Here is a 56,282-nt window from a genome sequence, read left to right as displayed (position 1 = left end):
CATTGGTGATTGGTAAAAAATTCAAAGTTCATTGGTAAAAATTCAAAGTTAATTGGTGATTGGTAAAAATTCAAAATTCATTGGTAAAAAATTCAAAATTAATTGGTAATTGGTAAAAAATCAAAATTCATTGGTAAAAATTCAAAAGTAATTGGTAAAAATTCAAAGTTAATTGGTAACTGGTAAAAATTCAAAATTAATTGGTAAAAATTCAAAATTCATTGGTAAAAATTCAAAATGAATTAGTAATTGGTAAAAATCCAAACTTAATTGGTAACTAGAATTGTAAGTGTGTGGTTGATTAGAAGTGTATAATATCACAGAGTAGAAAGCTTAAAGTTTAACCTTAAAGTGCTTTACAGCAACAAAACAGTTAACCATTATTAATGAAATACTATGAAACTCACTACTATAATATAAATAAAAAATAAATAAGAACTAATTAGAAGAAGTAATATAAATAAGAAAAATAAAGATAAATAAGAGAAAGTAAATAAGAAATAATTGTATGAAATAATATAAATAAGAAAAAATAAAGAAGAAATAATTATAAGAAATAATCTAAATAAGAAAAAATAAAACCATCTAAACCTAAACACAAAATTCCATCTCGAACCTTCAATCCCAACCTCAACAAAAATTAAAATTAAAAAAAAATTCCATCCAGTGAAGAAGAAATCCATCAATCCTCATCTCCCTGACGTGGGGAGGGAGCAGGCTGAAGAGCAGCAAAAAAAGGGATTTTTTGGAAGCTTTTGTGATTGCAGGCACTGGTGAGCAATATTTCTTCCAATTTTCTTTCCTCTCCCTTGGGAACTGTAAAAAAAATAAACTCACCAGGAGTTCAGGCTGCTCAGAGAGGAAAAAATCTGTGTCCAAACCCATCGAGCTTTAAATTAAAATCGAGTTTTAATTAAAAACCCATGGATTCAGGGAGCTGAGGACACTTGTTTGTGCTCCCCTCCCAGTCTGGGGCCCGTCTGCACCCCAGGGTGTTATGATTTCATCATTAAAGTGATAATTTATATTAAATTTTTACAAACTGAGGTGCAGCCCCTCTTTCCAAAGGCTGTGTGGAAAACTTCAGAGGGAGGAGAGGCTGAATCAGATCCCCAGATTCCTAAAACCTGACCCAGACATCCACCACATCCCATCATATTCCATCAAATCCCATAATCATAAATAAATATAAATATAAATATAAATATAAATATAAATATAAATAACATCCCATCCCATCTCCTCCTGCCCCATCTCCAGAGCCCCTTGCTGGATAAATGCAGATTTTTTCCTTCCATTACTCACTTCCCAAGGAAGTGTTGCTCAGCCCTCAATAATTCCCTGGATTTTTGGCCAGTTTCTCCCTGAGGATGCTGTTCACACCCTGCAGGCAGTTTTGGTCTCCCTCAATCCTGCTGGAATAGGTGCAAGCAGGAAAAAGCAGCCTGGAAAATCATCAGATCTTAAAGGGCTTTGGGTTTATTTTTAAACTTTACAGGAATTGGCAGATCCTGTTTCCTTTCAGGCTGGTGCTTTCCTGGATTCATCCTGAATCTGGAGCCAGGGTGTCACTCCAGCTCTGCTCCTGCAGAAATCCCAGAAATCCCACCAAAAATCCATCCAGAACAACAGAAATCCCAGAAAAAATCCCAGCAGAAATCCCAGAAAAAATCCAACCAGAACACCAGAAATCCCACCAAAAATCCCAGCAGAAATCCCAGAAAAAATCCCAGCAGAAATCCCAGCAGAAATCCCAGCAGAAATCCCAGCAGAAATCCCAGCAGAAATCCCAGCAGAAATCCCAACATCCCCCAGATTTTCCCCCAAAACCACCAGGAACAGCTTGGGACAGATGAGTAATGCCATGATTAACTCACACAATTAAAAGGCAAATATCATTATGAATGTTAATAGAAGCTTTATACATTTCTAGTTGTGTTTTATACATTTCTAGTTATGTTTTATACATTTCTAATTATGCTTTATACATTTCTAATTATGTTTTATACATTTATAGTTATGTTTTATAGATTTATAGTTATATTTTATATGTTTTAACCCCCTTGGGTTGTTATCAGGGTTTGGGACATTTGGGAGGGTGGGATTGGCACTGTGACCTCTAATCAAAATTTAAGGATTTAAACTCCACCACCGGACAGCAAAGGAGCTGATGGACAGAATTCTGGGACAGAATTAAAAGGTTAAAAGGCAAAAAATCCTGGTGGGAAAAATGTTAATATTTTAATATTTCCCCTATTCAGTCTTCTGCTGTATTTTTGATAAAGTTTTAATAAACCTTTCTAAATTTTTTTCGGAAGTGAGCAGCATTTCTCACAAGCTCGCCCACTCTGAAGGTGATTTTTGCTGATTAATTTTTGCTGATTAATTTCTGCTGATTAATTTCTGCTGATTAATTTTTGCTGATTAATTTCTGCTGATTAATTCTTGCTAATTAATTCCTGCTCAGCTGCAGGCCAGAGGGCTCCAACTTCAGGTCCCTGAGCCCAGGAATGCCAGGCTGGGCTCAAGCCCTGACTTTGTCCCTTCTCAGTTACCAGCAGAGCCCTGGAGGGCTCAGCCTGGAGTCATCTCTTATTTTTGTTTGACTTGGAAGACAAACTACAAAAATAGATGTGTTTACTCCCAGCATCCAGCAGTTTTATGTTTCTCAGAGGATGAGCAGTGCTGGGAATGACTCCTCACTGAGGTGACCTCGAGCTTGTGGATGATTTCTTTTATCCCAAAGCTCCCCAAAAGACAGCCCAGCTCAAGAATAAGGTTATTTGTGGGGTGAGGAGTAGCAACCTGAGCTCTGAGCCCTGAATTTTGGGTACTTCCAGCACAGAGATTTTTTTTTTTTTATTGTTCTTGTATGGAATTGAAGAAATTCCACAGCTGGAGCAGGCCCAGAAACACTGACCCCAAAAAATCAGGCAGGACACAGCTCAGAAACATTGATCCCAAAAAAAAAAAAACAAAACAGGCAGGAAACACCTGAGAAACACTGACCCCAAAAAAAGAGGGAGGAAACACCTGAGAAACACTGACCCTATTAAAAAAACAGGTGGGAAACAGCCTCAGAAACATTTATCCCAAAAAAAAACAGGCAGGACACACCTGAGAAACATTGACCCCAAAAAAAGAGGGAGGAAGCAAATTCAGAAACACTGACCCCCAAAAAAAAATCAGGCAGGAAGCAGGTCCAGAAACACTGACCCCAAAAAGCCAGGCAAGACACAGGCTCAGAAACACTGATCCCAAAAAAAACCCAAAAAACCAGGCAGGACACACCTGAGAAATATTGGCCCCATAAAAAAACGAGGCAGGAAACAGGTCCAGGAGCACTGACCCCAAAAAACAACAGGCTCAGAAACACTGACCCCCAAAAAAACAGAAGGGAATCAGCCTCAGGAGCACTGACCCCAAAAATCAGGCAGGACACAGGCCCAAAAACATTGACCCTATTAAAAAAACAGACAGGAAACAGATCCAGAAACACTGACCCCAAAAAATCAGGCAAGACACATGCTCAGAAACACTGACCCCCAAAAAACAGGTGGGAATCAGCCTCAGGAGCACTGACCCCAAAAACCCAGGCAGGACACACCTGAGAAACACTGACCCCAAAAAGCAAACACTGACCCCAAAAACCCAGGCAGGACACACCTGAGAAACACTGACCCCAAAAAACAAACGCTGACCCCATAAAAAACCAGGCAGGAAACAGATCCAGAAACACTGACCCCAAAAAGCAGACAGGAAACAGGGTCAGGAACATTGAACCCCAAAAAAACAGGCAAGAAACAATCCCAAAAATATTGACCCCATAAAAGAAAACCAGGGAGGACACACCTGAAAAACACTGACCCCAAAAACACAGGCAAGGCACAGGCTCAGAAACACTGACCCCAAAAAAAAAACAGGAAACAGTCCCAAAAACACCGACCCCAAAAAAAATCAGACAGGAAACAGTCCCAAAAACACCGACCCCAAAAAAAAAACAGACAGGAAACAGTCCCAAAAACACTGACCCCAAAAACCAGGCAGGGCACAAGGTTGTGTTGATTTTTAAATAATTTTGTTAATTATTTGTTGAATGTATTGGAGAAAATAAAATACTGTGATTAGTGGAATTATTATGGTGGTTGAAATGCATAAACTTATTTTTTAGATTTTTTTTTTTACTTATGATGTTAAATTTTATTAAATAGGTTCTGTAATGAAGTTTAATTATTAATTTTAATTTTTGACACTTTTTTTTGAGCTGTTGTATGTTTTTGTGAATAGATTTTGAGTGATTAAATAGATTTATATAATATTTATTTTTAAATTTATATCTTGAAATGTATATTATTAATACAAAATTATCAATAAAATAAGAATTAAAATATATATTAATTCACATTTATGTTATTTATCATTCAAATTTGCATTATTTATCCTTATTCAAATTGTAGAAATTATACTTTATATCAATAATTATAATTTTTATCTATTATATTATAACTTAGGCATTATAATTTTTATATATAATTACAATTTACATTAAATTTTAACAAACTGCACCTCTCTGAGAACCTCAAGCGAAAAAAATCCCCCAAAAATCTGAAATTCCTGCTCCATTTCCTTCAGGAAACACAATTTGAATGCTTTTTTTCCCCCCAGTTTTTTTTCAGTTTGCTCGCCAGGAACCCCAAACAGCTCCAAAAATTGGATTCAGTTCTGAGCAGACAAGCAAAGTCTGCAGGGAGAGGGGAATTTTTAGCCTATTCTTTGGAGTGGATGATTTCCTTTATTTCTTGACTCCTTTGTCCTGTCTCCATCCTGTCAGGAGAGCCCGGAGCACCTGGAAAAGCCAAATTTGAGAGAATCCCCCCAGGACTGAGCTTCCTGAGGGATTTCCACCCACGTCAGGAGGCTCCAGGAGCCCCGAGAGCTCCCGGGCTCCCCCAGAGCTGAGATCTCCTGCAATTGTCCTCTGGGAGAGAGAAAAACCCAAAACAATAATCTGGAGTGGGGTTTTTTTGGTTTACTTTGCTGCTGTTTTGGGGTTTGTACCCAAAAAAACAATTTAGGGTGGGGTTTTTAATGTTTATTTTGTTGCTGTTTGGGGTTTGTTTGGAGTTTGGGTTTTTTGGGGGTTTTTTTAAGATGTTTTGGGGTTTGTTTTGATTTTGGGTTTTTTTGGGTTTTTTTAAGATTTTTTGGGGTATTTTTTTTGTTGTTCGGTTGTTGGTTGGTTGGCTTAGTTGGGGGTTTTTTTAAGATTTTTGGTTGGGTTTTTTTTTTGTTTGGTCGGTTGGTTGAGTGGTTTGCTTTGGGGTTTTTTGGATTTTTTCTGGGTTTTTTGGTTTGGTTTGTTTTTTTTGTTTTTTTTTTTTTTTTTTGTGTTGGTCAGGAGAGCCCAAAACCCTTTTTTTTTTTTTTTTTTTTTTGGTGTTGGTCAGGAGAGCCCAAAGCACCTGGAAAAGCCAAATTTCAGAGAATCCCCCCAGGACTGAGCTTCCTGAGGGATTTCCACCCACGTCAGGAGGCTCCAGGAGCCCCGAGAGCTCCCGGGCTCCCCCAGAGCTGAGATCTCCTGCAATTGTCCTCTGGGAGAGAGAAAAAAACCCAAAATAACAATTTAGGGTGGGGTTTTTAATGTTTATTTTGTTGATGTTTGGGGTTTGTTTGGAGTTTGGTTGGTTTTTTTTTTTATATTTTGTTTTTGGGTTTTTTTTGTTGAACGTATTGGAGAAAATAAAATGCTATGATTAGTGTAATTATTATGATTATTAAAATGCATAAACTTATTTTTTTAAGGTTTTTTTTACCTAACATGTTAAATTTTATTATTTTTTTGGTTGGTTTGGTTGGTTTGGTTTTTTGGTTTTTTTTTGTTTTTTGGGGGGATTTTTAATTTTTTTGTTTGTTTGTTTGTTTATTTTTGATTTTGAGGGGTTTTTTTTGTCTTTTTGTGTGTTTTTTGTTGCTGTTCTTGTTGGTTTTGATTTTGGGGTTTTTTTTTGTTTGTTTTTTTTTTTGTTTTGTTTGTTTAGTTTTTTGGTTTGTTTTTTTTTTTTTTTTTTTTTTTTGTTTTTTTTTTTTTTTTTTTGTTTTGTGGGGGTTTTTTTTGTTTTTTTGTTTTTTGGGGGTTTTTTTGGGGTTTTTTGGGGTTTTTTTGGGGTTTTTTTTCCTCTGCAGCAATGCAGAGAACACTCCAGGCAGCAGGAACCCACCACGCCTTTCCGTTAGCCTCTAAAAACCCTCTCCAAATTAATTTCTCCTTTTTAATTGACGGATGAACAACTCCAGGGCAGTGCAGGGCCCTCTCTCCTTCCTCCCTGGGGAGCAGCTCCCCCTCCAGCAGCTCTTGGAGAAAAAAAGGTGCCTGAGATTTGTGCAAAACCACCCAAACAATCCCCGTTTCTTCTGGGGATAAAAGACTTTTGTTCCAGAGCCGGCTGCTGCCGTTCCTGAGCGGGAAAGAACAAGCAGAGCACAGACATCCCCCCATGAATAAGTGGCAGAAATGTCCCCTCTGCTCTTCCAGGGGGTGTCAGGCTCTTTCTGAGGGATAAATTTGCTTTTTCAGCCACGAATAAGTGGCAGAAATGTCCCCTCTGCTCTTCCATGGGGTGTCAGGCTCCTTCTGAAGGATAAATTTGCTTTTTCAGCCACAAATAAGTGGCAGAAATGTCCCCTCTGCTCTTCCAGGGGGTGTCAGGCTCTTTCTGAGGGATAAATTTGCTTTTTCAGCCACAAATAAGTGGCAGAAATGTCCCCTCTGCTCTTCCATGGGGGGTCAGACTCTTCCTGCAAAAAAAAATTTGCTTTTTCAGCCACGAATAAGTGGAACTGTTGGGTAGAAATGTCCTCTCTGCTCTTCCATGGGGGGTCAGACTCTTCCTGCAAAAAAAATTTGCTTTTTCAGCCACAAATAAGGGGCAGAAATGTCCCCTCTGCTCTCCCATGGGGGGTCAGACTCTTCCTGCAAAAAAAATTTGCTTTTTCAGCCACAAATAAGGGGCAGAAATGTCCCCTCTGCTCTCCCATGGGGGGTCAGACTCTTCCTGCAAAAAAAATTTGCTTTTTCAGCCACAAAGAAGTGGCATTCTTGGACAGAAATGTCCTTTCTGGTCTTCCACGGGTGTAGGAAGACTTCAAAAATACCTTTATATCAAAAAAGCTCAAAAATATATAAAGCTCAAAAAGACCCTTCTGTCACACTGGGGCTCAGGCTCCTTCTGCAAAAAAAAAATTTGCTTTTTCAGCCACGAATAAGTGGCACTGTTGGGCAGAAATGTCCTCTCTGCTCTTCCATGGGGTTTGAGGCTCCTTCTGCACGATAAATTTGCTTTTTCAGCCACGAATGTGAGCAGACACCACTGCTGCAGAGCCCAGCAAAATCCACAATTTTTTCACCCCACAAGTCAGACCTCTGACCCCACCCTAAATCCAGCATTTTTCCAGGGTTGGAGGTCAAAAAGCAGATGGGTTTAGTGCAGGGATTCCTGGAATCATCTTTTGTTACAGTTGATCATTAATTAACTGTATAATCCTGAATCATCTTTTGTTACAGTTGATCATTAATTAACTGTATAATCCTGAATCATCTTTTGTTACAGTTGATAATTAATCAGGAGCGGCAAGGCTTTGCTGGGAGCAGCTCTGGAAGGAGCTGGAGACTGAGCCAGGCTGTGGATCCTGGAGGACCCCAAGTCCTGGAGGGTCCCAAATCCTGGAGGGTCCCAAAACCTGAAGGATCCCAAATCCTGCAGGATCCCAGATGCTAGAAGATCCCAAATCCTGCAGGATCCCAGATCCTGCAGAATGCCAAATTCTGGAGGATGCCAAATCCTGGAGAGTCCCAAATCCTGCAGGATCCCAAATCCTGCAGGATCCCAGATGCTAGAAGCTCCCAAATCCTGCAGGATCCCAGATCCTGGAGGATCCCAAATCCTGGAAGATCCCAAATCCTGCAGAATCCCAAATCCTGGAGCATGCCAAATCCTGCAGGGTCCCAAATCCTGCAGGATCCCAAATCCTGCAGGATCCCACATCCTGCAGGATCCCAAATCCTGCAGAACCCCAAATCCTGCAGAACCCCAAATCCTGGAGGGTCCCAAATCCTGGAGAATCCCAAATCGTGCAGAGTCCCAAATCCTGCAGAGTCCCAAATCCTGGAGGATCCAAAGCCCCTTTCCCCCCACACTGGAGCAGAGTGAGACACGGGAGGGGTCACAAAGCCCAAAACATTTGAATTTCTGATCGTGAACGTTCCAGACACGGGAGGAACTCCAACAGTGACCTCATGGAAATGCCTGCTGCCAGAAAAACACTTGGCCAGGCTTTGGAGGGAATTTTCCTCGTCTCCAGGATGTTCGTGGGGATTTTCTGAGCAGCCACATCCAGCAGGACTGACAGGGAGATGCTGCATCTGTTCTGGAGCAGCCACTGCGCTGGGCTGCAGTTCCATCACCCAGGGATTGTTTTCCTCTCTCCTTCAAGGTTGTCCTGGGACAAAAAATGGGATTTTTTGGTCTCCTGTTTTCCCCTCTAATCATTATCTTGCTGTGGAGGGGCTCAGCACCACCACAGCTTTGCTGCTTCTTGGTGGCAGTGAGGGAATTCTGCTGCTGCAGCATTTGTACACCCAGAAATTCCCTTCCAGCTGCCTTTTCCCAGCTCCCAGGGCACAAAAACCCTGCTCCCCACCACTGCTGTCTCCATGGGACAACCCCAAAATCTCCCCATGAACTTTGCCTGTCACGTTGGTGTGGCTAAAATCATGTTGTGCTAAAATCCTGGTGTGCTAAAACCCTGGTGTGCTAAAATAATGTGTGGCTAAAATCATGTGTGGCTAAAATCCTGGTGTGGCTAAAATCCTGGTGTGCCAAAATCCTGGTGTGGCTAAAATCCTGGTGTGGCCAAATCCTGGTGTGGCCAAAATCCTGGTGTGCTAAAGTCCTGGTGTGGCTAAAATCATGCTGTGCTAAAATCCTGGTGTGCTAAAATCCTGGTGTGGCTAAAATCCTGGTGTGCCAAAATCCTGGTATGCCAAAATCCTGGCGTGCTAAAATCATGTGTGGCTAAAATCATGGTGTCCTAAAATCATGGTGTGGCCAAAATCCTGATGTGGCCAAAATCATGGTGTCCTAAAATCATGGCGTGGCCAAAATCCTTCTTGCAGGAGCAGCAAGAAGTGAAATGATCACAGCAAGCACCAGAAATCCCCGAGAACAAAGGGCCCTTCACGCAGGAAGCAAGCACGGAGGCGAGCTCCTGTGCAAGCCCAAGGAAAGCTGATTTTCCAGGTGCTGACAGGAATGGTCTGGCCCAGGTAGGCAGAGCCACGCCCAGGTATGAGAACAAAGCAGAAAAATGAGAGTTATTCACACCCTGAGTGACTTTCATTTTGAATTCTTTAAGATAGAATCATCTTTCATTGCAAAAGGGGTTTTTTTCCTTTCTTCCTTCTCCCTCTGTTTCTGTGGGATACGGAGATATTTCTGTATTTGGGGATATTTCTATCTGTGGGATATGGAGAATGGGCTCATGAACAAGCAGGAAACCAGGAGGATGAATGAACCCTTTCCCTATAACCCAAATTAAAATTCCCTGGTGCTCTGAAGCACTGACTGATTTCCTCTCTGTGCTTTATTTTTCTCTGGATTTCTGAGTGTCTGGTCCCAGCTGTGCTAGAAGGAATATCCCAAGCAAAGGGGATTTTATTCTTCACCGATTCTTCACCAATTCTTCATCAATTCTTCATCAATTCTTCACCGATTCTTCACTGATTCTTCACCAATTCTTCATCAATTCTTCACCGATTCTTCACTGATTCTTCACTGATTCTTCACTGATTCTTCACCGATTATTCACCGATTATTCTTTTTTCCCACCAGTTCAGCAAGCTCTGGAGGTGCCTCGTGGAGCCAGGATTTGGGATGGGAAACAACAGGGAATGAATCCTGCAGGAAAATCCTGCCTGGCTGTCAGCAGAGTGGAGCATAAATCACACATAAATCACTAAAAAATCATAGATAAATCACACATAAATCAAAAATAAATCACACACAAATCACAGATAAACCACATGTAAATCACACATAAATCACATACAAATCACTCATAAATTACATATAAATCAAAAATAAATAAAAAACACACATAAATCACAGATAAATCACACACCAGTCACACACAAATCACACAAAACCCACACATAAATCACAGATAAATCACACAAAAATCACACATAAATCACACATAAACCCCATCCCTACCACATCACCCAACCCCACAGAGTTTCCACAAGGAAATTCCATGCTGGAGGGTGACAGCTAACTCAGGGCAGCATCCCCAGTGTGCCCCACTCTGCAGGATCAGCTGAGAGAAGGGGCCCTTTCAGACACTCCCAGATTATTCTTTCCTTAATCACTTAAAAAGTCTCTTTTTTTCCCCTTAAAAAGTCTCTTCTTTAATCACTTCCATCCATCCTAACCAGCAGAGCTGGAAGCAATCACCAGTGCCCAGTTGGAGAGGGGAGGGAGAACAGGGAAAACTTCTCTGAAGACACTCAGATTTCAGTGAAGCGACGGAGCGAGCGCGAGGAACCGTCCAGAACATGTCAGTGTGAGTTTATTACCATGTTATATTGCCATGCAGATCCTGCCAAATTAGCTGGAGAGTTTTCCACAGAAAATGAAGCACTTGGAGCATTCCAGTGCCCGGGATGAGCTGGGGAGCAGCAGATCCTCTCCTGGTATGTGCAGCGGGTTCCAGCTTCCTTTCCCCTGGCCTCCCTCAGAGCAGGAATGGAGCATCCTTCCAATAAATTCTCTGTTGTCCTTGGCTCTGGAAGATGATCTTCCTGATCTCAGCTCAGCTTGACAGATGGTTTGTGTTTGCAGCACCCCCAGCTGAGTGTTCCAACAGCTGATAACCACTGAGACATCTTCCTGTGCTTCACCTGGGCCAGCCAGGGACAGGGAAGCACAAATAATAAACACGGAGCTGACCAAAGGAAATGTGGTTTTGTGTCTCCTGAGGGGCCTCTGAGCGTGGAGATCTTGCAGGGGAATTAAATCCACACGTAGCTGAACTTAAAAAAAAAACAAAACAACAACAGTGAAAATGAATTTCTTTCTGTCCTCCCTGCAGTGCTGGTGTGGGAGCTGCCAGGACAAAGCTCTGCCTGTGGGAATGGAGAGGAGGCAGAGCCAGGGATCCCCCACATCCCTGGGCACAGTCCCTGCCTGGCACACGGGCCCTGCAGGCTGGCACAGCTGCCTCAGGAGCTGATCCAAGGCTCAGCAGATGGCTCTGTTCGAGTTCTATTTATCCAAAATATCTCTACAGGAAATTTAGGATCAAACCAGCTTCACCTGGGAGCCCCAGCACTGCTGGGAATGCTTGGCTGGGGCTCTGCCCCTGCCAGGACACCCTGAGCTCCAGCCTGGGCTGTCTGCTCTGCTGCAGGGAAATTCATTTCCCCTTTGTTATTAAAATACTCTGAGAAGTAAAATACCAACTGAAATACAATTTTGCTTTATTGGGGAGGCTGTAGCAAATAACTGGGTTTCTTTGCAGGGTTCATTACAATACTGCAGCCCTGCCAGGCTGAAGGATGTTTTCCTTTTAAAAGCAGTTGGATTGAACAACAGGTGAGCAAAAGGAGCAGCAGCTCATATCAAATATCTGTACCCAGTGAGCAGACACTGCCCTCAGGCAAAACCTTGTTATCCTCTAGCAGGATCTCCTTGCCTGGAACAGAACTTTCTTGTTTTTCTTCAGTCTTGTCAGAAAATGTCATCTCGTTTTCCTTCTTTTTTTTTTCCCCCCTCCAGTTCACTTCCCCCTGTAGTCACCCCTGGTTATTCCTCTGGGTGGTATCAGAGCAAATAGCAGGAAAAAACCAAACAGAAAATTGATTTCAAATAAAAAATTTAAAAAAAATCCTCAGAAAGATAACAAAGATTCCATTTTACCTCACAGTGCTACCAAGTGGAGAGCAAGAGGTGGTTCTGCTGCAGGCAGGGCTTTGAGACACAACAAACAAACTCCTCCAGGGGGGGATTGGCCACAAACTTTATTTCTACAGAAAACTGGGAATGGCTCTAAAGGGGACAAAGGGGACAGCAGACAGTGATGAGCAGGAACAACAACAATAAACACCAAAAACAACACCAGAGAGGGTTTGGAAGGATGAAGCTGCCCTGGGATTTTTGGGATAAACCAGAGGAGGATTTGGAAGGATGAAGCTGCCCTGGGATTTTTGGGATAAAGCACAGGGTGGTTTCCTTGATTTGGAAAGATGAAGTTGCCCTGCCCTCCCCACACCTGTCCCACACTGTGTTTCCACTCTGTTCCAGATTTTTGGGATAAACCACAGGGGGATTTGGAAGGATGAAGCTGTCCTGGGATTTTTGGGATAAAGCACAGGGTGATTTGGAAGGATGAAGCTGCCCTGGGATTTTTGGGATAAAGCACAGGGTGATTTGGAAGGATGAAGCTGCCCTGGGATTTTTGGGATAAACCTCAGGGGGATTTGGAAGGATGAAGCTGCCCTGGGATTTTTGGGATAAAGCACAGGGTGATTTGGAAGGATGAAGCTGCCCTGGGATTTTTGGGATAAACCACAGGAGGATTTGGAAGGATGAAGCTGCCCTGCCCTCCCCACACCTGTCCCACGCTGTGTCTCCACTCCATGCAGATTTTTGGGATAAAGCACAGGGTGATTTGGAAGGATGAAGCTGCCCTGCCCTCCCCACACCTGTCCCACGCTGTGTCTCCACTCCATGCAGATTTTTGGGATAAAGCACAGGGTGACCTGTCAGAGCAGAGGCAGCTCCCCAGGCAGGGCTGAGGATGAGGGTGAGGCACAGGGAGGGGACACTGCTGGCGCTGCAGGGTCACACCCAGGCCTTGAGCTGGCTGCTGCAGCCCCTGGCACAGCACGGAGCCCCCTCCCCACGGTGGCACCAGCGGCCCCCCTTGTACAGGGCCAGGCTGTAGGGCTGGAAGCACACCAGGAGCTGCAGGCGCCGTGCCAGGCTGCAGTAAATGGCCATGGCCACCACCAGCAGCGGGGACATGATGACAAAGCCCAGGATGATGAGGGCAGAGGAGCTGTTGTCGTCCAGGATGCTCTTGCAGTAGCGGGCAGATGAGTGCAGCACCTGTGGGGAGAGAGAGAGGCACAGCCAGGATCATTCAGCTGGAAAAGAGCTCCAATAAGTGACCTTGTCACTGTCTACAGCTCCTGAAAGGTGGCTGTGGCCAGCTGGGGTTGGGCTCTTTCTCCAGGAACTGACAGAACCAGAGGACACAGCCTTAAGTTCCACCAAGGAAAATATAGGCTGGATATTAGGGAAAAGTTTTTTATACAAAGGGTGATAAAGTTTTTTACAGAAAAGGTGATAATGTGACCTTATCACTCTCTACACTCCCTGAAAGGTGGCTGTGCTCAAGTGGAGTTGGGCTTTTCCTCCAGGAACTGACAGAACCAGAGGACACAGCCTTAAGCTGCACCAAGGGAAATACAGGTGGGATATTGGGATGAAGTTTTTTAGATAAAGGTGATAAAGTTCTGGAATGGCTGCCCAGGGAGGTGCTGGAGTCACCATCCCTGGGTGTGTTTAACAAAGCCTGGACGTGGCACTGGGTGCCAGGGTTTGGCTGAGGTGTTGGGGCTGGGTTGGACTCCATGGTCTTGATTGTCTCTTCCAACTCTGTGATTCTGTGACTCTGTGGATTCTGTGAAAAGTCCCACATGAACCCACTCTGCCAGGGCCACCCCTGTCACATGGCCTGGTGCTGACAGCAGTGGCCAAAACACCCCTGAGTTTCCAATGTTTTCATGGAAAAAGAAAACATTTTCTTTTGCTCCCTCTCTCAGAGCTGAGCGATCTTCAGGTTCAGTCTGGGACTGATATCACATCTTAATCAAGCTTTCAATTATCCCAGCCTCCCTGTGAGAGAAGAGCACTGCACACTGCTCCTGGAGCAGGAAGCACTCATCTTTATTCAATCATCCAACAGCATTTGATGGGCACAAACCAAATTAAAAAACCTTCTGGTGCTACATTGGTGTGGGTGGCATTACACCGGGAATAAAAAAAAAAAAAAATTATATATATAAAGTATTTTAAATTCATATTAAACATATAAATTTATATTTTATATAAATAAAAAATAAATATACAGAAATCTGTTAGATTCTGCAGACAGAGGTCAATCATCCCATGGCTCTCCAGACCCCTTTGTGATCTGCTCTCTGTACACTCATTTCTGCCTGAAAAACCTGCCAGGAAACACTCGATTCTGTGAAAAGTCCCACATGAACCCACTCTGCCAGGGCCACCCCTGTCACATGGCCTGGTGCTGACAGCAGTGGCCAAAACACCCCTGAGTTTCCAATGTTTTCATGGAAAAAGAAAACATTTTCTTTTGCTCCCTCTCTCAGAGCTGAGCGATCTTCAGGTTCAGTCTGGGACTGATATCACATCTTAATCAAGCTTTCAATTATCCCAGCCTCCCTGTGAGAGAAGAGCACTGCACACTGCTCCTGGAGCAGGAAGCACTCATCTTTATTCAATCATCCAACAGCATTTGATGGGCACAAACCAAATTAAAAAACCTTCTGGTGCTACATTGGTGTGGGTGGCATTACACCGGGAATAAAAAAAAAAAAAAATTATATATATAAAGTATTTTAAATTCATATTAAACATATAAATTTATATTTTATATAAATAAAAAATAAATATACAGAAATCTGTTAGATTCTGCAGACAGAGGTCAATCATCCCATGGCTCTCCAGACCCCTTTGTGATCTGCTCTCTGTACACTCATTTCTGCCTGAAAAACCTGCCAGGAAACACTCATCTTTATTCAATCATCCAATAGCATTTGATAGGCACAAACCAAATCCAAAAATCCTCCTGGTGCTACATTGGTGTGGGTGGCACAGCGTTGGGAATAACAATAAATAAATAAAATAATATATAAAATTTATAAATATACATAGTATATATTTATATTATAGCTATTTATGTAAATAAATATCAGTATTAAATATATAAATATATAAATTTATAAATAAAAATACAGAAATCTGTTAGCTTCTGCAGACAGAGGTCAATCATTCCATGGCTCTCCAGACCCCTTTGTGTTCTCTGCTCTCTGTGTACACTCATTTCTGCCTGAAAAACCTGCCAGAAAGGACCACTTGCAAAGAAAACCTCTCTGGGCCTGGCTGAGTGGTGTTTCCAGCCCTCCTTCCACGCTGGCAGCAGCAGAGCTGAGCTGAGCACTCGCTTGTTCTGCACTCCAAATGCTGCAGGCAGCCCCTGTGTTCCCAGACTTTATTCTGTTCTCCTTTCAGCACAAGCCATCATGCTAAAAACCAACAATAAATCCATCTAATGGAGCTGCAGGGCAGAAATCAGCCTCTGGCTGCTGGGCAGGCTCTGAAAAGTCGTGGCCCAAAGACAGGGTGAAGCCACAATCCTTTGCTGTGATTGCATTAAAGGAAAGGTTGAGTTTAAAAAACTCCTCACAGCTTCCAGCAGCTCAGGGGTTTTCACTTCTGGTCCACTTGGCTGCACTCAAAAACATTCTGCATCTCCTCGAAGCCTTTGTGTGAGTGTGCAAAGGAGAACTTGAGGTTTTCCAAGGTGAGGGAAGCTGGAAGGGGCAGTTCTGGGAGGTTTTTTCCCATTTTCAGTCCAATTTGTTTATGACTTATGAAAAAGGCACATTGAGCTGTAAGGAAAACAGGGAACTGCTTTTGCACATCCACCCTTGGTCAAGTGATCCCAAAAATGTTTAAAGGAATATACCAAGAAGGGATTTGTAAATAAGGAAATGATGCAATGCAGAGGGCAGCAAGCAGAGCCTGGATGGACAAAGGAGGCTCATTTTTGGTGTGAGGAATGCACAGGATGTTTGGGAGCAGGATTGTTAGATTGGCATGAGAAGGGGATTGGATATGCTGTCAGATTTTACTAATCATTAGGCAGGTCCTAATGAATCTTAAACTTGCTTAAACAGAAAGCAGCAAACCCTACCAGAGCCCAGGCTGGCAGCTCTCAGTGACAGAAATCCCAGGGAAGAGAGAAATAATTGTGAAATTAAAATGCAAACAGCAACTCCATGGGGGCAGGGAGTGTGTTCACCTCACCTGGCACTTCCATGGAGACACAACTTCATTGCCCAATTTCCCACAAGACCTGTCCTTGTCAGCCCAGACTATTCACACAGGGAAAAAATCTATGCCCAAAGCCAAAATTTGGGGAGTTTTGCCTGGCCTTGACAGGCACTGCTCACCTGGGGCTCAAAGGAACCCTCAGGTGTGGCCCTGCCCTTGAGGAGTGCCACTTACCTGGGAGTGGCACTGGAAGCCAAAGTAAACCACCACGATGGTAGGAAGCAGCACGACGGTGAAAATGACAAACATCAGGAGCAAATTCAGGAGGAAGACCAGGGAGTTCATGGTTCCTATCACCAGGGTCCAGGCCAGGCAGCACCAGGGGCTGCGGGGCTCCCTGGGAAGGAGCTGCTCATCCATGTCATACGGGGGCAGCCCAGGGATCATCCGGGATTTTTCTGACAGGATTTCTGCTCCAAAGTCCTCAGGGTCCTGGCCAGACATCCTTCAAGAAGATCCACCAACCCGCGCTCTTATCCAAAAATATTTCCTCGCTTTTGGTCTAACAGAGCTTGCAAAGGCTTCTTCTGCCTCTTCCACACGTGGCCAGGACCCCTCAAGGAGAGATCATCGTGGAGCCAGCAAGGAAAGGTCTCCTTGGGCCCCACCAGGCCCTGCTCAGCACAGTTTGCTTCCTTCAGATGCTTTTCCCAGCCTCAGTCCCAAAGTAGATCTGCTGGAAGGTTAGCAGTAGCTTTTATTTTGGTTTAGAATCCAGAATCCTACTGAATTTGCTGTTGTTTTTCCCAGGATTACAATCCCAAGAGGTCCCAAAGGATTGCTGTGGTAGCTGTGATGGGCTGCTCAGTGGGCTTTGGTATCCCCCTCCACTTTCCAGCTCAGCTGGGTGTTCAGGATGGCAGGCTTAGGTTCAGGATTTCAGGCTCAGGTGCTCAGAATATCAGGCTTAGATGTTCAGGATGTCAGGCTTAGATGTTCAGCAGATCAAGTTTAGGCATTCAGCAGATCAGGCTTAGGAGTTCAGGATGTCAGGCTTAGGTTCAGAATTTCAGGCTCAGGTGCTCAGCAGATCAGGCTCAGGTGTTCTGCAGATGAGGCTCAGATGTTCAGAATATCAGACTTAGATGTTCAGGATGTCAGGCTTAGGTTCAGGATTTCAGGCTCAGGTGTTCAGAATATCAGGCTTAGGAGTTCAGGATGTCAGGCTTAGGTTCAGAATTTCAGGCTCAGGTGCTCAGCAGATCAGGCTCAGGTGTTCCACAAATCAGGCTCAGATGTTCAGAATATCAGGCTTAGATGTTCAGGATGTCAGGCTTAAATGTTCAGCAGATCAGGCTTAGGTGCTCAGAATATCGGGTTCAGGTTTAGGCACCCACAGGCAGTTCCTTTTCTTCAAATCACCTTTCCATGCTCTTCACCCAAGCAGATATTCCAGCCCAAGTCTCATGCCAAGGAGGAGAGCAGTGAAGACGAAGGACAGGAGCTGTTTCCCAGCCTCCGAGCCCTGCTGCCCTCCCCGTGCAGCAGAGATGGAGCAGCGTGTGGTGGTGTCACTGCTCTCAGCTGCCTGCAGCCACTCACACCCAGCAGTGAGGTCCCTTCTGAGCTCAGCTTTGCAAGGCTGCTGTGTTTACAGAACAGCCTCAGTGCTCTCTGTGCTGGCCAATCCTTCACATCTGTCTCCCCACTGATGGGATTTAACACGCTCCAAACATCCATCCCCGGGTCAAGATGGTCCCTCTCCACCGTTAATTATTCTGCAATTTTTCATTTTTAAAAAATCCTCCCTCTATTAAAAAAAAAAAAAAAAAAAAACCAAAACCAAAAAACAACAACCTTAGAGAAATTGATAATAATCACTGTATTCCTCAGAAATCAGCTGTCCCCTGCAGTCATCTTTTATTGTTTGCAGAACATATTGATACTCTCGTGGAGGAGGCACAGCAATTATCAATTATTTCATCTTCCTCATAAGATCAATATTATTTAAGAATTTCAGTGCCATCTCCATGTCTGTGTAGCCTCCAAGATACAGTGGCAGTAATAAGAGAGAGATATTAAAAAATACAGAGAGAAACAACCTCTAAAGCAGACAGCAGAGTGTGACAAGTCCATTTCCATCCTGTTCCTTCCCTGCACTCCAGGGCTGGATGGCTCCCAGGGGGTTTGCAGGGCAGCAGCCTCCACTCAAGCTGCAAAATGTGAAATCTCTTCTCAGATCTGTCCAGACATCCCAGGGGAAATAACTGCTGGATCCATCCTGTTTTTCAGTGCTGCACAGGCCAGAGACAGCGTTAATAATAAAATCTGGAGCTGTGCAGGAAACCATAAATGTGACAAGTGTCAGGGAGCTCTGGGAGTCTCGGTGGTTACTCTGCCTGTCTAAATTCTGGTTAGATTTAAAGACATAATATTTTTCAAATTTGATTTATGCCTTTGAAGTGGAAAAAAGGATGAGTCACACAAAGAGAAAGAACCCAAACCCAAATCTATAGGAGGAGAAATCAATTTTAGGCTTAAATCGTGGAGAGATGAACTCAGTGCTGGGCAGCTAAAAATCCTACAGCTGCTTTTACCATCTGCTGGTGATGGCACAGGGTGTGGTGAAACACAATCTGAGCATTCATAAAAGTGCCATAAATTCTAAGAAGCTTTGCTAAATCCAGGGAAACTTTCCAAAGTTCTTTTGCTGTCGTGAAAATGCATTTTAACCTTTTCAGGGAGGTCTGAAAATTGTGTTCTGTACATTTCTTTTCTAGTGGTTCTTGTAATAACCGAGCGAACTTTGTGTCAGACAAACCTCAGTGATATGAAGAAAGATTTCTCCATAATTCTCTGAAATTTCCACATTCTGGACAAGAACTTTCCCAGAAGTGGGGAAGATCTTGATGATGGAGCAGTTTATAACAGGAGCATGATTGCTTTGAGATGCTGGAAGTGGTGATGATTAAAGAGCATCAGAAAAATCCATCAGTTCTCTGACGCCGAGTACTGCTGCTCCCATGGAATCATTTTCTGGCAGCACCATCTTGTGGTTTGCACAGTTCATAAATTTTCAATTTATGTCTCCCATTCTCTAACCCTAACCCTTGCAGGATGCTCTAATGCTTGTTATCCACTTGGGAATCCTTCCAGCCACTGAAAACAACACCAAATCTGCTCACACTGGTGGCTGGAGCACTGCTGGGGATACAAAATCCCAAATCCCTCACTGAGCTACGGGAATGCACATTCCAAGCAGCCCAGCTCCTTTTTCCAGGGAATTTTGGTACAACCACACTGTGTGTGCCTGCTCTCAGCTGAGCTGTGGGTTTGGGCTGCTTTGGGTCACACCTCGGGCAGGTGACGAGGGCGTTGTGGTCACATCAGAGGGCTGGGATCAGGTAAAGGTTCTTCAGCCAGAGGGTGAAGGTTTCTGGTGACCTGAGGGAATGGCTGGAGCTGTGTCAGGAGAGGTTTAGGTCGGATTTTGGGAAAGGTTTTTTCCCCCTGAGGGTTCTGGGGTACTGACCAGGCTCCCCAGGGAATGGGCACAGCTCCAAGAGCTCCAGGAGGGCTTGGACAACACTCCCAAAGATGCACAGACTGCGATTGTTGAGTGTGCAGGACCAGGGGCTGGGCTGGATGATCCCTGTGGGTTCTTTCCAACTCAGAATATTCCTTGATTCCACGGCTGTCCTCGGGCTGGGGCAGAGGATGCCCAGCACAGGGAAAAGCCACTGTGCTGTGAGAGAGGAGCCGGGGGAGGCAGAAAGGACTTGGGAAGACCTGGGAAAAGGGCTGGCGAAGGACTGGGAAAAGGGTTGAGGACAGGGGAAGGACTGGAGGAAGGGCAGGGGGAGGGAGGATCGGGAGAAGGAGGAAAAAGTGGAGGAAGGGCTGGAAGAACGACTGGGAAGGATCGGAGCAAGGACCGGGAAGGCTCGGGGGATGGACGGGGGGAAGAACCGGGAGAAGGGCTGGGGGAAAAACCGGAGAAAGGACCGGGGGAAAGGCTGGAAGAAAGACCGGAGGAAGGACTAGAGGAAGAACCGGGAAGGCTCGGGGAAGGATCAGAGGAAACACCAGAGGAAGGACCGGAGGAAGAACCGGGAGAACGACCCGGGGAAGGACCGAGAAGGATCAGAGGAAGGACCGGGAAGGCTCGGGGGCAGAACCGGAGGACGGACGTGAGGAAGGATTGGAAAAAGCACCGGGAAGGCTCGGGGGCAGGATCAGAGGAAGCAGCGGGGAAGGTCCGAAGGAAGCTCCGGGAACGCTCGGGGGCAAGATCAGAGGAAACAGCGGGGGCAGACTGAGGGAAGGCCGGGTGGGCTCGGGGGCAGGCTCGAGGCAGGCTCAGGGAAGCCCTCGCAGGCTCGGGGCAGGATCGGGGAAGGCCGAGCTGGCTCGGGGCAGGATCAGAGGAAGTCTCGGGGCAGGCTGAGGGAAGGCCGGGCGGGCTCGGGGCAGGCTCAGGGAAGGCCGAGCGGGCTCGGGGCAGGAACGGGGAAGGCCGGGCAGCCTCGGGGCAGGATCAGAGGACGCCCCGGCAGTCTTGGAGCAGGCTCGGGGCAGGCTGAGGGAAGGCCGGGCGGGCTCGGGGGCAGGATCAGAGGAAGCCCGGGCAGGCTCGGGGCAGGCTGAGGAAAGGCCGGCCGGGCTCGGGGCAGGCGCAGGGAAGCCCCGGCTGGCTCGGAGCAGGCTGAGGAAAGGGGATCAGAGGAAGTCTCGGGGCAGGCTGAGGGCCCGGCAGGCTCGGGGCAGGCTGAGGGAAGGCCGGGCGGGCTCGGGGGCAGGATCAGAGGAAGCCCGGGCAGGCTCGGGGCAGGCTGAGGAAAGGCCGGGCGGGCTCGGGGCAGGATCAGAGGAAGCCCCGGCAGGCTCGCGGCAGGCTGAGGGAAGGCCGGGCAGGCTCGGGGGTAGGATCAGAGGAAGCCCCGGCAGTCTCGGGGCAGGCTCGGGGCAGGCTGAGGGAAGGCCGGGCGGGCTCGGGGCAGGCTGAGGGAAGGCCGGGCGGGCTCGGGTGCCGCCCCGGAAGGAAGGCAGGCAGGCGGGCGCCGTGCCGCAGCCATGGTGGTGCTGAGCGCGGCGCGCTGGCTGCTGTGCCAAAGCCAGCAAATTCAATAACCAACTTCAGAGCTGTAGCACCAGAGGAGGTGGGAGCTGGGAATACAACCAGTCTCGGGGCAGGCTCGGGGCAGGCTGAGGGAAGGCCGGGCGGGCTCGGGGCAGGCTGAGGGAAGGCCGGGCGGGCTCGGGTGCCGCCCCGGAAGGAAGGCAGGCAGGCGGTCAGGCAGGCAGGCAGGCGGGCGCCGTGCCGCAGCCATGGTGGTGCTGAGCGCGGCGCGCTGGCTGCGCAGCCGCCTCTCGGATCGCTTCTGGAGGGTGCAGGAGGTGCTCAAGTACGCGCGGGTGAGTGCCGGGTCCCCGGCGTGTCCCCGCATCCCCCTGGCCTGGCCCTGTGCCCCGGGCAGGGTCCCCAAGCCGCTGCCCCATCCCTGCAGAGCCCCAGGCTGGACGGGGTTGGAGCAGGGAGGGGTCCCTGCCCACTGGGTGGGCTCGGAGCTGCCTTTTCCTCCCAAACCATTCTGTGCTTTCCTCGTGTTATAAAGTGGTCTCTGTTTAATTAAATACGGCGTTCCTTCACTGTGTTTCCTTCCTGAGTGTTTTGGTTTTTTTTTCTTTTTTTGTTTTACTGGGCAAAGAAGGTGAGGAAGAAAATTAACCTTGTTCTCAAGTGCATTTTGAAATTTTTTTGCATTTTGGATTTTTGCTGGAGTTTAAGCTGCTGTGCTGAGGCTAGGGGTGAACCTTTCTCAAGGGCATCCCAGGCTGTATGTTAAAATTCTTTAAATTACATCTTGTAATGCTGAGGTAGAAGAAGTTGAAGGAAGTGAGAATATTTTGGTTTTGCACCAGTAATTCCTGGTGCAGCACTGGCTACATTTTCTTGTAAATTAAAAAAATTCAATTTTTTGTTTTCTGTTTGATAAATCAGAGGCTCGTGCCCCATCCCTGTGTTCATACAGACACAACAGAGTGGAGCTCAGGAATGAGAATAAACGTGAATTCAGTGTTGGGTGAAAGCACTGCCCGTGATTTTGTGATTGCCTTTCCCACAGAACCACGGCACAAAGTGAGGCCTGGTTTTGCCTCTGCTCAACTGAGATTTTTCCACCCTGCTCCAACTCCTCAGCTTCATGTTTTCCATGATAAAAATTACATTTCCTTGATATTATATTCCATATGCTATTATATTCCATATATTTCCACGACAAAAACCAAGCGAAGAATATTTTCATTACGTCCCAGCCGAAGGCTTAGGGCGTGCTTGTGAAAGCTTCAGTGATCCTTATTATGGAGAGCTGTGAATGCAAATGAGCTTTATTAGTGTTATATATTTAAATCTAATTGAATAAGACCATTCTGGGGGCTTTTTCACAGCATTTTCGTGGCAGGAAGAACCGCTGCTACAAGCTGGCGGTGAGGAGCGTGCGCAGGGCTTTCGTGAAGTCCACCAAGGCCAGGAGGGAGAAGAAGAGATTCCTCAGAGCGGTAAAGAGCAAAATGTTGGGTGGAAACGTCAAAATGGGAGCAAGGCAGGAGTGAAACAGCTGCTTTTCTTACTCTTGGGGGGGTTTTGAAAAACAGTGGGTGAAGAGTTGGAGTTGAAAGCAGCATTTTTGTGTGGGTCGCTTCCAGCTCAGGATATTCCATGAAAATGTTGTTTTTAATAAGTGTGAGCAGACCAGCGTGGCAAAGGGTTTATTTTAAAGTGTTTTGTCATGCAATGGATTGATTTTTACACCTTCAGCTCTGGATCACAAGGATTGAAGAGAAAAGTTGGAGTTGAAAGCAGCATTTTTGTGTGGGTCGCTTCCAGCTCAGGATATTCCATGAAAATGTTGTTTTTAATTAGTGTGAGCAGACCAGCGTGGCAAAGGGCTTATTTTAAAGTGTTTTGTCATGCAATATATTGATTTTTACACCTTCAGCTCTGGATCACAAGGATTGAAGCAGCTTCCCTTGAACATGGTTTGAAGTACCCAGCCTTCATAAGCAACCTGGTCAAGGTAAGGATGTGGTTTGGAGGATAATTACTTACTAATTAGAGTGATGAAAGGCTTGTGAAAGCAGTTTCATCCACTTCAGGAACTATTTCTCTTCCCTGTATGGATTGTTCCCTTTTATCCTGGTGAACACTGTGGCTCTACCTCATGTTCTGTCCCCAAAACATAGGAATGAGACTTTTAAAATGCTTTTTGATGCCATTCAATGACAGCTGCTTTTCCTTTTTACTTCAAGAAATTTAAAAATACAAAGTTTGGGTTAGCAAAAACCCCAAAAACCTAAGAAATCCTTATTCTTTTCACTACAGTTGTGATTTGGTGAGTGTGGAGAGTACAGAAACTTGGTGCCATTGTCCCTTGTTTTTAAAATATGCTGGGAACTTGTTTCAGTTTGGTGATTCTGTTTTAATTTGAGCTGAAACAGATGCTGTGGATTAACCTGGAACACGTGGCCTTGAGGCAAAATTAGAGATTTTTCTTCAGTTCTTGGTTTCTACCACAAAAACTTTAGAGAAAATCAGGAAATAATTTTTACATGGTGGGTTAATGAGACATCCATGGCCAGGGAGTGTCTGACAGTCTTCAACAGCTCCAAATTGCACAGGGCAGAAAAAAGTTAATCTGCTTTAAGACCTCAGGTCTTAATCCTTAAGAGTGTTTAATCATACTTAATGAAGGGTGTTTATATAAACAGTAAAGAGTGTTCCTTATATTTAATAAAGTGTTTAATAAATTTAATTTTATTTAATTAAAAATTTTTACTATATTTAATAAAATCTATTTAAATTAAATATATTTCAAACTAAGCACTGCTGTGTTGTTCCTTAAAATCACAGTCCTTAACCAACAATTTTTCTTGCCTTTAGTCCCAGGTGGAGCTGAACAGGAAAGTTCTGGCTGACTTGGCTATTTATGAGCCAAAGACATTCAAGTCCCTGGCAGCTTTAGCCCAGAGGAGGAGACAGGAAGGGTTCCTGGCTGCCCTGGGAGATGGAAAAGAACCAGAGGGGATATTTTCACGTATTGTGCACCACCACTATTGATATCAGAGCCTGGGTGTGTGTTTTAGAAGCAGGGATTTGATTGTGAAGCAAACCTGTCGCGGGACTGCTGCTGGAGTGGAAAACGTGGAACAAATGCTCTGAGGATTGTGTGGGTGTGAAGCTGCTCCTTGATGGTACTTTCCCTGTGTTGTTGTTGTTGTTGAAACCTGTTAAATTAAAAGCACACTTCAAAGTTAGCAGTCAGGCCGTACAGTGACTTAAAATAAAGGTTTTGGTTTTTTTTTGGCAACTGCTAGTAGGAAAAAACCGAATTTGTGTGGTGAATTCTGAACAGGGAGAATGCAGCTGGGACGGGGGGAAATGTTGACCCTCACAGGTGGAGCCTGGGAGTGAAAGATACACATAGTTTGTATTGTTAAAGATTTAATAAAGACATTTTTATTCAAAACTGCTATGGGGAAACAATTTGTGTTAATTCTGGCACTTCATTGGGAAAATACAGCCGGGGGATGGAGGGAGGGCCCTCACACACAACCCTGTGTTAAGGACACACATAAAAACTTAATAAAAGTAATTTTTTGGTAATTGCTGGCGAGAAACAACTTTTGTGGTGAGTTCTGGCGCTGCACAGCAAAAAAACAGCCCAGAGCATGAGGGAGATGTCAGCCCTCAGACACGAGCCCCTAGGGCAAGAAACAATTTTTGTGGTGAGTTCTGGCGCTGCACAGCAAAAAACCAGCCCAGAGCATGAGGGAGATATCAGCCCTCAGACACGAGCCCCTAGCTTGAAGGACAAGCATAGCCTGTTCTGTTAAGGGCTTGACAATAAACATCTTTTTGTTGGTAACTGCAACAGGGAAACAATTTGTGTGGCGAAATTCTAGCGCTGCACGGGGAAAACCCAACCGGGGCGGGGAGCGGCACCTCGGCCCTCACACACGAACCTCGGCGGGCCCCGCGTTGAGGACACGCGTAGTGTGGTTGTTTAGGGAGTTCACAAAGATATTTAACTCGGTGAGTACACAGTCTGGTTTTTTACGGAGTTAACGAAGATATTTAACTCGGTGAGCGCACACTCTGTTTATTTACGGAGCTAACGAAGATATTTAACTCGGAGAGCGCCGTGTTCCAGCCCCCTCACGCCCCGGCTCTGAGGGCGCCGCGGCCCCGCCCTATCCGAATTCCCGGCCGCTGCGTCACCGCGCCGCGCGCGGCCCGGGCGGCGTCGTGCGTCACGGCCCCTCAGCCAATCAGCGGCCGCGGTCCTTCCGCGCTCCGCCAATCGGCGTCGGGCGGATGCTGGTGGGGGAAGGAGAAGGAGCGCGGAGCCAGCGAGGCGGCGGCGGCACAAAATGGCGGCGGCAGCGGCAGGCGGCGGCCCCGCGGGCCCTCAGGCGGCCGGCGCGGCTCCCGCCCCGGTACCGGGTCCCGGCGCGGTGCTCATCGGCGACCGGCTGTATTCGGGCGTGCTGATTACGCTGGAGAACTGCCTGCTGCCCGAGCACACGCTGCGCTTCACGCCGTCCATGAGCAGCGGCCTGGACCCCGACACCGAGACCGAGCTGCGCGTTACCGGCTGCGAGCTCATCCAGGCTGCCGGGATCCTGCTGCGGCTGCCGCAGGTGGGGCTGGGCGGGGAGGGGAGAGAGCCGGGACTTAGCTGGGCCCTTTGTGCGGGCCTCGGTGTCCCGGTTAGCGGGCGGGCCGCGGGGCCGCCCCGCGGTTACCGGCCGGGCAGGCCGCGGGGCCGCCCGGTGCCCGGGGGTCGTTCGGGGTCGTTCCGGGGCCGCTCCGGCCTCGCCCGGCCGCTGGCTGCCGGAAGCGGGTGATGTCAGCGCCTTCCTGCGCCGCCCCCGGGTGAGGATTGTGCAAAGGCGGATTTTCTTAAGGCTCTTTCAGAGCCGTGGTGACCTCGGGAAGGTTTCGGTTTCCCCGGAGAATTTCAAGGCCGAAGAGCCTCGTTGCTCTCTGAACGTAAAACTTTCCAGGCAGCTTCTAACTAGCGATGCTTAGCATATTCAAATGTATGCAAATCATGACGCGATTAGATTGCTCCTCACTTTCCACGCCCAAAAAGCAAATATTTTTCTGACGTACTTTCATAACTTTGCGTTTTTTGGTTTTATTAGGTTTTTCTTGTTTTTTTTTATTATTAATTTAACAACTCAGAGCATATTTTCACGTTTTTTATAAAAGAAATTTGGGATTTGCTGTCTGTATTTGACTTGCAGGCAGTATTTCAAGCGTTGATAACATTCTAGGCTATTTAATTACTTCAGCAATTTTAGTTTTCTTTAGATACCATTGAAATTTCTCCCACGTTTAGTTAATCTAGATCTTAAATCTGTTAAAAATTCTCTTTGCAGTTGGTACTTTTGTTCATGGCTGTTGTGATTATCTCTGGTTTTAGGTGGCCATGGCTACAGGACAGGTGTTATTCCAGCGTTTCTTTTATACCAAGTCTTTCGTGAAGCATTCCATGGAGGTAAGAAGGCATTAAATGACATTTGTTGCCATATTTATCTTCTGATCTCTCTTGGCAAGCTGTTATCTGAGGTGTGATCAGTGTTAGGAGCTAGTCTGGAGTTTATAGTTGTAGAGAAATGTGATTTTACAAAGCCATTTAACAGTGATTTTTGTCAAATATTTGGTATTTTCTTGTTTTACCACATTTTTCCCCCCTCATTATCCATCCTTACACTGTTGTAGGAGCTCAGTTCCTGAACTGGAAATAAAACATAGAAAATATTCTGTTTTCTGCTTATTTTTCAGCATGTTTCCATGGCCTGTGTTCATCTGGCATCCAAAATTGAGGAAGCCCCCAGACGCATTCGGGACGTGATCAATGTGTTCCATCGCCTCAGACACCTGAGGGAGAAAAAGTAAGCTCAGAATTCAGAAGAATCTGGATTATCTGTGTTGTGTTGGAATTATTAAACTTCACAGCAGCATCATTCCCTTTCTCATAAATCAAAAAATATTTTGAAGGGATCTCGTGAAGTGACCTGACCTGTTTTAATAAATATTTTTTTAAAGTTATAAATAATGATTTTTTAAAATTATTTTGAAACAACTCAGCCTGGGTTTCCTTAAGGTTTAAGATGATCATCTTGTGAGTTTGGCCTTGTCTTGCAGAAAACCTGTGCCTCTAATACTGGATCAAGAATATGTGAACTTGAAGAATCAAATAATTAAGGCAGAAAGAAGAGTGTTGAAGGAGTTGGGATTTTGTGTTCACGTGAAGCACCCTCATAAGGTTTGTACTTTCTAAATTCACTACATAACCAACGTTTCACGTTCTGTAAAGCTCTGAGGAGGCTGCCTGGACTGCACACGATGATCAGTGAACTCAGTGAGATTAGTTTCTTACCATCCTGATGTTTTCTTTCTCATTTAAGAGACTCTTACTAATTGCTCTCGTATCACTGCTGAGTGACGGCGAGGTGGATGCGGGTGCTCAGTATTCCTGGAAGGCAGATTGGATCAGTAGGTAGCTTTGGTGGTAGAAAAAAAATCACCTCAACTTAGATTCCCCCCAAGCAGGGAGGAATTTGGAGGCCTGGGGTTGTGGTGGTCACTCCTGGGAGCGTGCTGAGGTATTAAAGGTCTGTGAGCCAGTTTGGAGTGTGTTAAAACCACGCTCAGGCTTGGCTAGAGCTGAGGCAAGGCTCAATATAAAAGTATCAAGTGTCAGAGTGGATGATGCTTGAAAGATACAATTGCCTCAGATGTTGAAATTGTGCCTTAACTGGTAAAAGAACTTGTATTTTTGTGCCAGCACAATTTGGGATCTTGTGTTTTCTCCTTTAAAAACCTCCTGTTCAGAGCTGCCTTTTTGAGTTTCTTGACATTCAGAATTTCCTTTTGTCACCCGCCCCAGGGGGGCAGCTGTAGTTTGTTAATGGGGTGAATTCTGCCATTATTCTTCCCCTCTGCAGCCTTGTTTTCCTTCCAAACTTGAGGAAAAACTCTCAGAGCTGAACAAACCGTGGCACAGTGTTAGCTCTGTTCTCTGCAAGCACTGCCAACTTCCCTCACTGCTGATTGCACTCAGCAGCTTTTTCTCCCCAGGCTGCAGCTAAAAAAGGATTTGTGAGGTTTGTAGGAGAACAAAATCCATCCACAAAAATCCCTAAATGAAAATCCATCCACAAAAACCCCTAAATGAAAATCCATCCACAAAAATCCCTAAATCAAATGCAGGTGGAGACAAGGCCTGGCCGAGTAGCAGGACAGAAGGTCAGATAAACACTGGGGATGGTGCAAACACTTCATGTGGAGTGTTTTAGGCCTTGAAAGAGGATCACAGATGCCTGATGGATGGATGTCCCTCTGAAATAAGCAGGTGGCTCTCCAGATGCTTGTTAATAACTCAATGACCCATATCTTCCAGATAATCGTTATGTACCTTCAGGTATTAGAATGTGAACGTAACCAACACCTGGTCCAGACCTCATGGTAAGTTGATTTTCTTTGTTCTAAGAGACCAGAAGGGGCAGTAGCAGAAATATGTCACTTGAGGCACTGGGCAGCATTGCTCAGCAGTGCTTGGGGCCACCCCAGACAGCTCCACTGTCCTTGGTGTGCCCCAAACTCCTTCCCAAATGTTGAGCGGCCTCTTAAGTTCGAGGCAGTGTTTTAATGGTAAGGTAGCTTTCCACCCTGACTTCTCACTTCCCTCCTCTCTGCTCTCACTTTCCAGCTGAAGGGAAAAGGTTTGGGGGGGGTTAGAGTTGTTCCCTTGGGGTCTTCTTCAAGGAAAACTTGGGGGTAATTCAAGTCTGTTGCCAGGGCCTGAGTTTGATTTCAGGTGTATCTAAACCTCAGCACAGATAAATTTCTTTTATCTATGTGGAAATGCAAGATGTCAGCTTCTAAGACTGGATAGATGGATAGCCTGGATTCATATTTGCCAAGAAATGTTCTCTGCCTTATTGCTCTCATTTAATAAATATTTGCTCGGGGGTGGGAAGCTTCTGTAAAATTTCACATCTTAAACTTTACCAAACAATGCTTTTTATAAACCACAATGCTTTTTTAACAATACCAATGGTCTAAAAAAAAATAAAAATAAAAATAAAAACCACCTTTAGTGAATCCAAAGACCATATTTCTGCTGACTGAACTGTCTGGTACTGTGAGCTGTGTGTAGAGAACCAGTTTTGACTTTTCTTTTCTGTACTCTTTTGATCAAAGGGTAGCCTCTGAGGGTAAGTGACTAAGACTTCTCCTCTGCTGCCCATGGTGCAGGGATAGCTGCCGTCTTCAGTCAACCCAAAGCTCTCCAAAGAGAAGGCTGGCTCTAGACAGGTGGTATATACATGATAGTAGAGTAACTGGCCAACTGCTTCTTGTGCTTATATTTTTTATTTTTTTTTTTTTTACTCTGCATTTTTTCATTGTTTGTATATTTGATAACCTGAGCGTTGAATTTCTGAGATTTTATTTTTATTTTTCTGATGTTCTATTTCTCTTAACTGTTAAAATGTGGTGTGTTTCTTATAGGATAAAGTGAATTGAGGTGGGGTTTAAATCTTTAAAAGGGATGAATTAACAACAAAAAAATGAATAGTTTGAAAGCTACAATTACCTCAAATGTTTAAGTGAAAAAACTAGTACATGTGTGAAGCTTGGAGACAAAATGTGATATTTAGAGACACTTCCCAGAAGCATTGCATGGAGCAGTGGAATGGGAGTTCTGGACTGCCAGGAATCTGCTGGTTATGGAAGGGAGGGAGGGGCAGGGAGGGAATTACCCCAGCTGGGAAAGGGGTCAGAGGTTACAATAACACATCTGTGTGCTGTGTTTGGTGCTTCCAGTACCCAAAAACTGGTGGGTATCCAGTATCCTTGGTTTTTGAAATGTGCATTTTTACAACATTACCTTTTTCTTAAGCTATTGTGACAAGGATTCATTTCCTCCTGTGTCTGACTGAGCCCACAGGGAAGATGTGCAGGAGGCCAGACTTGGAAGCTGCCATGGTTCTCAATTTGGCAAATCAGAAAAAAAACCTTTGTAGCTTCCAGATGTTCAAAGTCAGCCTTTCCTTTATCACTCCTTTGGCCAAAAGGTTTGTGTTCTCTTTGTAGAGGGACACAACAGCAGGTTTAGAAGTTCCTTTCTCCCAGAAAGATGAGCTGATGGTCAGTGTTGCTTTTTTTGGGGCAGCAGTTGCTGTTTGTGTAAACAAGAGCTGAGGACAGCTGGGGCAGGTGGGAGTTGGAAACTCCTGGGATTCCAATCCCTCCTCTCTGTCCTTGGAAACCTTGCAGGTGCCTGGCCTGTGGTCTCTGCTTTGGATGTCTTGGGGGTCAGTGAATCCTTGTATACTGGGTACCCACGTGGTTAATTATTACCTTATTAAGGACTTCTATTATGTCTGGTTTTAGTTTTTCTCATCTGATATTTTATTGACATATGTGCTCTCAAGTCTAGATCTTCTAAAGCACATCAGCTGACAGATTCACAGGAATTTACTTTGTGTATTTAAGATTTAACAACATAATGCTTCATTGTACTGACTGGAATATGTGCAATATTTTACAGTTTTCTCATTCTGTGAATATTCATTTTAAGCAACCTTACTGAAATGGGACAATTTGGAAACCTTATTTCATGTGCCAAAGAGGAGATCTGCCTGAATACTGACTGTTCTCCTGAACTGATGTTCCCAAACACCCTGATTTCTCCTATGGCTGACTTTTTGCATCAAAAAGAATTCTGTTCTGGATGGAAATGGACCCTTAAACCCCACTGGAAGCTGACCTGTGCTGAAGAGGACTGCATTTCATGGGAGAACTGCTCCAGGAGCTGCAGCTTTTGCCAGACACCTGGTTCTGCCCTATTGCAGGGGGACATGTGAACCTAAAATTCTATAACTTGAGTATTTCTGAGCACACTGTATGTTGTCTTGATGAAAAGAACTTGTTTATTGCATGAGAGCAGGCCAGTAGAGATCCAGCAGCAAAAGTGAAGTTAAAATTGGTTCTCTTCTCACCACTGAATTTTCAGGAGTCAGACTTTGTTTCTGTCACACGTCCCTCCCCTTGAGGGATTTAATTTAGTTATCTCTTTTATTTTTCTTTTAGTAAAATCATTCAGCTTCTCTTTAGATTTACAGGAATATAATGTTGAAGTCTAGTAACTGAATGCAGAAAGAAATAGCCCTTGTAGAAGTAAAACCAAGTCAAAAACCCAAAAAAAGAACCCCAAAGAGCTTTGCAGTGCCTTGCAACGTCCTGCTCTCCTGTTTTTCAGGAACTACATGAACGACAGCCTGAGAACAGATGTCTTTGTGAGGTTCCAGCCAGAAAGTATTGCCTGTGCCTGCATTTACCTGGCAGCCAGGACACTGGAGGTGAGCCACACTGCCCTGGATTTGGGGTTTTTTCAAGCCCTTTTAACAGGAGGAGAGAGAAATCTGAGCTTTGTCTCTGTCTCCCTTTCAGATCCCACTTCCAAATCGCCCACATTGGTTTTTACTGTTTGGAGCAACCGAGGAAGAAATTCAAGAAATCTGCTTAAAAATCTTGCAGCTCTATACAAGGAAAAAGGTTTGGTTCTTCTTTATGTTGGGAGCCCTCAGTGAAGGCTGCAGCTCAGAGCAGGAGTTGGAAAATTTGAGCCTTTTTGAAACCACAGCTGCAAGCCTGGAAGTGAACAAAGAGCAGCCACTGTCTGGGACTCCTTGGATTTTCATTCCCCTCCCTGGGAGTGGGTAGCCAGGAAATTCAGCTCTCACAAGTGCTCCTGTGTTCACAGGTGGATTTATCTGATCTGGAAAGTAAAATAGAAAAGAAGAAGTTGGCTATTGAAGAGGCAAAAGCACAAGCTAAAGGTCTGGTACCTGAGGGAGTTCCAAGCTTGGATAACACATCGGGATTTTCCCCTATCCCAAAAAATGGTAAATAACTTTTTCACATCTTTGATGGATATTTACCCTTTTGGGAAGCATTTGCAAGTGTGGTTTAGAGTTTGTTGGGGATTTTTTTTAAGATGGCTTCTAGCACTACTCAACTGGCAGGGTTTGAATAGCATTGTAACTTTGTGATTTCTTGAATCAGATAAAAGCTAAAATCAAATTAGTCTGAAATTAAGACTAGTTTAAACCCATATAGGCCAGGGAGTTTCTTTTATGTGGATTTGGTAATAAAGTCAAATCCTTGCCACTGGCATGTTGTGCTGAAGCAATATTGAAGCAGAGGTGCTCTGGCAGGGGTAACATTTTGAGATGTTGGGTGAGGAATTTGTTGGTTAAAGTTTCCAGTCTGGTGCAGTCTCACCCAGAAGACAACATTGATCTTCTTCCCCAGTTTGCCTTTCAAACAATGCTGAATAATGGGCAAGGAAAGGAGGGGGTTTTCTGCCTTTTTTTTGCAGTTACTTCAATATTTGGCAGAAATGTTTCAGATGAATTTCTGCCTGCTGTGAACTTGTTCAGATCTGTGTTTGCACACACTTGGGGTGAGAGGAGCCTCAAATCCTTTCAGGTACTTTCCAAAGAGGTAACAAAGGTTTCTTCTTGCAGAGTCTCCAAAAGAGGTTAAAGGAAATAAACCTTCACCCCTACCTGTGCAGGCCATGAAGAACGCCAAAAGGAAAACAGAGGGAGCCAAGAGAACCAGCTCCAACAGCCCAGTAAATGGGTAAGGTTTTTCCAGGAAGCAGCTGATTTTCTCTCCCGAGGGATTAAAACAAAATAACTGAGAGTTCTTTGTCTCTGGCAGTGTCCAGAAAGGAAGAGAGAGCAGGAGTCGAAGTGGAAGCAGAGATCAGAGTTACTCAAGGTCACCATCGAGGTCTGCATCCCCTAAGCACAGGTAGGGCGAGCTCCCAGTCCCTCCCAGTCCCTTCCAGTGCCAGCTCTGATGGTTCCTCACCAGGAGGCTGAGGGCACCAGGCAGTGTGAGCTGCTGAGTCCAGCTTGGCTGGTTGCAGTATTGCTGTAGCTGGAGTTCCTGGAAATCAGGATTTTTACTGTAGCCAGGTGGAAGTTTAGGACACCAGATGAGTTCTCGTGGGAGAACAGCAAAATGCAGGAGGGAGGTCTTAAAATTCAAAATGCTGAAGGGTGGTCTTAAAATTCAAAATACAGCAGGAAGGTCTTAACATTCAAAATGCAGAAGGATGGTCTTAAAATTGAAAATGCTGAAGGGCGGTCTTAAAATTCCAAGTACAGAAGAACATTCTTAAAATTCCAAATATAGAAGAACGTTCTTAAAATTCCAAATACACAAGGACATTCTTAAAATTCAAAATACAGCAGGATGTTCTTCAAATTCAAGGAAACAGCAAAATATGGAAGGATGTTCTTCAGATTCAAAATGAGGAAGAATGTTCTTCAAATGCAGAATGAGGAAGGACCTTCTTCAAATTCAAAATGAAGAAGGTCTTAAAATCCAAGAAAGCAGCAAAATCCAGAATTAAGTTCTTCAAATACAAGGAGACAGCAAAATTTGGAAGGACCTTCTTCAAATTCAAAATTTGGGAAGACCTTCTTCAAATTCAAAATACGGAAGGACCTTCTTCAAATTCAAAATATGGAAGGACCTTCTTCAAATTCAAAATATGGAAGGCCCTTCTTAAAATTCAAAATACGGAAGGCCCTTCTTAAAATTCAAAATATAGAAGGACCTTAAAATTCAAAATAAGGAAGGACCTTCTTCAAATTCAAAATGAGGAAGGAAGGTCTTAAAATCCAAGAAAGCATCAAAATCCAGAACGAGGTTCTTCAAACTCAAGAAAACCATGTTTGCTCTGTTTTTTTCCCGCAGGAAGAGCGAGAGCTACTCCACGTCCAGCGGCTCCAAGTCGCAGAGCCGCTCGCGGAGCCGCAGCGATTCCCCTCCGAGGCAGTTCAACCACGGCTCTGCCTACAAGGGCTCCAAGGCGCGCGGCTACAAGAAATCCAAGGACTACAAATACTCGGCGGCTCACAAGGCGCGCAAGTCGCGCTCGCGCAGCTCGTCCCGCTCGCGCAGCCGCTCCCGCGAGCGCTCCGAGCGCTCGGGCAAGTACAAGAAGAAGAGCCACTACTACCGCAACCACCGGCACGAGCGCGCCCGCTCCTACGAGCGCGCCGGGCACCGCTACGAGAGGGAGAGGGAGAGAGAGCACCCCGGGCACAGCCGGCACCGCCGGTGAGCCCAGGGCTGCTCAGGGGGCTCCTGCTGGGGCTGCTCCTGGGGGAGCTCCCGAGGGGGTTCCTGCTGGGGCTGCTCCTGGGGGAGCTCCCGAGGGGGTTCCTGCTGGGCCTGCTCCCGAGGGGGCTCCTGCTGGGGCTGCTCCTGCGGGGAGCTCTTCCTGGGGCTTCTCCTGGGGGGAGCCCTTCCTGGGCTGATTCCCGAGGGGGTTCCGGCTGGTGAGCTGGGGCTGCTCTGGGGGGTTCCTGCTGGGGCTGCTTCCCAAGGGAATTCCTGTTGGTAAGCCCTTTGGGGCTGCCTCCTGAGGGGGCTCCTGCTGGGGCTTCTCCTGGGGGGAGCTCTTCCTTCGCTGATTCCCGAGGGGGTTCCGGCTGGTGAGCCCCAGGGCTGCTCTAGGGGCTCCTGCTGGGGCTGTTCCTGGGGGCAGCCCTTCCTGGGCTGATTCCCGAGGGCGGTTCCTGCTGGGGCTGCTCCCCAAGGGGGTCCTGCTGGTGAGCCCTGGGGCTGCTCTGGGGGGTTCCTGCTGGGGCTGCTTCCCAAGGGAATTCCTTCTTGTGAGCCCTTCAGGGCTGCTTCCCGAGGGGATTCTTGCTGGTGAGTCCTTCCTGGGCTGCTCCTGGTGGGATTCTTGCTGGTGAGCCCTGCTGGGGCTGCTCCCGGGGGGTTCCTGCTGGTGAGCCCTGCCTGGGTTGCTCCTGGGAGGTTTCCTGCCCAGGGCTGCTTCCCAAAGGAATTCCTGCTGGTGAGCCCACCAGGTTGCTTCCTGGTGAGCCAGGGCTGCTTCCTGGAATTCCCAGGGGGAATTCCCTGTGTTGAGGTGGAGTGGTTCCTGAGGGAATTCTCTCTGGCACCCCAGGTACAGAGCTGGGGGCTGCTTCCCCAGGGAACGCCCACCTGGGCTGCTTCCTGAGGGATTTCCATCCAGCAGCTGGGCACAGTTGGTGAGATGGGGCTGCTTCCCTTGGGAATTCCCTCTGGCACCACTGGTGAGCCAGGGCTGCTTCCCTCTGCCAGCAGAGCTCCTTCCCCGTGGCTTGTGCAGGGTTAATCTGGCTAGTGAACCAGCCCTGGCTTGAGCCAGCAGTTTGTGCTCATCCCTGAATCCAAAGGAAATACTGACAGGGCGGGCAGTGATGCCAGGAGTGCCCTGTGCTGGGCTGTCACTGTCACCTCCCACTGGAGCTCCTGTCCTGCTCCTCAGGATTCCCAGTGCAGTGTTGGGAATTCCAGCCCTGCAGGCAGCAGCTCCGTGGCCCATCCTTGGAATGCTGTGCCCAGCAGTTCTTCCCCGTGGAACTGGAAAGCTCCTCAGCCCCCCAGGAGTGGTTTGGTGCTAACAATGCCCTCTGTTCATGCTGGCTCGGTGATGTTGTACAGGTGGGAGGTGACTTTTTTTAGACCTGTTGCCTATATTAGGTTCTCTGTGTATATATATTTTGCAGTGTTACAGTACAGTATGGGAAAAATGGCCTTCCTAGCCTTTACACTTTACCCACAATGTAAATAAGCATTTGTTTAATACAGGTGAAGATATATACAGAAAATTCAAAACTTGAATTCTATCAAAAAAAAAAAATACTTGTGTAGAAAATTCTGATAAATGTGAAAGTATTTAGCTCTGTGCATTGAGAGTAGTATATTTTTATCTGTGCAATGCTGTGTGCAGGCCACCAGCTCAGAAGACATTTCCTATATATCCATTTGAAGTGGTTGAAAATTCTTTACTCAGGATCTTTGACACTCTGAAGAATTCGTAGTTTGTCAGTCTGCATGCTTGATGAACAGAGCATTTAAAAGCCAATTAGCAGAGCCCCACAGCCCAGTAGTATCAGTTCTAGTGGTATATCTGAGCTGTTACTCTCATGCTCCCTAATTTCATTAAAGTATTTGATTTTCTATTACATTCACTTGAGTTTCTTATGAGCTACACCACTTGTGCCTACTCATAAGGAAAGAAATTGGTGCAAAATGAAGAGATTTTTAAACTGTAGTAGTTTCAAGACTTGGAATTCAATCCCCATTTCCCTAAAGGCAAGAATTTTGGGCACCAGACATAAAAATCCCCCAATCCACAAAGATTTGAGGTGGAAAGTGTGTTTTCTGTGACTTGAGGAGCAGCTGGCAGGTCCCAGCTGAGTTTCCTGAGCTGTGTTTGCTCTGGGCCTCCTCACCTGGACAAGGAGGAAGAGCTGGGCTTGATCTCTGGAGCTTGCACAGCTGGGCCTGGGGACAATCCCATCCCGTGGGCTTTGTGCCACTTCTTGGGTGTGAAAATGTTGGGGTGGCTGAACATTGTGCTGGGTCTGCTGGGACATTGGGGGCTGAACATCTGTAGGGGGTTTGCTGGGACATTTAGGGATGAAAATGTTGGGGTGGCTGAACATCTCTGGTGGGTTTACTGGGACAGTGGGAGGTGAAAGTTTTGGGGTGACAACATCTGTGCTGGGTTTACTGGGATGCTGGGGGCTGAACATCTCCTGGGTTTGCTGGGACACTGAGGGATGGCAATTTTGGGGTGGCTGAACATCTCTGCGGGACATTGGGGGCTGAACATCTGTAGGGGGTTTGCTGGGACATTTAGGGGTGACAATTTTGGGATGGCTGAACATCTCTGGTGGGTTTACTGGGACATTGGGAGGTGAAAGTTTAAAGTTTTGGGGTGACAACATCTGTGCTGGGTTTTGCTGGGGGCTGAACATCTCTGCTGGGTTTGCTGGGACAGTGTGGGCTGAACATCTGCTGGGTTTGCTGGGACGCTGAGGGATGGCAATTTTGGGGTGACAACATCTCTGCTGGGTTTGCTGGGACATCGGGGGCTGAACATCTGTAGGGGGTTTGCTGGGACATTTAGGGGTGACAGTTTTGGGGTGGCTGAATGTCTGTGGTGGCTTTGCTGGGACATTGAGGAGTCAGTGCTGCTGCTGAGCAGGGCAGGGTCCCGTGGCTGGAGCTGGCAGAAGTTCACCTGAAATAAAAAGCCCCAGGTGCACCTGTGTGTGTAAACAGCTCTCAGCCCTTCAGGTGAGTTATGGCTTTGTTTTCTCCACCTCTGGTGACTCCTCCGTGGCTGTCGGTGATCAGAACCTCCCTCAGGGTGGTCTCTGATCTGTTCTTGATGTTCACCTGCAATTCCTTCTGCCCTGGGATGTTCTCTTTGAAGGGACAGCGCTGAAACCTGACTGGCAGCAGGCATACAGGCTTGGCCAGGTGCTGATGCACATTCCTCAGATAAATCCTCTTACCTGCTCTGGCCACCCACCCCATCCTTGCTGGGAAATAATCCTTCATGTTTTCCCAGAAATGGCTCACCCAGCAGTAAATTCACCGTGTCACAGCTGCAGATGTGTCACCAAAGCTTTCCCAGGTGAGAGCCCGGAGGATTCTTCCCAGAGGTTGCCAAGCCCAGCTGTGCCAACATCCCAAGCACAAAGAGGTCACTAAGGAGTTTTGGGATTTAAAAAAAAAAAAGATTTTCCAACCCCACCAGAGTGGTAGTAATGCACAAAGGAAGGAAATTGTTCTGAAATGAGGGAAGGAAGGTGATGGATTAAATTAAAACACCTGGGCAAGAGGAGCGTTGCTGTTTGTGAGACAGAAGTTGCTGGAATGGAGCTTTATTTGGAAGAAAAGACAAAACCAGGTATCAGTCTCCAGGGCAGCCTTGCTGCTGGCTGCCTGCCACAGCTGCTGTGTGCTCAGGGCTCAGCTTTTCCAAAACCCAGCCTGGGAGAGCAGGAGTCCAGGATTCCAGAAGCCCCTGCTCAGCTCTGCTCACAGCCAACACTGAGGCAGGAGAAATGTCTGGAAGGATTTTGTCATCCTCATCTCCCCTGGGAATGTGATGTAACATCAAACCCGAGCTATGCAGCAGCAATACTTTAATATAAATAAGTCCTGTACATTTTTGGAGCTGTTACAGGTATTTAGAATTAAACCAACAAAAGGGAAATGAGGCAGACACTGCAGCTGTTTGAGGCTTTTCCACAGAATTTTTCCAAATTACCAAATCTTTGTTCTTCAGTTTCCCAAGTCCAAGGGCTGAGTCTATCCTTGACCTCTAAAGGATGAAAATGTTTTGAAAGTGTAGTGATCTTTAAGAAAGCAAAGAGCAATATTATTCTCACAGGTGTAACAGAGCCTTTAAACCTCCATTACCAGTTTCTGCATGAGTGTGCAGATCAGTAACAAACGGGTTATTTATCGATCTGGGAAGGCACGGGCTGAGGATGAGCTACGGGCAGGATCCTGTGGTGATTTCCAGACCGGGTCACCCACAGCGAGGAAGGGACAGAAATGTGGTGCCTGGCACACCCTAAAAAGCCTCGGCAGGAACGTGGGGAGTTCAGAAAGGGGGATTCATTCCTTCCTCTGCTTCATCCCCCGTTCAAGAGCTGAATCCTCTCCTGCTCGCTCCTGGCTGCCGGGGGGAGCGAGTCCACCCTTGTCCGTTCTGTGGGGCCGACAGTGAGGGTCAGAGGGCTCAGGGGCTGCTCTGCGGCCACCGCTGTCACACGCAGGGCTCTGGAAGTGGTGGAACAGGATTTGGGAACCAGCCGGGAGCGGGATGGGCTCGGGCCGTTGTGGGAGGGGGAAGAACCAATTCCCCTTCCCTGACCGTTCTCTCCGTGCCCCGGAGCCGGGCGGGGGAAAAAAGAATTCCTCTTCCCCGGGCTCTCTCTCCGTGCCCTGGAGCCAGGAGGTGACAGAGCCAATTCCCCTTCCCCTGGGCGCTCTCCCTGCCCCGGAGCCGGGAGGGGACAGAGCCAATTCCCCTTCCCCGAGCGCTCTCTCCGTGCCCCGGAGCCGGGAGGGGGAAAAGATACTTTCTCTACCCCGGAGCCGGGAGGGGACAGAGCCAATTCCCCTTCCCCGAGAGCTCTCTCTCCGTGCCCTGGAGCCGGGTGGGGAAAAGAGAATTCCCCTTCCCCGGGCCCTCTCTCCGTGCCCCTGAGCCGGGAGGGGACAGAACCAATTCCCCTTCCCCGGGCTCTCTCTCCGTGCCCCGGACCTGGGAGGGGACAGAACCAATTCCCCTTCCCCGGGCTCTCTCTCCGTGCCCCGGAGCCGGGCGGGGGAGGCGCCGCGGCGGGGGCGGGCCCGGGGCGGCGGGGCCGGCTCCGCTCGGCGCAGGTTGAGAACCGCGTGGGCTCAAGAAGCGCCGGGAGCGGAGCGGGCCGAGCCGAGCCGAGCCGAGGCAGCATGGCCCAGCCGCGCTGCCGCTCCGTGCTCATCACCGGCTGCAGCCGCGGCATCGGGCTGGGGCTGGTGCGGGGGCTCGCAGCCGCCAGCCCCTCCCCGGATTTGGTCTTTGCGACCTGCCGGTACCCCGAGAAGGCGCAGGTAAGAGGGGAGGGGGCGCCGGGGGTCCCCGGAGAAGGGTAAAGGGGTCGGGAAGGAGGAGAAGGCACTTTGGAAACGCGGAACATCTCGAGCATCCCTGTACCGGCAGCGAGAGCTCGGGCTGGGGATGGAGCCGGGCTGGGGATGGAGCCGGGACGGAGCTCCCGGGCTGGGATGGAGCCGGGACTGAGCAGGGGCAGGAACCGGACCGGGTGGAGCCGATAGCGGGCAGCTCTCCGGGGCTGGAGCCGATAGCGGGCAGCTCTCCGGGGCTGGAGCCGATAGCGGGCAGCTCTCCGGGGCTGGAGCTGGGGTTTACCGATAATAGGGAGGGTTCCCAGGAGGAGGAGAGCGAACGGGACACGGCCGGGCAGCTGCAGCATCTCCAGCGCTCCTGCCACCCCCTTCCTTTCACCCCCGAATTTCTCGCTGGATTTGCTGCTGGAGATGTCTGTGCTGTCCTTGCCCAGATCTGCACGGCCCGGAGCCCTGCAGGGGCAGCCCATCATCCCTCAGAAACCTTTCCCGTGGGGAAACCCGCCACAGCTTTGCTTCTCTCCATTCGTGTCTGTGTCCCCAGCAGGAGCCGTGTGCCCTGTCTGCCTCTTTTTCTCTGCTGCACTTGCAGCAAGTGAGAAAGCCCAGATGAGTATGAATTAATCACTTCTCTGAGTTCCCCTCTCTGCTGGGCAGGGCTCAGAGTTCCTGCTGGAATCCGGAGGTTTTGGTACCTGCTGCTCGTGGATGCACTTGCATCTCTCTCTCTCCCATTTCAGCCCAAGTCCCTGCTGCTGTTGCAGCATCGCAATAATTTTGGGACTCTTGTAGACTTTTACAGGAGACTTTAAAACTCAGATTTCACAGACAAAATTTCACACACCTCTCAGATTTTTGGGAGGCAAATCGCTGGGGGGGACCAGTCACTCTGTGACCAGCGGTGTCACCTGTTGTACGTGCGGGCTGACCTCGGGAAGAGAGGGGGAATTTGGGCAGCACAGGAACCCACCCCCTGCTCCTCCCGGAGCTGCAGGAAGCCGAGCTGAGCCCTGCGACTGTCCCAAACCCCTCTGGCATTTGGAGGGAGAATCGATACCCACAGCCCCATCCCTGCATCTCCCCTGCGTTTCCAGCAAGGCAGAAGGGAAATTCCAGAGGGAAACAGAGCCCTTGTGTCTGTCTGTCTGTGTGTCTGTCTGTCCCCCTCTGGGGGATGTGGTTCCTTTCACACAGATTGTGATCACGCTGTCCTAGCAATAAACCAAACACAGCACTTTGTTTACTGCTTAGCTACAAAAAAACCTCTAAAAGGTGGTGCTGGAATGTGGGACAGCGTTGGCCAGGTAACAACTCTGCTTCTCCAGAAGGACCTCTGCAGGTCCTCATGAAACTGAAGGAAAAGATCTTAATTTTACAAAAAAGTCTCCAGCACAAAGGTACATTTAGGGTATTTCTGAATGAAAGTGCAGAGAAACAGCCCGGCAAGGCTGGGATCAGGTGCACAGCTCCCTTTGAGGGGCTGCTGCTCCCTGTGGCTCCCCCCAGCCCCTCCTGGCAGCACCTGAGCACAAATTCACCCCATTCTGTTCCCTCCAGCCCCTCCTGGCAGCACCTGAGCACAAATTCACCCCATTCTGTTCCCCCCAGTCCCTCCTGGCAGCACCTGAGCAGAAATTCACCCCATTCTGTTCCCTCCAGCCCTTCCTGGCAGCACCTGAGCAGAAATTCACCCCATTCTGTTCCCTCCAACTCCTGTTACCCTCCTGGCACCGCTCCCAGCCCTATTTCCTATGAATGATTGCACAAGAGCCCGGTGTAGTAGTGGCACAGGAAAGCAGCAGAGACATCTGACCTGTGCTAGATCAAAATCTCCCTGCGTGGTTGTTTGTCCTAAAGCTGCTCCAGTCACTGCTGAGGGAGGGTTTTTTCTTTTTTTCACCTGTGATTTTTCATCATAATGGTCTCGGATCCATTACATGGAGAAGTGAAATGGTTCCTTCAACAGGAAGAGCTTCCTAAGAAACATTACACGGGCAAATCTCAGCACAACTCATCAGTTTTGGGGGTGTTTTTGTGTTGTCAGTATTTAAAAATCCGCAGCAAAAAGGCTGTAAACCTGTAGAGGAAGATGAAACAGCCTTCAGACAGTGCAATGTGTCTGGGAAGAGTCTGGGTCACTCCTTGCTGGTGGGAGAAACCTGGAAAGCCTCTGGCAGGGTGTCTCCTGTAGGCAGGAAACTGGCCGGGAGCCACATTCCAGCAACCCCACTGGGGATCCTGCCGGCCACATGGGGTGCATCCTGAGCTTTTGCATTTTTTAGGGGGGCAAGTTTTGTCCTCGGTGGATCAGGGTGGGTTTTTGTTCTCTGTAAGGACCTCCAGGCCATGTGCTGTGCTTTGGCAGGACATCAATAGAAACCTCTGCAGTCAGCTGAAAGCAGATTTCTAACAGATGGGTTTGGAAACTCCACAAGGAAGAGAAATCTTCACTAAAAGGTATTGTAGTGGTTTCACCAGCATTATCTGCCCCATCTGCAATGCATGGAGCCGGCACAAAACTTTCTGACCCTCTGAGAGTGTTCCCACTTGGGGCTGGCAGAGGGCAAGAACAGACCTGCCCCAGCCTCCAGCACTGGGGATCTTGGTCATGGCAGCACCAAATTCAGCTGCTGCTCTCACAGCTTGGCTCCAGCCTGGCAGTGCTGCTGAGTGTGGCAGGAAAGGCAAAGGTTCCATGATTTTCTTGTCATTTTTTTCCTTTCCCTTCACTTCACTTCACTTCACTTCACTTCACTGAATTTCCAGTCACATTTTGAACTCCCAGAGTTCAGGTTCCTGCTCTCCAGGGATTGGCACTGCAGGCTCAATTTAGGGCACATGAAATGGGCTTGGCCCATCTCAGACCTGTTTGTGGGAAGTTGAGGGAGTTTTTCTTTCTCTGCACACCTGGGTCAGTGCTTTTTCTCTTGACTGCAATTCAGGGAGTCTGATTTTGGTTTTTCCCCTTTTTTGTTGATCAATACAAAAAATCCTCCTTGGTACAAGTGAATTGTCCCCCACTGCCTCTCCTGCACGAGAGGATGAACCTGGAGAACAGCAACTTTGGACAGTTCCTTTAAATTCTGCTCTCCTCTGGTTTGGCAGAGCAGCATTTTCCCGTGGCAGAATGGAGCTGGGCAGAGCTTAAATGAAAAGGCTTTTAAAAATAATCTTCTAATTTTTAAGAGCAAAAGTGATTAAATACACTTAACTGCGGGCAAACCCAGCTCCACCTTGGGCAGGAATCTATTAGCAGAGCGATGACTGAGTATTTTGGAGCCCTCCAAACAGCGGACAGAGAAGAGCCCCTAAGGACCTGCTTTTCCAAAGATGCTGTGGAAATCTGACTGTGCTTTCCTCTCCTCACCAGGAAAAGCAGCACATCTCCTGTAACTCCCTAACCTTGGGTAATGCTGAACAGCTGCAGGCTTTTGCATGTGAGTCTGTGCTGGCAGAAGTTGTGAAAACTCGAGCTCTGGGGCTGAGGAGCTCCTAGGTGGCCTCCCCAGAACATTTGCCTAACAAATGGGCTGCAGATCACACGATAACGTGCAGCAGGCCCGCAGGCAGCCAGATAACCACTGCCCCTCCTGGAAAAGCACCACCGGAGACTCCTCCAGCCACCTCTGATCCCAATCTGCTTTTTCTTGGGCTGCTCCAGCGCTGAGAGTGGGAGTAGCTACAAATCTGCTGGGAAATAATCCCGGTGTCCTGTTTTTGCTCTCCGGATGGGCACAGCCCCAGTGCTGTCGTTACCAGGGAGCCAGCACAAGCTGGAATTCTCCCCACACTCCTCTTTTCCCTCTTTGCTCCTTCCTCCCCCATCCTGCTTTCCTATAAAAGGGAAAACTCTGCCCTAAAGGTCTGCACTGAAAAACGGTGCAGCCCTTGGGGTCCCCTGTGTGATGGGGGAAGGAGGAGATGGCCGCGGGGTGAATAAATCAATTTAAAAGTGCCCAGAGCTGTGGGATGTGCACAGGAGCATCTCCCGCTCCTCCTGCTCCCCCCAAGCCCCAGCGAGCTCCCAGGTGAGCAAATCCTCAGAGCTCGAGTCCTCTGCAGAGCTCCGGGAAGCTCCCAGGGCTGAATGTGCAGGTTCCCTCGCTCTGAAGCAGATTTGTTCCAAGCTGTGCCTGTTCCCTCGTCTCTGCTCGCTGTCTCTGTCAGCTTTGGGGCTTGGTTTTCCCCTTAACACATATTTTAGCCATGTGGTTTGCAACTGGGAAGAGCAGCTGAGCGATCTGTGCACCAGATTTATCAGGCGAAGGGGGCATTTCTGAATACACATCAGGCAGAGAGGGCATTCTTGAAGTCTTTCTAATTTTGGGTTATTGCAGAGTCGTTTTGTTTGATTTTTTTTTTTTCTTTCCTGGAAGTGTTTTACACTTCCTACAGCAGCGAGGTCTGGTTTTTCTGGAGTCAGAGAGGGCTGTGGGTCAGGGCAGTGCTGTGGAAGCTGTTCCAGGGTTGAACAACGAGCTGGCTGTACACCGTGATACTGAAAAGCTGTCTCAGAGGGACGCAGAAAAATAGGATACACCTCTGGCTTTGTCCCGAGTGCAAGCAGGATGAGGTGAAGGATACCCAAGCACCTTCATCCTGCCCGCAGGGCTGTGTTTGTTTGGCTTGATCGCTTCCAACTGGCTGAGTGGGGCCAGGCCCTTTCCAAGAGCTGTAATTGAAGTGGATAATGCCTTCAGAAAGAAGGCAAAGTAAATCTTGCTAAATGACAAAGACAACAAAACATTCCTGGTTGAAATCTAGCAATAAATACCCTGTGTGCTGATGAGTCTGTGTCTGGAGCCCTGAGTGCCAGAGGATCTTGTTTAAATCAGAAAAGGCTGACTCTTTGTTAATCGTAATTAAAAATCAGCAAGCAGGAAACAACAGATGCTAATCAGAGTTTAATTCTTGTTTTGGACTCCCCAGGAGCTGATTCTCAGGGGTGATTGTTCAGGTGCAGAGCAGTTCTGCAGCTACTATGCTAAACAAACACACTGTTAGGGAGTTGTGTTGTGGCTTTTTGTTGGGCTTTGTTTGTCTTGTTTGTTTTCAAATTATCTGTCACAGCACACTAATTAAAAATGCCTTAGCTGGGATATGTTGGCTCTACCTACTTGTCTCAGTCCTCCTTTTCTCATGTTCCTTCCAGTCACAGGAGGGGGAAAATGGGCTTTCCTGCAGCTTTTAGATGTTCTAACTGGATTTTTCAGCTTATATCAGGTGTAACATTCTTGAAGACCAAAGCTGCCTAGATCAGCTTCGTGCCTGGGAGCTGCTTCTCAGAAATTTAAACCCCTGAAGTGGGAGTCACTTGTTAACTGAGTAATTAATTGGAAAACCCATTGAATTTTTAAACCTAATTTGCATGCAGCTGTTATAATTTCATGTTGTGTACTGGAGAATGCTTCAGTTCTTAATTGAAAATATTGCTTGCTCACTTCAGAAGCCTCTCAGTTGCTGCTGCTCCTCAGAGCAGCTCTTGCCTTTCAGCAGGAGCTGGTAGCTCGTTTCTGTCGGAGAGTAAAGCATATAAAAAAATGAACTATAAATAAATGGACAAACCTGGAGCAGCCAGAGCACTCCTGGAGTTTATTAGGCACTGAGTGATACTGTCAAACTGAAATCCAGTGACAATCCAAAGGCACAGAATTACTGCAGGCCTTGACATGGCAGAGCTATTTCATCAACAAACAAGACAGTGTGTTCTGGGCCTTTAATTTATGGAAATCTGTCCCACCAAGCCCTGTCCAAAGCAAGGAATGTCTTCTGGTTTTGTGCTTCTGACTTGTTTTTCCTTCCCCCTCCCCTTAATAGCCTTAACTGCAGTTGTAGATTGGCCTCGGTGGGAGTACAAATCTCCCAAACAAGCCTGGAGAGAGCCCTGCAGGGTCTGATGTGAGATAAAAGATGTGATCCATTACGCTTTGTCAGAGGACACCGAGTCCCTGAAGTGTCTCCAAGGGGCAGAGAAGGATTCTTTCCAAAGCTGCCCTCCTGACCCCTATTCCCAAAGGGCTCCTAAAGAAAGGGATTTGCTGGGGCTGGAATGTTTGGCCAGGTTGCTGCGTCTCCTGAACATGACTGGGAATATGGAATCCATCTGCTGTCTTTGGCCACGCTTCCCACTTGGCTTCATGGCACAGAAACCTGAGTATTCCGGCTGGGCCCATAAATCCAGTTTGGACACACTCAGTGCAGCCGGGAGAGCACGGATTCCTGCAGGAACACCAGCCTGCCGTGCTGACAGGCACTGAGAGAGCTCCAGCAGGGAGGGAATTGCTCTCCTGGACAGTGGCTGATTTCTTGGTGGGCTTCACCTCCACTCACAAGAACTGCTGGGGAAATGAAATTCCCATGGGGAAATTTTCTTGCAAACAGGAATTCCAAATGGTTTTTTAAAAGAATTCCTGTTGCCCTGAAGGGGTGTCCAGCACTAGCTGAACTTCAGGAGAATTATGATTTTCTCACAGAATTGGGGAGGCTCTGGATTTTTACTGGAATGCTGAGAACTGAGCACTAGAGCTGAGAAATATCCCACTAAAAATCCAGCACGCTGGAGTCTGGACTAAGCAGGGGAAGAGTCCAATTTCCTGATCTGGCTCTTAGGAAAGCTGCTCAGCAGGCTGGAAAACAAAGGAGAATCTCTGCCTTCAGTCCAATCAGGAAAATATTTCAGTTGCAGAATGGAGGTGCAGAATTCAAAGTAATTTATGCAATAGCCATGGAGATATACATACATACATATATATATATATATACAAAATAAAAACAATTCTTCTTCCTAGGAACTGCAGCAGCTTAGCAAGCAATACAGCAACATCAAGCTCCTGCAACTGGGTGAGTAAAGGGCTTTATTTCTGAAATTTGTTCAGCTTAGGTGAGTGCACATTTCAAAAATTGGTCTCCTCAGTGATCAGTAGCTGGACACAATCTCCAGCAGCTGAAAACCATCTTAAAATAACACTGGGGAAACGTAATTCTGTAAAATCTGTGCATTTTCACCTGTGTGCTGCCCAAATGTCCCCACTGAGCCTCAGCTTTGTTTTGGCACGGGTTGTCTCGTGCCAGGCACACCCTGCACTGTTCACTTGGAGCTTTTCTTGCCTCCTCTGTGCAGATGTGGTCTGTGAGAACAGCATCAAGAAAGTGGTGAAGGAAGTGGAAGAAATTGTGGGAGACAAAGGGCTGAACTGCCTCATCAACAACGCTGGCATCAACGTGCTCGCCTCGCTGGAGGAGGTCACAGCAGAGACCATGCTCACCATCTATGAAACCAACACTGTCGCCCAGCTGATGGTCACCAAGGTGAGGATGGGCTTAACCTGGGGCTTTTCCACAGGTGAGCTGGACTTGTCCAGGTATTTGTCCCCTTGGAACTGCACAGAATGGTCCTGACATGGAGCTGCTGCCTGTGAACCTGGTGTGGGGTCACTTCATGGCAGGTGGGGAGAGGAGGCTGCTGGAGGAAGGTTTCCTCTGGCCACTGGCTCTGAGGAGGCATCACCACGCTGTGCTGGAGCTCCTGCTTTGAACGAGGAATGATCCAGCTCCAACCCCCATCACCAACTGAAAGCAAACTCTGTTCTTCACAGGCGTTCCTCCCGCTGCTGAGGAAGGCGGCACAGCTGGGCACGGGGATGGGCTGTCACAGAGCTGCCATCATCAACATGTCCTCTCTGGCTGCCTCCATGCAGCTCGTCCAGGCCAATGAGATGTTCCTCAAGGTCTATCCCTACAGGATAGCAAAGGTTTGTGGGCTGCCCTGGGCTGTGCTCCCTGGCTGAGGGCAGGTGGAGACCATGCTGACCTTAGCAAGGGGTGCAGCACCTCTGTGGACACAAAAAGTGTTCTTGTTCTCCACGTGGGTGGAAGTGGGAGCTGTGGAACGCTGCAGCTGGAGTGACTCCTGGAGAACAGGCTCCCAAATCCCTGCTCTGATACAGATCCACTCCCGAGGGATTTGGCATTTGGGGAAGAGCTGATGGCATCGAGTGTGGGCTCCATCAGCTGTGCTCTGCTCCCAGAGAGAGAGCAGGCAGGAAACTCAGCACAAGGTGTGCTGACCTGTACCTGGTGATGTCAGTCAGTGACAGGTGGGATTTTTAGTTTTCTCACATCCAGAGACTGAGTTTGTACAGATAGTCAGGATCACACATACAGCTTCTCCTACACCACCTACTCATAAGCTGTTAAATGCTTGTTTTCCCTGTTCAGAAGTAAATGAATGTTTGTGTAGTGATTAGTGCAGAAAAACACAGTCCTTATGTCAATATTATTCTCCTCTCAGCTCCTGAGGCGTTTCAAATGCTACTTTATCTTCCATTACTGCCTAGTTTCGTTTTGGGGCAGTGAGTTTGTGGTGGCAGAGCTTTCAGAGTTCCCAGAAAGTCTGGATGAGTTACTGAGAGCTTCTTCCTGCCCTTTGCTGTGCCAGCAGGGTGGAAGGGAGGTGCCCACCAGCTGGGCTTCAGGTGGTGCTCCAGGCTCATAAACAGCAGATTAATGGGTGGTTTCCACTCCTGCAGACTGCACTGAACATGATCACCCGGTGTCTCGCTGCAGACCTGAAATCAGACGGAATTCTCTGCATCTCCTTGCACCCAGGCTGGCTTCAAACAGACATGGGTGGAAACATGGTGAGTGCCAGCGCTGGAAATGGGACACTGGGGCTCCCGTGCTGTCCCAACCCCCTGGCTGCACACCTCCGTGTGCTGTGACACACAAAAATGTCACCACTGAGTCAGAGATGACACAGATAAATGAGTGACACACTCCATGCACTCTCTGAAGGCTAATAACAATTTTATTAAGAACCCATTCCTTTTTTTACTCTAGTTTGCCACAGAAAGGGTGCTAAGAAACCAACCTCATGAGGAAAACAGCTTATTACAAAACACCACTGTGGATTGTTTTAATTCTTCCTCTCCAGCTCCCTCAGGCCAATTCATGGGAAAGCTTATCTAGCTTTCTCTCTCTCTCTGACCAGTCACATCCACACAAAAATACATCCCTGTTCATTCTAGAGCCTCCTGAAATGTATTTAATTCTCTTCTGCAGGATATTCCCAGTAATGACCTAAGCTTGATTCATTCCAGGCTCCCATGCAGGTGCAGGAGGCTATCCCAGGTATTCTCTCTGTTCTGGACCGTCTCGGTGAAAAAGAAAATGGTTCTTTCCTGGACTGGCAAGGGGAAACTCTGCCGTGGTAGAAGTGCACAGAACTCCACAGGAACAGCTCCTCAGTCACAATTTAACCTTGCCACTCCTGTCTGTGTCTCTAGGGGTTTTTACACGCTTGTTGAAATAGCCAGTCTGACACTCAGCCTCTCTCTAGGTGTGTTTGGAAAGAAAAGGGGCTGAGTCTTTCACTTGGTATTGCTACTGCTCTGCTCTAACTGCAAACACTGCTGTGCTCTCGGTGATGGGCATCTCCTGGAATGGGCATCCCTCTGAAATGGATTCAAACCTGCAGGTTAAATCCAGGGGCTGCTGCTTCCTTTCCACTTCCAAAGTGGGCTTCTGGCTCTTGGCAGAATGAAATGACCTGACCTCAGGGTAAGGCCAGTGCAGGCTGTCAGATTCCAGACTGCTCAGTTACCTCCAGGAAAAAAAACTCCTTTGATTTCCTTTGTTCCTAACTGAGCCAAGGCTGAAATTGCCCAGCTCTAAACCAAGGGAATTTGGTGAATTCCGTGGCAAACTCTGAGTGTCCCCAAGTTGCCAGTGTACACCAGGCACTTTTTTTGTTCCCAGTGGGTGACTAACAGCCTGATATGGGGGTGGGAATGTTGTTTTGTACATAAACTTCTGAAATGTCTTCAATAAAGTCTTGATTAAACAAACAGTCTGTTTAGCGAACGGTTTACTTCATTTAATTTCTCCTTGTAGGTTTCTCTTTCCTGACAAGGGAACTTTATTCCTAATTTTCAGGAAGAAACTCTAGCCCATGTTAACCTTTCAGGGTATTTGGGTTTGACACAGTGGGGTGTACCTAAACCAGAGGCAGACCCTTGTTCTGGTCTGAAATACTACAAGCAGCTGGTGAATAAATCTCTGACAGACCCTTGTTCTGGTCTGAAATACTACAAGCAGCTGGTGAATAAATCTCCTGTGTTCTGGCGGAGGTAGGTATAAAAGCAAAAAGCTCTTTGAAGTCTGGGATTGGCTTCCACATCCCTCCCTCATGCCAGCTGATTAGGCACTTTCATGCTGTGCCAAGATGGTGGGTTCCTGTGCCGAGCCAGAGAGGACAAACAAGAGCCAGGTAAGGGGAGAGGACAGGTGTGGCTGTCCCTGGACAGCGGCCACCGGGACCTGCCCCCGGCTGCAGACGAGGGTGTGGCAGGAGAGGTGTGTGTGCTTCCATGATCCCCGCGTCAGTGGGGACAGGCTCTCTGGAACAGCACCACAGAGTCCTCAGGGAGTCACGGAACCCTTCGGGGAACCCTTCAGGGAATCACAGAACCTTTCAGGGAATCACAGAACCCTCAGGGAATCACAGAACCCTTCAGAGAATCCTTCAGGGAATCACAGAACCTTTCAGAGAATCACAGAACCCTTCAGAGAATCCTTCAGGGAATCACAGAACCCTTCAGGGAATCACAGAATCCTTCACAGCACCACAGAACCCTTCAGGGAATCACAGAACCCTTCAGGGAATCGCAGAACCTTTCAGGGAATCACAGAATCCTCAGGGAATCACAGAACCCTTCGGGGAATCCATCAGGGAATCACAGAACCCTCAGGGAGTCACAGAACCCTTCAGGGAATCACAGAACCCTTCGGGGAATCCATCAGGGAATCACAGAACCCTTCAGAGAATCCTTCAGGGAATCACAGAACCCTTCAGGGAATCACAAAATCCTTCACAGAACCCTTCACAGCACCACAGAACCCTTCAGAGAATCGTTCAGGGAATCACAGAACCCTTGAGGGAACCACAGAACCCTTGATCCTTCACAGAACCCTTCACAGCACCACAGAACCCTTCAGAGAATCACAGAACCCTTCAGAGAATCCTTCAGGGAATCACAGAACCCTTCAGGGAATCACAGAATCCTTCACAGAATCACAAAAGCCTTCACAGCCTCACAGAACCCTTCAGGGAATCACAAAACCCTTCACAGAATCACAGAACCCTTCAGAGAATCTTAGGGGGCTGTGAGGGACCCATGAAAGGCCATAAAGTCCCATGAGGGACTGACACTGGTCCCTCAAGGGGCCCTGAAGGGCCATAAAGGGCCGTGAGGGACCACAAAGGACCATAAAGCCCCACAAGGGACCCTGAGGGGCCGTGAGGGACCATGAAGGCCATAAAGTCCCACGAGGGACCGACACCAGCCCCTCAAGGGGCCCTGAAGGGCTGTGAGGGACCATGAAGGCCACCAAGTCCCACGAGGGACCGACACGGGCCCCTCGAGGCACCCTGAGGGGCCGTGAGGGACCATGAAGGGCCATGAGGGACCATAAACGACCGTGAGGGACCATGAAGAACCACAAAATCCCACGCGGGACCGACACGGGCCCCTCGAGGCACCCTGAGGGGCCGTTACCCGCGCGCGCCGCCAGGCGGCGCTGCGGCCGGCCGGAAGTTCCGGTGGCGGCGGGGCCGGTGGGTGATGGCGGCGGTGGCGGCGGGGCCGTGAGGGGAGGGCGAGAACCGCGGCTCGGGGGCTCCGTGCGGATCCCGCCCGGGGCGGGGCAGCGCCGGCAGTGCCGGGAGGGCTGAGGGGAAGGAGGCGGCCCCTCGGTGACGGCCCGTTTTTATGCCGCGCGGCTGCTCCTACCGGCCGTAGGGAGGAGCAGGGCTGTGCCAGGGAGCTTGGCTGGCATTGCCGTGTTTTTAAAGTTAAAACAGCGCAAGGTTTATTAATAAATCGCCTCCGCGGCTCAGCTGCTCCTGTGTTTGACCCCCACAGCAGAGCCCCACAGACTGAGGGTAAAACCAGGAGGATGTTTAGGGTCTCAGCCTGTCTTTTGGGGATGTGGGGTTGAATAGGGAAGGTTTTTTAATGCTGCATGTTTGCATGACTGAATAAATGTTCTTATTTGAACAGTCATTGCTGGCTCTGCCAGTGAACAAAGAGAAACAAAATGTTAATATCACGGCTGAGTTCCCAGTTACTGAAGGCTTCGAGAATTGCAGGTAAATTGGTATTGTGTGGCCAAGATTTCTGTTTGTTTGGGTTTATTTTCCTGGGGTAATTGGGCTCCCAGAAGGTTTTTTTCCCACCAAGAAGTGCAGGAGAGAGGAGGCTGTTGTTGAGTCAGTGGTTGTCAAATGTTTTTATGTCTCTGATTTATTATCTAAGTACGGTGTGGCTTTGGTTTGACCTTAGGAGAAGATTCCTTAGCAGCAGAGAGGTTTGATGCAGCAAACACTTCCTTACCATTCCTAATTGGTTTTCCATCAGAAAGCACAAGAACGTTCCACTTCATGGAATCATGGAAGGGTTTGGGTTGGAAGGGACCTTAAAGGCCATGGAATTCCAAACTCCTGCTGAGCAGGGACACCTCCCAGTGAAGGAGAGCCTTAAAGACCGTGGAATTCCACTCCTTTCACCTCCCAGTGAAGGGGAACCCTAAAGACCATGGAATTCCAACCCCTTCAGCTCCCAGTGAAGGAGAATCTTAAGGAGCATGGAATTCCACTCCCTTCACCTCCCAGTGAAGGGGAACCTTAAATACCATGGAATTCCAAACTCCTGCTGGGCAGGGATATCTCTCAGTGAAGGAGAATCCTAAAGACCATGGAATTCCACTCCCTTCACCTCCCAGTGAAGGGGAACCTTAAATACCATGGAATTCCACTCCTTTCACCTGCCACTGAAGGGGAACCTCCACCCTGCTCTGCCTGGGCAGCTTACCCAGTAAAATATAAAATATTTTTAGCATGGCAGCATTGTAGTTAAAACTGAAAACCCTTCCTTGCTTTTGTGATGTCGATTCAACTTCTGTGAGTGTTTCCCTTCATCAGCTTGCTCTGGCCAGATCTGTCTGTTTTCCAAGGAGTCTTCCAAGGACAAACTGGCAGTTTGAGAGCTGGGCAGAGCTTTTCCCTGGAAAATTCTGCCTTTTGAGGTGCAACCCCTTTCTCCCAAAGGCCACCTCTTGCCCAGGTCGGTGTCCTCGTTCCTCTGCTGCCGCTCTCCGTGCGCACGCTACAGCACCCAGCCCCCCAACACCAGCGGGGCCCAGCCCCAGCAGTGGCACTCGCTGGACCCTGAGCTGGAGGAGATCCTCATTCCCAGGAAACTCTCCATCAGCCCCTTGGAGAGCTGGCTGACAGTGAGGTACTCCCTGCCCAAAGCTGAGGGGGCTCAGGAAGAAGCCAGCCATGAAAGCCCGCAGCCCTTGGAGTGTCCCCCTGCTGCTGGGACAGGGATTGTGGAGGAAGGAGAGGGAGCCCTGGGGGACAGAGTGCAGTGCAGGAATGTGCTGAAGATCCGCAGGAGGAAAATGAACAGGCACAAGTACAAGAAGCTGCTCAAGAGGAGGAAGTTCATCCGCAGGAGGATAAAGGAGGGGCGCAAGAAGAAGCGTCAGGTGAGCTCAGGGGAGGGGGAGTTCCCTGACAGAAGTGTGCCCACACATCAACCCAGCTTCTGTTTAAGTGGATTTAGGGAAAAATGAGCTTGAAAAAATCAGCTTGTCTTGCTTGACTTTCCCTACAGAGCTGAGGAATAAAATTGAAACAAGGAGTTCTGTGAGTCAGAGAATTTAAGAAAACCAGCTGATACATCACTTTTGGGTCAAATCCCTGATTTAGGGATTTTTTTTGTCTTGCTCTTTGTATGGACACTAAGAACTCTAAAGCTGAGACTTGTCTCCCTTGAATGTAGCTTTATTTTATTTATTTAGCCTGAAGCTGTGCCAGGGGAGGGTCAGGTTGGGCACCAGCAGGAATTTCCCCATGGAAAGGATGTCCAGGAACTGCCCAGGGAGGTTTGGAGTCCCCATCCCTGGAGGTGTCCAAGGAATTCCTGGATGTGGCACTCGGTGCAGGGTGACAGGGTGGACATCACTCACAGCTGGACCCAATAACCTCAGAGATCTTTCCCAGCCTCAGGGATTCTGTGATTCCAAACAAAAATGTGATGATTGCTGGGCTTAATTTTTCTTCCATGAGAGTAATTTGGAAATATGTGTGATTAATGGAGATGAATTTAGTATTTGTGTGAAGGATGAATTGATGTGTCCACCCTGGATCAGGGAGACTGCTTTAATCTTCATTTCTCCCCTGTCTTGCCACCATCATTCTTATTCTATTTTTTTTTTATAGAAGCCTTTTACTTTACTAGAAGGGGTGAGGGAAAACATGGGGGTTTGTTCAAGCTGGGGATGTTCTCCTTCAGCACTGCCTTTTGTGGGATATAATTTAGTTAATTCTCTAGGAATTTTCACCTTGCCCAGATGCAAATTAGGGTTAATTGTAATTCCACTACTTCAGTTTTGCAGTGAATTCTGTAAAATCCTCTTATTTTCCTTTTTCCTTACCATTTCATTGTTCACCTTCTCAGTTTTCCTTTCACAGAACTTTAAAAATGATACTGCCAAATTCCCTGTGCATTTTAATGTCTTCTGATGTATTTTCTGCAGTAAAATTCAATATTTTGACACTTAAAACCTTTGTTTCCTTTGTGTGTGTTACACCTACACTGTCATTGGGACATGTGGGCAGTGGCTGTTGTTTCTAAGCTGTGTTACCATTTTTTTTTCTCTCTTTTTTTTCCTATTTTAGATAAAATTTGAGAAAGATTTGGAGCGCATCTGGAAAAAAGCTGGCTTGAAAAGTGCTCCTGCAGGGTGGCAAACCCCCAAGATCTACCTGAGGAGTTCCAAGCGATAAAAAAAAAACCCACCTGTCACAAATTTTAACCTGCAATTGTAATTAAAAAAATATTTAAGTATGTTGATGACAATTAACGTTTTTCTGATTGTGATGAAAACAGTAGGAAGCAGTTTTCCAAGGACAAACTGGCAGCTTTTCCTCCCCAAAGGAGAGGTGGGAGCTCTTTTCTGTGGTCATTGCTGAATTTCTGGAGTCCCTCTTTGAGATGAGGCTGAACCTAAGAAAAATCAGGTGTGGGAGAAGGGATCAGTGAAAGAATTCCTGTTGTTTATATGGCACAAACCTTTGGAAAAGTTCTTTTCTAAATTGCATTCTTTCACAGCCTTACTGCAGAAAGGTTGGGGTTTTCCTAAGAGTTGTGGTGGGGTGGGAATTGGATCAGAATTCCATGGAATTTACCTGCAGGAGCTTTTGTTGTCTCTTATGTGGAGCCTTGGGCATCGTGTGAGCATCCTTAAAAGGCACATTTCTTCTTGTGTTCTATTTTGTGCTAATAAAAAATTGTTATTTTTTTGTCTTTGACTGACCCCTTTAATGTAAAACATCCAGATATTGCTCAAAGTAGAAGCTCAGAGCTAATTATTCATTAACTACAAGAACTTTTGTGCCTGAGACAAGCCTGATACAATCAGCTGCTTTTGCATGGTTGAAGAGAGTTGTGAAAGCTGTGAAAAATACAGGTGTTTAAAATAAACCCTGACAGAGGACTTTTTATCTGGGTTCTGCTTTTCTTTTTGGGCTTTGAGGCAGTTCTGGGTGGTTTAGTGTGATTTAATTTTTGTATTTTGGCAAAGAGATGGAGTGGGCTGAGGGGGAAAAGGATAAGCTGGGAAACTCCCTGAAAATAATTCCCTTTTTTTTTGCTAGGAGAGAATAAACTGAAAGGGAGGAAAATAATTTGGAAATCATTGCCGCACAAGATGCATTTTAGGACATCCTGAGCCCCACCCCTCACAGGCAAGAATTCCTTCCCAACATCTTAAATCTCTCAGGATTTGTGTTTTCCATGTGGAAGAACTCCTGTTTTACAAGGCACTGATCAGGTTTTACACCCCAGGGCTGTGTCAGCTTCCTTCAGTGTTCTTGAGCACAGGATGGAATTTGTAACTCACTTTACTGAACAGAGAGATGGAAAATGCCCCTGATTTTCTGTAGAGGGAGCATGAGTCCAGGATATACTCACAAAGCTTTATTAGGAGCTGCTTTTCCTCTCCAAAATATCTGAATCTGCACACTTAACAAAGGTTTATGTGCCTGTGTAGCTGTGGTAACAAAAATAAAGCTGCAAACAGGAAAGCTTTGATGTAAAATTCCCCAAATATTGAAGATTTCTATTATTTTGCTGTTCTGAGAGGAAATGGTAGAAAACCAGACAAATTCATGGTGTTCATTACAGAGCTTGGAGATAACTGAGTGGATTTTATGTCACTGATTGGGCTGGAAAGGTCCCTGAAAATTGGAATATCAATCTAATGTCTCTCGTTTTTCCCTAATTCTTGGATTCTATGCAGGCAGCAAGCTCAGCTGAACAGAAGAAATTCAGGAATTTTCTCTCAGTGATCAGGTTTGGCTGGAATGAGTTGGCTCTAAAATAGGAAATAGCTGACTTGGAGGGGATGAAAACTGAATTTTGTTTCTCTGAATCAAATCCCATTGCAAATGTGGAGGGTGTTGCCCCATTTTGGAAAGCTCA

The 56,282-nt window shown here is 47.5% G+C and overlaps 6 protein-coding genes across 9 annotated transcripts; 4 read left to right on the top strand and 2 right to left on the bottom strand.

Annotated features, from left to right (window-relative positions):
* Positions 1-12,826: 12,826 nt before the first annotated feature.
* On the bottom strand, positions 12,827-16,715 carry TMEM88B (transmembrane protein 88B). Its single transcript, XM_041463683.1, has 2 exons — positions 16,374-16,715; positions 12,827-13,166 (listed from the first exon to the last, which is right to left on the bottom strand). The coding sequence occupies exons 1-2, from the start codon at positions 16,641-16,643 to the stop codon at positions 12,900-12,902; spliced, it is 537 nt and encodes a 178-aa protein (XP_041319617.1). The 5' UTR covers positions 16,644-16,715; the 3' UTR covers positions 12,827-12,899.
* A 4,683-nt stretch (positions 16,716-21,398) lies between these two features.
* MRPL20 (mitochondrial ribosomal protein L20) lies at positions 21,399-24,664 on the top strand. The gene is made up of 4 exons (XM_041463682.1): positions 21,399-21,554; positions 22,587-22,697; positions 23,138-23,215; positions 24,079-24,664. Exons 1-4 carry the CDS (start codon positions 21,468-21,470, stop codon positions 24,253-24,255), a joined length of 453 nt encoding a protein of 150 aa, XP_041319616.1. The 5' UTR covers positions 21,399-21,467; the 3' UTR covers positions 24,256-24,664.
* Positions 24,665-25,282: 618 nt separating this feature from the next.
* CCNL2 (cyclin L2) lies at positions 25,283-36,260 on the top strand. Of its 3 annotated transcripts, XM_041463616.1 has the most exons (11): positions 25,283-25,838; positions 26,627-26,701; positions 26,989-27,098; positions 27,352-27,472; positions 28,610-28,674; positions 31,475-31,574; positions 31,666-31,770; positions 31,979-32,120; positions 32,745-32,862; positions 32,944-33,036; positions 33,991-36,260. In XM_041463616.1, the coding sequence occupies exons 1-11, from the start codon at positions 25,569-25,571 to the stop codon at positions 34,358-34,360; spliced, it is 1,569 nt and encodes a 522-aa protein (XP_041319550.1). In that variant the 5' UTR covers positions 25,283-25,568; the 3' UTR covers positions 34,361-36,260. The 3 variants fall into 3 exon arrangements, with proteins under 3 accessions (XP_041319550.1, XP_041319552.1, XP_041319551.1); XM_041463618.1 differs by lacking the exons at positions 25,283-25,838; positions 26,627-26,701; positions 26,989-27,098 and adding an exon at positions 29,413-29,526 and having other exon boundaries at positions 27,352-28,674; XM_041463617.1 differs by lacking the exons at positions 25,283-25,838; positions 26,627-26,701; positions 26,989-27,098 and adding an exon at positions 29,413-31,117 and having other exon boundaries at positions 27,352-28,674.
* On the bottom strand, positions 34,373-35,617 carry LOC121351502 (translation initiation factor IF-2-like). The gene is made up of 2 exons (XM_041463670.1): positions 34,485-35,617; positions 34,373-34,418 (listed from the first exon to the last, which is right to left on the bottom strand). Exons 1-2 carry the CDS (start codon positions 35,615-35,617, stop codon positions 34,373-34,375), a joined length of 1,179 nt encoding a protein of 392 aa, XP_041319604.1.
* A 3,170-nt stretch (positions 36,261-39,430) lies between the features above and the next one.
* Positions 39,431-49,580, top strand: LOC121351508 (C-factor-like). Its single transcript, XM_041463675.1, has 6 exons — positions 39,431-39,699; positions 46,524-46,575; positions 46,856-47,043; positions 47,331-47,486; positions 48,264-48,374; positions 48,834-49,580. Exons 1-6 carry the CDS (start codon positions 39,559-39,561, stop codon positions 48,945-48,947), a joined length of 762 nt encoding a protein of 253 aa, XP_041319609.1. The 5' UTR covers positions 39,431-39,558; the 3' UTR covers positions 48,948-49,580.
* A 1,742-nt stretch (positions 49,581-51,322) lies between these two features.
* AURKAIP1 (aurora kinase A interacting protein 1) lies at positions 51,323-54,659 on the top strand. 2 transcript variants are annotated; one of them, XM_041463676.1, is made up of 4 exons: positions 51,323-51,349; positions 51,795-51,883; positions 52,841-53,283; positions 54,479-54,659. In XM_041463676.1, exons 2-4 carry the CDS (start codon positions 51,832-51,834, stop codon positions 54,584-54,586), a joined length of 603 nt encoding a protein of 200 aa, XP_041319610.1. In that variant the 5' UTR covers positions 51,323-51,349; positions 51,795-51,831; the 3' UTR covers positions 54,587-54,659. The 2 variants fall into 2 exon arrangements, with proteins under 2 accessions (XP_041319610.1, XP_041319611.1); XM_041463677.1 differs by lacking the exon at positions 51,323-51,349 and adding an exon at positions 51,357-51,676.
* Positions 54,660-56,282: the final 1,623 nt, after the last annotated feature.

The sequence above is a fragment of the Pyrgilauda ruficollis genome, unplaced genomic scaffold (genome assembly GCF_017590135.1).
Source record: "Pyrgilauda ruficollis isolate IOZ18807 unplaced genomic scaffold, ASM1759013v1 scaffold169, whole genome shotgun sequence".
Classification (NCBI taxonomy): Eukaryota; Metazoa; Chordata; class Aves; order Passeriformes; family Passeridae; genus Pyrgilauda; species Pyrgilauda ruficollis.
The sequence above is the reverse complement of the archived record's forward strand: the minus strand, read 5'-3'. Positions and strand labels throughout refer to the sequence as shown.

Coding starts and splice junctions, on each gene's coding strand:
- LOC121351502 (XM_041463670.1), bottom strand. CDS start 35,617: ATGGGCCACGGAGCTGCTGCCTGCAGGGCTGGAATTCCCAACACTGCA. Junction 34,419..34,484: donor GGAGCAGCCCCAGCAGGAGC/CCCCTCGGGAGC, acceptor CCCAGCAGGAAC/CCCCTCGGGAGCTCCCCCAG.
- TMEM88B (XM_041463683.1), bottom strand. CDS start 16,643: ATGTCTGGCCAGGACCCTGAGGACTTTGGAGCAGAAATCCTGTCAGAA. Junction 13,167..16,373: donor GCTTCCAGTGCCACTCCCAG/GTAAGTGGCACT, acceptor CTCTCCCCACAG/GTGCTGCACTCATCTGCCCG.
- CCNL2 (XM_041463616.1), top strand. CDS start 25,569: ATGGCGGCGGCAGCGGCAGGCGGCGGCCCCGCGGGCCCTCAGGCGGCC. Junction 27,099..27,351: donor AGACACCTGAGGGAGAAAAA/GTAAGCTCAGAA, acceptor CTTGTCTTGCAG/AAAACCTGTGCCTCTAATAC. Junction 28,675..31,474: donor CACCTGGTCCAGACCTCATG/GTAAGTTGATTT, acceptor CCTGTTTTTCAG/GAACTACATGAACGACAGCC.
- MRPL20 (XM_041463682.1), top strand. CDS start 21,468: ATGGTGGTGCTGAGCGCGGCGCGCTGGCTGCGCAGCCGCCTCTCGGAT. Junction 22,698..23,137: donor AGAAGAGATTCCTCAGAGCG/GTAAAGAGCAAA, acceptor TTACACCTTCAG/CTCTGGATCACAAGGATTGA. Junction 23,216..24,078: donor TCATAAGCAACCTGGTCAAG/GTAAGGATGTGG, acceptor TCTTGCCTTTAG/TCCCAGGTGGAGCTGAACAG.
- AURKAIP1 (XM_041463676.1), top strand. CDS start 51,832: ATGTTAATATCACGGCTGAGTTCCCAGTTACTGAAGGCTTCGAGAATT. Junction 51,884..52,840: donor GAAGGCTTCGAGAATTGCAG/GTAAATTGGTAT, acceptor TTTCTCCCAAAG/GCCACCTCTTGCCCAGGTCG. Junction 53,284..54,478: donor GGCGCAAGAAGAAGCGTCAG/GTGAGCTCAGGG, acceptor TTCCTATTTTAG/ATAAAATTTGAGAAAGATTT.
- LOC121351508 (XM_041463675.1), top strand. CDS start 39,559: ATGGCCCAGCCGCGCTGCCGCTCCGTGCTCATCACCGGCTGCAGCCGC. Junction 47,044..47,330: donor CCCAGCTGATGGTCACCAAG/GTGAGGATGGGC, acceptor TGTTCTTCACAG/GCGTTCCTCCCGCTGCTGAG. Junction 48,375..48,833: donor CAGACATGGGTGGAAACATG/GTGAGTGCCAGC, acceptor GATTCATTCCAG/GCTCCCATGCAGGTGCAGGA.